The sequence below is a fragment of the Nelumbo lutea genome, chromosome 4, assembly GCF_056320005.1.
Source record: "Nelumbo lutea isolate HS-2025 chromosome 4, American lotus-T2T, whole genome shotgun sequence".
Taxonomy (NCBI): Eukaryota; Viridiplantae; Streptophyta; class Magnoliopsida; order Proteales; family Nelumbonaceae; genus Nelumbo; species Nelumbo lutea.
The window spans coordinates 30,316,938-30,371,924 of NC_142687.1; the positions used below are offsets into that span (position 1 = coordinate 30,316,938).

Genomic DNA, 54,987 nt, shown 5'->3' on the forward strand with positions numbered 1-54,987 from the left:
TTGCTTACCAGCACCTCATAACACACTTCATCACCTTCTGGTACTAAATTTAGCTTTGGATAACCTTGTCTCAGGAAACCACCTCGAGACCCCTGACCATCATTATGCTTACATGTCACCAATAGTCTCCGGCTCATCCAGTCATCTTTCAATGCACCTTTGTTGGCGAATTAAACGGCAACACAAGCAATTAATATTCTTTCTTTAGGTAGAAACAATTAATACGTATAAAAAGATGACATGGCCCTTGGCGAAAGAATGATGGCCGTGGTAAACGAGTTTTTTTTTTTTTTTGCCAGGAAAGCCACGGACAGGTCCAATTCAGATTTTTGAATTTCACTGAAGAGTTATAAATATTCAAAATATCAATAATCCACACTTTATCTATTAACGCCTGATACCTATTCCAACAGTATTTTAAACCTACAAATTCTGACCTTATACCGAACCGTCTTTCTCTCTTTTTTTTTTTTCTTTTTTTTTTTTAAACCCAAACTTCACTTCAGGTGGCAAAGGAATGTTTCTTCTTTGCCACATGTAAGTTGTTCGGCTCTCTTAAGAATCCCCTTGCACGAGCAGTGTAAGAAATCCCACCCTATCAATCAAATAGATGAGGCGTGAGATCATCTCTATCAAGAATAGGGAAAGAAACGCCAAATTTGAGCGCCCGGCCCGGACAAGCAATCGGCGCCTTGGAAGTTTGAACCGCAATTGCACCATACTTTACACAGGCGCCTATCGATAATACCCCTCCCAATAAACCGAAGCAAAATTCTGGGCATACGGATACGATTGGAAGTTGCAGCTTGTAGATTGTAAGTTGCAAGTACATCCCAAAATAGGAAGCTCCACTCACTTCTCCCCTAATTTCTCGCTCCTAAGCAAAAATGGTGCTGTGTGAGACTTGACTTTTCCTCACTACAAGTCAATAAATTCCAATAGAAGTTTATAAATTAAAGTGTCAAATTTCCAGTAAGTGAAGGGAAATAGTTTTCCAAATCTACCCTGCTTCTACAATTTGGATGGAAGAGGGTTTTGAGCCAAACATTATTTTCTCATTTTTTTGTTAAAATAAACATTCTTTTTAACCGTCCAGTTAAAAACAATAAAATCACATGCATGGCTACAGTCATCTGTATTCTGTAGAAATGTGGTCATGTCGCATTTGTCTCCAATCCTAGATTTTGCCATTTTAAACTAACAATACCGACCGACATGTTCATGTTCATGTCGATCACCCCATAAATTCCAATTCCTCCCATGTTTGGAGTATCAAAATCCAAGATTAGATGGATTCTAGTTAAAATCAACATTTTGTATTATTTATATCAAAATATATTTAAAATATAAAAATATCTTAAATTTTTATTATTTTAAATAAATATATTTTTAATAATAATTTTAATTTAAAAATTTTGGGGATTTCAATTCCCGACAAGAAATTGGAGACAGGGTTATTTTTATTTCCTGTGAAGATTAGAATTAGATACACAGATTTGTTTCAAAGTTGGGATATGATTGGGAACGGGAAATATAACCCCCATCTTGAACCTGTTACATCAATATTTTTTAACCGCTATTGATCTATATGGTTGGACTATTTGACCCAAAAACGGTCTATGTAATTGGTTCCATTTTACCCCAAATCTAGTTTCTAGTCAAAAAACATTGAATTAGTCGATGACCCACTGACCCTGATAATCAAACCTTCAACCCATGCAATAGTTTTAGCCATTTTTTATTTTAATTATTTTTTTAATCTTTTAACTTTTTGTTAGAACGGACTGTCCATTCAAACATGACGATTTAACTCTTAACCTGGAAGCGAATGGCCAAAATAATTCCAATTCCGTATCCAATTTTAAAACATTGCGTTACGTTGCTGTTATTCCTAATTATAACCCTCATACAATATTTTCTTAAAAAACTGCTGCTCTAAATTAAATGAGAGTAAAAATCGTGAGCTTGATCCATAGATGAAAGAGTGAAAATCAGGATAAAACATTGAAGAAAGAGAAAGGGGGGTTGAATGGAGGCAGACCCAGAGGCAGAGACAGAGGTGATCGAGGTGGATCCGTGGATGTGTGGAATCACTGGATCCCACTCATAGCTCTGAAGGAAACAGCCAATGAGTCTGGACAGAATTTAAAAGCCCGAGACGAGAGAGGACTGAAGACTCAGGAGTGAGGGGGGTCGTCCTAGATTCTCTCCCCCTTCTCAACCGCTGTATGTAACAACTAGCAATTGCCAGCTTTGCCAATGCAGCCCCATGTAAATCTAACATATTTATATTATATTAATAGCTTCCATCTTACTTTTATCTCTCTGTCACCACCTTTATTCCTCAACTTCCAACTGATTCATTCACGACAGCCAACCTTTGTCATTGCCTAAAGATAGCCTTAAAATTAAAAAAAAATATGCCCACTCGTGCTCCTCAACTGTTGTCAGCCTCTCTGTTTATAGGAAAAACCACAACACTTCATGATTCATTAAGCTTGCATCAGTTAGGGTTATCTCCATTGGTTGCATGCATGCAACCTTTGGATGCCCCACCCTACGGATAAGGTGGTACAAAGCAGGGATTGGCAACCAGCGGGTTCAGTGAGGATTTTGTAAAAATATTCATCGCTTTTAAGTATTTAGACTGTATTGGTCTTAAAACTTTAGCGGATTGGACTTTTGGAATTAAAATTCTTTTTATATAAAAATGTAAAATCTTCCCTGATTCTACCTTGTTTGCATTTAAGGGTAGAGTGGATTGGGTTTAAAATCAACATCTAATTTTTATTACTTCATATTATATATAGACAATTATTAAGTAAAATAACATGAATAAATGTCAAAATTTTCATTTATAATTATTTGATTAAGATATATAAAAAATACATAAATTATCAATTATATATCATTTACATAAAATTCAAAATATTATTAATTCACCAATTAATACATAAAGTTCATATGCTTTTCAACCATATATGAGTCCCAGAGGGTCATATTTAGTCTAACATCTGAATTGGAATTTGATCCTCACAAAACGCACCTCACAACCCTATCCCACCATGTATTAGAAATACCCCTTGATGAATAATAATACAAATTACGAAAGATGTTCTTAATGTGCGACTTAAATGCACTGTAAGATTGGTGTGAAGAGCACTTTATAAGAAACAAACCTGGACTCTTAATGTTATACTGGTCTTCGCCCAAAAATCATCCTTCAAACAAAAAAGAAAAAAAAAAAACCTGCCCCGTTAGCATATACCCATTTGGCATTGGGCAACATATCCAATGCAACATTTTAATGGCTCGTTCTAATTTTGTTTTGTTTCATGGGTCCCACCCATCATATCGGTAGAATTCCTCTACGCCAAAATATCTCTTATATTCTCTTCATGGATGCACAGATGCACGCGGAGCTGCAAAACAAAAGGCAATGATATTTAGATAGGAATTGGTGCATATTCTAGCACCTGAATATCCAAGTCTTGTCTTGAAAATTAAAGAAGATTCTTTAAGTAGTCAGATTAATTTCGTGGGACATGAAAATCTTTAGATGTAATCAATTCCCTTTATACAAATAATTAAAACTCTGGAGGCCTAGAGGAAAGGATGAGGACAATTGGACAAAGCAACCCTACCAAAATATCCTCTCCCAACTACATATATTTTTCTCAATCAATTTGCATGTACTGTGGCCTATACCTTAGTCCTTGGATAAAACAGAATATATTCCGCTATATTATTATTCTGTTTATGTGTAATCCAGAATTCTTTGAATTTTGATACACGTTTATTTTCAATATTTTAGTTTTTGTCTATATTTTTTTAATTATTAAAAGCTTAATGCATTTTCTACAGGGGTAAGTCCATGTGGTTTGATGCTATTTGTAATTTATGAGTTTCATCTAAACTTTTATTCCAGCTATATGGCGATGGGCTCCACCATACTTTCTGTTTAAAGCCATATACATTGTTGAATGAACACTTAAATTATTTCTTACTTCTTATTACTCCTGCTTGTTTGGTCCTTTTAACCCCTTTAACTTGTCATTGATAATTCTCTGACAAGTGCATTTCTATATGTATGATTGAATCATCTAAATCTACTTTTTCTAATTTTATCATTTGGAGTTATTCTATTCCTGGCTTCTTTGGCGTGACTTTATTTTCGACCCCAGCTATCATTTCGGTAAATACATAGTGAAATAATTAGGCTCTATTTGTTTGCAGTGAAACTTCATTTGTATTTGATTAAATGCATGATAATTGCAATTTCTGAATTGGGATCTGCTCTTAACAGAGCGCACCTCACATCAACCACACAATCACATCCGTCGTGTATTGAGAAATATATACAAATACGAGAGATTTTCTTAATATACGACCAGGACATGTTGTTAGGTCGGAGTGAGCTAGGCACTCTCTTTAAGAAGCAGATCCCGTCTCACAATTTCTTATTTACACGCACACATACATAAACAAACAAACAAAATTAAAAAAGAAAGAAAGAAAAGAATAAGGCAAAATCTGAAGTAAAAATGATGGAAAAAGAAAATCATTTGCACTTGCATACTTTTGAACTAGTGCAAATAAAATCACAATACAAACAAATCAGGCCTTAGGGTAAATATTTTTTTTAAAAGGCAGCCTTATTTATTTCTTTTCTGGCAGGCTTCTTATTTAGTTCCGGTTGCATATGTGGCCAATCTAAATAGTCCTTGATATACATTGTATTTACCATGTGGTACAAAGATTCACTTGCTCGAGTCTGTATCAGCTCTCTGCCCCACCGTTTGTATTTAGTTTTTTTTTTTTTGTCAATTAATAATTCTGGTGGTTGAAAGCTTGGCTAGCATGACAGTTTTGCTGCTGAAACGTCTCGTGACAGTCACGGTCACGTTATAAAAGACGTTGCTGGAAGCCTGAAAATTTGCCTCATAAAACCTAGCGTGGAGAAGGAAATCATGAAGCCCTTTTCGCGCTGCCATATGGCCCATATCACCTACGCTACCACCGGAAAGATTCCTTGGATCGTCCAGAACCCTTTGCTAGACGGGTCGTCTAGTAAACTTATCCGACTATCCTATATTATAATTTATAATTATACTAATAAACTGCAATTTGACTTGTTTTTACGTTTAGTGTTGCTTGTCAACTTCTTTCTTTTTCTTTATTTTTGAAATGGGTTGATTTTGACACATTCCATTTTTTATAAACCCATCACCATCCCTAGTGAAAAAAGGAGAAAGAAACAATTGTTTGTAGCGATGAAAGTCAAAATATTCGGGTGTTTTTGTCTTTTCAGGATGTTCCCTCTAACATAAATTGTGCCCAAATCAATCCATATTATTACACGAGTACAAGTACTTTTACTCATAAAGAATGAAGAACGAAGATTTATTTTAATGGCTATTATGCCCTCATTTGAGTTTCTAATGAGGGTATTAGCTTACTAGGAAAAGTGGGTAGAGGGACAGGAACGATTTCCGTCCTATGGGCCATGATATGTTCGGATATCTTGCCAGCAAATCAGTCTACAATCAGCTAGTCAGATATAAACTTTTGGCTAAAATCCACAAGGCCCATGCCATGGTGGGACCGTGGGAACCAACACTTTGTTGTTAGAATTAGTATCTGTACTTTTTGGGCCTAAATACCTATAAAATGGATATGGGCCATCAGTCATGCTAGCATCTAACTATTCTATGGGCCCAATAATAGGTTTTGTAAGCCGAAAGGCCAAACAATCGGATGATTTTCAACTATTTGACCTGTATAACGTTTCTTAAACAAGTCACTTAGTTCTACGTGGAGCCAAGTAAAGAAAACACATGTGCACACAGTTGGGCACTTGGAATCATATGTCCAAGCTTATTTGCAGGGTCCTATTTAATAACTGTATTTGGGCCCGTTTTTTATTAGCTTGTAGAGTTGTAGGCCCATCTGATGGTGGTTAACGAACCTCCAAGCATGAGAGGTCTGGTTGAGCTCTAAAAGGGTAAGGTGACTCATATATATATATATGAGAACACCTCTGAGGCTTGGCGACCAGCCTAAAGTCGTAGCTATCAAATTTCTTCTTGCAGTTTGGCAACCAACTTATGTTAGTTACCTAACTTTAACGTTGGCCCATAAGTCAGCCCCTTTACGGCTTTACCATCCAATGAGAAACCAGGAAGGTGGTTCAATTCAGTGGATGAGGACGAATCACTGATCTTTATGGTTTAGATCTCTGAGTTGGTTTGATTTATTACTTAGATGGGCGAAGAGTATTTGAAATCTTATCATTTTTATGTCTGGCATTAAGTGTCTGGTATAAGGAAGTCATTTTTTATGCTCTACATTTATCTTAATCATTTTGTACATCAATTTACATGGCTTAGACTTCTTAAAGTCCATTTGATTCACAGTGAGAATTGGAATTAGAATCAGAATCAAAATCGGAATGACCTATTCCCATATTTTGTTTGGTTTAGACAGGAATTGAAATCAAATGGAGGAATGCCATTGCACCAAGAATGAGAATGAGATTCTGATTCTGCCCAATTAAATAGTTAGAATCTATTTCCACGAACCAAATGGGACCTTACAAACTTTGGTGCATTGCTTAAATGGCTGAAGCTAATTGAAATCATTGCCTTTCATTTGAACTTATGATGCAAAAGTGTGAGAATGCAACTTGTAACGGTCTTTTCCATGGCAAATGGCAAAGGTCGTTACAAGTTGTGGGAGGTAATGGCTGAAGGTAACTGACAGTGTCTTTAAATTTCAGGACAGTAAGTAAAAGGCAGCTACTTGTCTTTCTCCTTTTGCTTTTCTTTTTTCCTTTTTGCCTTTAATCCATGTCATCTCAATCTACAGGGACTAGGTGGGTGGGGCTTTAGAAAATTTGGGCCCGCTATCTCGAGTCCAGTTTCTGGCCTGGGCCTTTAGCCAAGTTTACTTTTTAAGGGCATCTGATCGTGGGCCTAGCCAACATTCATGCAGTTCCCAGCCGCCCACTGGTTTTTTCACAACGCGGAGACTCCCACTTATCTCTTTTTTAGACGAGTCTTCTTGCAGGCCTTGTTCTATACATCCATTGAAATGATTGAAGATGGAGGAGAGATCTAAGCGCATGTTTGAGTGCTTAGTTTTGAAAAAGCTCTTAGGCCGAGATCACATCAATAAGCACTTATTTGTGTTTGATAATAAACCTGAATGTGTCTATTTGTAAAAATAAGCATTTATTCAAGAAACACAAAATTTGAACTTATTTTTAAGCGTTTATTTCCTTTCTCACTCGTCTTGGCCCCATTATGTCATTTTGAAAATACCTATATTACCCCTATTTAAAATAAGTGTTTTTTTTACTAAACACTCAAACATTTATTTATTATTTATAAAATGAAGTAGTCCCAAACAGGGGCTAACCGATACATCAATGATCAAACACAACTTCTCTGATTCTCTCATGCATTCATTGATTATGATAGAATCTTACCCAAGTAAAGGCCATGTCTTCTACCGCAATAAGTAAACAAAAGTAAAAGAAAAAGGTAAAGCCCAATAGCCCATGTCTAACCCCTTAAATTCTTAAACATTCCATGCCCAAAGCCTGCCCGGTATGACCGGATGCAAATATAAGAGGAATTGAAGGGATTCATTGGACTTCCCATATGGAAAGGCCACAAGAAGGTCATTTTGGAGTAGAAGCCACTCACACCCATTGATACTATGTCTAAGGCCCAAGCACAATTTTGTGAGATTGGAGGTTTCTCTACCAAAGTAGCAGGTGGAGGAATCCAATGTAGATCACGAGTAGTAACAGAAAATGAAAATGTAGATCACGAGAGGAAGCTGTTTGGGTGATTGCCGAGCTGGCCTAAGGGCATTGCGTGGCCGCTCTTTTCGGGTTGCATCAGCATCAACTGCATAATGGGAGAGCATGACTAGGAAGGAGTGTCCCATATGGACAAGGAAGCGGACTCTGTTGAGAAAGAAGAAACCCCCCGAAGACTTCAGCAGACAATCTCATACCAACAACCTTGGATGCCCGGTTTGATTAAAACATGGATGTTCAATTATAAATAGGTATGCCATACTCAAGGTAAAGGACTTTCGGACTCAGATCTCAATCAAGCACCCTTTTTTGCATTCACCTTGGTCTCGACCAACCCATATATCTTGGTTCGTCTTGATCGACCTCTTTGCCACTCACTAACTTAAGCGTTGGAGTGTCTATTCGGGGAATAACTCTCCGGGCCTCTGACTCCTCTTGTGATTGCAGATTTCAATGTGTGGCTTCGTCTTTCCACCTCAGCCTCATCTAGTTGGTAGGACTATCTTACTACAGCCTCGATTTAGAACATCTCGAATCGGATAGCATAAAAAACTGAATCCTATGCTTTTTTACCTGATGACTGGGTTATTAGTTGTTAATGTCGATGGAGGCTTCTCTATAGATTATTGTAGCTGATTGCAGCACTCTTCACAGTTGTATCACAGTACAGGCAATATTTTAAAATCCGACTCAGAATCAAAACCACTTTAACCACCAGTTTTTGTGTCAATAGTTCAATCATTATATTTAAATAGATCAATTCATAACAATTTAAAAATTAAAAATAAAAAATAAAAATTTAAAATGGGTCAAACGGATAAACAGTTCAACCACCTGCATCAACGACGATTAAAAAAAACATTCAATACGCCTCTCAAATGTGAAGCTTAGCTACTCATCATCTGACGGAATTTGGAGCAATTAAACAAAAGTGTTTTACTTGGTGTATAGTTCCTATGTTTATTCAACACATTATTGGTAAAGAGCCTTGAACTGGTTGTGTAGTTATTTGTGCCAATTTAATGGTATAACCTGCGTTTCATACTTCAAATCCTTTACATTTCTACTTCAAATATTGGTATTGGAATTAGAAAAAACTTTGGACTATGTGACTGTAAATCAATGATAACACTTTACACCAGTGGTAAAATACATAAGGCCCACAGCGAGGAGTTGAATTTTTATTTTATGACCGTTGTGGAATATTATTATTGGCTTCACAACCTTCTGAACAGCTATTAAGTTCAATTAATCATTTCTCTAAATATTGGACCAATCACGATACACCACATTAACACTGCATGTAAACTGGCATGGCTTAACGTCATTGGCTCAATATCCTTTGGTCCCAAAATTAGTGCTGCAAATGCTGTCCATTAAATCATGGAGATAGAATCCTAGAACTGCCACTCCCGGGCCAATCCAAACCCAACTCGAAAACATATTGGGCCAAAAGATTTGGTTTTGGGTTGAATGCTTTGGGCAAGGCAACCCAAATCCTACCCAATGTATCATATTATTTTATATGATAGAGGGGGAGGAAAAGCACAATGATGAATGGTTTTAACTTTTAATTTGACTAGTAAATATAGATGTCATGTGATCATTTTAGGTAAGGATAAATTAAGTATTCTCTACTTTGGGGGTAATACATAAGGGCCTGAACTTTTAAGTATGACAATCAAGTAACCTAAACCTTGGGATAAAAATAAACAAATTGCAGAGACCTTTCTCTAATTAAAGGGAAGGAATCCAAAACAAAGAACAGGTTATATGCTTTTGAGCATGAAATCGGCCCAAGCCCCAATGATTTCATGTAAATATGCCCACTCAAAGTAGAGATGGCAATTTTGACCCATCCCCGTGGGGCCCCACCCCGGCCCTGGCCCTGAACCCACCCCAATTATATTATGTAACATAATGTATATAACTATTAATATATGTTACATTATATTATACCATATTTTATTATATAATATAAAATAGTTCTAGATAGTCTTCAAAAAATTAAAAAATAAAGAATAAATTTGTAAATATACCAATAGGAACGAGTGGGTTGGGTAAGGCAAATCTGGGGATCCCCATTCCTTGTGGGGGTGGGGATGGGTTTACAAATTTTTGCTTCATCAGGGTTCAAGGTGGGATAAGGCAGGGAATTTGAGTTTGGGATGGAGGATAGGGAAGGCAAAACCCAGCCCTGCCCCACCCCGTTGCCATTTCTAACTCAAAAGGATTTCAAAATTCTAAAAGAAAACAAAAACGATCACATTAAGTACAACAATGCTAGTAAAAGAGCTGGTTCACGACAAATACACATGTTATCTTCCTCCCAACTTTTGAACTTAATACATTGAGAACCTTAGTATGTGTATCATGTGTCTCATTTACAAGGTCGTTGCAACCATATAAGTGAAGATGGAAGCCAAACTCTATAACCTATGCTCTGTACATGAGACTAGAAAGTATCAAATATATGGCAATAAAAGATTAAAGTATTTTAATATTTTTGCGAATTGTGTGTGAAAAGGCACCAAATCTCAATTAAGAGGCTCCTAGCCTCCTACTTATTTGGGCATTTCAGAATTAGAATAAATTAAAGATGGTTGGAGATGATTCTATTGCCGTCATTTCCGCTTTCTATGTAAGCTTCCTGTAGTTTCGTTTTCATAAAATCAACTTTGACTACTAAAAACTTTTTCGTAGGAGTTCACAACATGAGATCCCATGTCTTCTCAGGATTAAAACATTAAAATTTCTTGGTGTGACTTTGTTTTAGTCCAGAGTTTTAGCTTTTGATCTAGTAAGCATTTTGTTTGCGAACGCCGAGGATTTTGAATTTTGAAGAGAAGATGACGAGGTTTGAGAAGAGGAAATGAGGGAGGAATATGAGTGGTAGGCTCTTCAATGTACTAGTCTTCTTACCCACCTTCAAACCCAATGTTTTTAAGGTCAGCCAGTGGTGCCAAGAAGATTATTCCTAATGTGTTGGGCTTGTGGCTACAAGAGAAAGAAAGGAAGTTTGATGGGAGGTGGATGAGAAGGGTCTTTTTGAGATTTTAAAAATTTTGAAAGTACAATGACGTCGCCTACCCAAGATAGCTGACAGAATGCTAATGGTTGAACTTGATTGTATATTTCATAAAGTTCAGGGTATTCGGTGGTTGCTCATGAAAGCTCAGGCCTTAATTGTCATTACCCCCAAAGTATTCGGTACCTATTTGTAACTTTTTTTTAGATAATAATAATTGTAATAGGAATAGTAATATCAAAGATGTGTCTGCTTTGTTTTTTTTTTTTTTAAATCATTCTACAATCTTTTCCATTTGTATCTAATTTTAAAATTTTATTCTTTAATTATGACACTTAGTCTTTGTCTAATATTAGTGATATTTCCTAATTTTTCTATAAACTTTTTTTCTATAGTTTTTAGTATTTCTATCTATTTTTTTTATTTTTTGTTATTTAATTATAACATCACGTGTTAACCTAAACTATTGAATTCTTGAGCCATTCCCTGAATTGAAAGCACAAAACAGTTTCCTTTTTGACACAATTTAAAAATTTGTATTTCATTTCCACCATCAATAGAATTAATTCTTGATTATCACACTTACTTTCTTTACCATGATGGCTATATAATATTAGAGATGTGCCAAATTTTCTATTAAAGTTTTCTACTTTTTGTATTTTTTATTTTTATTATTCAATTATAACAAAATGGCTTGACTCATTTTGTTTTAAATTTTGTATTTCATTTCATAGTTAATAAAAATAATTCTTATTTATCACACTTATCTTTTTTTAATAATTCTTATTTAATTATCTCTCTCTCTCTCTCTCTCTCTCTCTCTCTCTCTCTCTCTCTCTCTCTCTCTCTTATATATATATATATATATATATATATATATATAATATTAGATATGTGTCTAAAATTTTCTATTTTATGTATTTTTATGTTTTTAATATTATTTAACTATGACACCATGGGTTGATCAAATTATAATAGTTGAACCATTTACCCATCAGTTAGGAAGGAAAATGGCTTCATTTATTGATCAGATTTAAATTTTGTATCCCATTTCCATCATTGATAAAAAATGCTTTTTTATTTATCATGATACCTATTTTTGTTTAATATGAAAAATACATAATATTAGAGCTATAACTAAAATTTTTTAATTTTTTTATTTATGTAATTTTATCTATTTTAATTTTTTTAGTATTTAATTATGGCATCAAGGATTCATTTATTTGACCCAAACAATAGAACTACTTATTTGTCATTTAGAAAAATCAATTTAGGTTTTAGTTGATTTTAAAAATATAGGTTTTATACTATTAATATCAGTGTTCATGATATTTCTTGTAATATTTTTCTTTTTTTTTTTGGTATCTTTGGATTTTGAAACTCCACAATTTATTTCATATTTTATAATACAAAATTAGGATTCAATGTATAGATTTATTAAAAATAAAGATATAATGACGCCATGAAAAAGTTTAAACCACACTCATGTGACCTTATTTGCATATATTATATTTTGATCAAATGAATATAATAAAGTAAGTCTAGCAAGGAAGCTTCAATTTTCAACTTTCAACCTAGACCCAATTAATTTCAGGATGGGGTGGAAAAATAATTAGGTTGCCTTACGTCAAAGTTGAGGTTTTAACCAATGTGGTTTGCTTAATTAAAATAAAGTAGATCTCAATCCAAGTCAATCCACATTATATTCTTGTATGCAGAGATCATAATAGTTGACATAATATGTAAACATAAGTCGAACACAACATGAAGTTAGTGGATTTAGATTTACTGTAACTGTGTTCATGTCAACATGTTTAGCATGACTAATAAATGTATCAATTTCAAATTAACATGCTTAACTCGAAAATGACCTATGTATAACCCAAAGTTTCAAGTAGTATATCATGTATGCATATTTGGATGAAATACTATTATGGTAGGTAAGAATGACATTGAATGGTTTTTATGAATTTATTTAGAGAAAATAGATCTAAATATATTTAAATCTATCTATTGTTTAATTTAGACAGGTTAATTGTGTTTGTTTTGTGTTAATTCGACTTATGTGTCATTTTGTACAGAATTAAATAGGTTATTAAATGTGTTAATTCAGATTATATAAGTTATGTCGTGTTACATGTGAAATAAATAAGTCATGTTCGTGTTTGAGAATTTGACAATTAATTAATCATGTTATGTTTATGCTGACCCATATATCTGAATGCCCCTACCTTAACATGACATGAATACAACATGAGAGCATGAATTTCCACTCCTACCTGCATGGAACAATTAAATAGATATGGCAATTTGACCTATATTGTTGTTGGGGCTTCGTTCCACCCTATCCCAATCAAGGTGGGTTTTTGGACCATTGATCCTAAAAGAAAAATAAATTTGCAAGTAAGAATGATTGAAATGAGGTGGGGCAAATTCAGGGATCCTCATTCCCTCTAGGAACATGAATGGGATTGGGATTTCTAACCCCATTGGGGTACCGGATAGGGTATTTGAGTTTAGGATCAAGGATGTGGCATGCAAAACCCTGTCACACCCCGCCCTATTGCCATTCCTACGATTAAGAGGAAATGGTCCTAGTCCATGGTATATAATACGATTACACTTCCTGTTTTTCAAAAAGACAAATGCTTGATAATTGATATGCAGTGATGTTGTCCAAACCGAGGTCTAATCAATGCACACATCCACCTAGGTTCGGACAGCATCATGCAGAAAATATTGTAGACTTTATGCTATGATAATGAACTATCACCACACAATCCCCCTTGGCATGCAAGCCACGTACGGTGAAAAGGGTCGGTCCCTTCTTTCGTTTGTTTTAAAGAAAGATCAGTTTCTCTTTGAAGGAGCAAAAGTAAACTCTCATCTTAATCAAAATAAGGATAAATTACTTAGGATCCGTTTGATTTATAATCGGAATTAGAATCGGAATTGGAATCAGAGTAGTCTATTCTCATAATTTGGTTGGTTCAGACATGAATTGAAATGAAAATTGGAATCAGTAGGAATAAATTTTCATTCCCAAGCGAAGGGCAAGAAATGACCATTCCCTCAAATGAAAGAATACCATTCCAGTAAGAATGAGAATTCTGGTTCTACCCAACCAAATAGTTGAAATCGGAATAGTCCATTTCAATTCCAATTCTAGACACAAACAACAGAGCCTGTATTTTCTAACAAATATATTCATAACCTGCCCTAAACTCTTCTATTTGACATTTCAGAAAAACTAAAACCCAAATGGGGCCAAATTCGCTATTTGGGCGTTTAAGAATTTAATGGAAATGATGATGTTTCCCGCATGTTGGTCGCACTATCCTCGTGAAGTAGACCACTCACCCACTCTGTTATATCAGCCCACTTTATGACTAACAGCCTACACATCTTTTTGTTGGTTTGTCACAAATTGAATGTAAATGGCCTGGGATTTTTTGTTGGGGCCGGGTGGATTAATGGAGTATGGATTGGAGTTTCAATTTGAATAATTGCGCATTAATAAGGTTGGGTGGAGATTTGAGTACGATCATTGTATTAAGGATAATTTTTTATTAGTACTTTGTACTTTGGGTTTAGTGTTATTTTGGTCTCCAAACTTTAAAATGTGATAATTCAGTATATGAACTTTCAAAATATGACAACCCAGTACCTGTTGTTAATAAAATTGGCATTTGAAAATAACATAAATACCTTTCGAATGCCATCTAACTTTCCTTATCAACCATCCAAACATTAATAAAAAATTAAGTCTCAAATCCTTACTTCTTCTATTCAATAAAGTTGGGGTCATTAGAATGCCCACTCAAATGTGACCCCAATTTTCTTGAATGGAAAAGACAAAAATTTAGGACTGTTAATTTTTTGTCAATGTTTAGATAGTTGATAAAGAAAATTAAATAACACTCAAAAGGTATTTGGGTTTTTATCAAATGCCATTTAATGACTTATTAACGGTAGATATTGAATTGTCATATTTTAAAAGTTTGAATACTAAATTGTCCCATTTTAAAGTTTGGAAACCAAAATGGCACTGGAGAAATTTCCTTGGATATTATTCATGCTAAATACCTTTGTGAATGGGACACTTTATGGATAGTGAATGGATCGGGCTTCTAGCGAGTGAGATCACCTTTTTTGCGACCACTGTCGTAAGGATAAATTTGAGACCCCTCGAATATGTCAATGTTTTAATCAAATGCCAACGTGTTCAATCAAGTCAAATATCAATATCTCTAGAATTAAAGAATTAAAGCTCACTAATTATTATAACCAGAAAGATGAGTAAGCGATAATTTACAGCCTAATTTGCATGGCGTTAGACATGCCGATATCTAATGTTAAGATCCATTTGCTCATTGAGACATTGACACTCGATGATGTTCACGAGACTCGTGGAGGAATTAGTCTCCTTCATAAGCAGTGATGACAAGCTTGAAATCACCGGAAGGCCACGAAATTAAGGGTAACATTATGAACTTGACATGTTGCCCCCAAGCTTCAGCCAATTTAATGGAAACAAATCCAACAAAGTAAGCTCTGACATCCAAGAGCCTCTCAACATGATTCTTAGCAATGTAAGCAACGGAGTAGAAACCGTTCTGCCCTCATAAAATATCAAAGTTAATCTTAATTCTCCTTATCAACATAAGAAAATATATCCATAATATGGGCTCTTTCAAGGACGGTTGGGAACGTCAAACAACTATTAAAAGTTTTTCCCCATTTCTATTTTTCCATAGGTGTCATAAAATAATCTCACAATTCAAATCAGACGTATTAGAAATACCTGGACCATCGGTAGCTGGAAACCTTTTCTGGGCAGATAGATGTTTTCTCTGACCCATGCATAGATTTCCAGGTTTTGGTAATCATACTGTCCAAAAAGGTTACTAAGCTTCCATTACTGTCGACTACAGTGCAGTTATATACAGTCTTACAGAATAGCTAGCCTTGTGTGGACATTAACTAAGAGCGGGCAGGGCAGTTCGCTTGTTCTTCACCTTACAAAGTACTATATATTATGTTTGGAGGGTTAAATGTTTGCCGCCTCATTTTAACATGTTTTAATGGCGCTGCATCATGGTGGTACCTTACCTGTCATGGCTTCTGTTTCTCTTCATTCTTTGGACCACGAGTTCTTTAAGGCCCAGTTCACTTTTCGATAAGTTATTTATCCAGATAAATACAGTTACTCACTTGCCTAGCTAAGTGTATTTATTCGTGTTCTTATATTTTTCAAGTAAAAAAAAAAGGAAATGGTTATTTTACCCATAAAAAATCATTATTAAAATGAGTATTTTTGCCCCATTTAAGTGTTGGAAACGTTCTCCTTAAGTAAAAAATTATTTACCCACCTAGAACTCTAGGAAAGTGATACCTAAGAAAATAAACTTTTCTAGATCCTCCCAACATTAATCTAAAATAGAACATGGGGTTCTTGGTCAATGGAAACAAAAATCCTATTGGCCTACTTCCCCCTTCTCAAAATCCAAAAAAAGAACGCCCCCTAAATATTATTCATTTGATTCAATGTAATTCTAGTTTCGCATTTTGTAATTTGACAATGGATATGATTTTAAATAAAATAGATCAATTGGCAAAAATGATTTATATAGCTAATGGATGATGGTGGTGATATGAATTTCAGCTTTCCATATCGATGGAAACCCAAATCGGAGTATCTTTGCAGATGGATGAAGGAATGGTGGAGGGTTGATCCTTCTCTACCTTAGTGGACAAAATGTGCAGTTGTCTTTATTGCATTCTTGGGAAGGGAGGTGTAATAACAAATTAGGGTAAAGAATTCAACCCCCTAGCTAGCTCGATCGACCTTCGCATCATCTCATGTATGCACCGTAAACTCCTGTCTCTATATGGATATTCCTCCAATGTATGTATCATTGCCCCCTACAGTCGGACATGTGGCCCATTTACATTCAAACACCTATCACTCCAAAGATTTAAGCCCACTAGACATGTGTCAAATTCTGATAAGTGGTAGTTCAAGAAAACACCCCATTGACATGCAAAGTAAAGCCCACCACCATGCAGAGTTGTGAGAAATGGGAAGCTCCCACTTTCAATCATTTCCTAAAAAAGAAAACTATGCTATTAACTATATTTTAAATACTAAACTAATTAATTAATTTCAGCTATTGATTACAAATAATAATTATTGTTAAATACTTCTCATTAATTAACTATAGCTATTAATTACTAATAATAATTATTGTCAATTACTAATTAACTATTGTTAGCTACTTTTAATTAATTAATTCCACCTATTAATTACTAATAATAATTACTCAATGATAATAATAAATTACTGACAATAATTTCTAATAATAATTACTGCTATTACTTAATTGTTGATAATAATTAATTAGTGCTAATAATTACTACTAACTTAATTAATGATAATTTATTATTGACAATATTGCTCATTATTAATTCAAAATGATAATTAATAAATATTTTCATAATGGTAATTAATAATTCGAAAATAAAAAATTTATATTTATATTAACTCACATTAATTATTTTGAAAATAAATATTTAATATTAATTATTTATATTATAATTATTATAAGAAATTATAATTCATACATTTATATGATATAATTAATTATGTTATTATAATTCATTAAAATTAATAATTTATATTAACTAATATAATTATATTATTATTATCAATAATTATAATTAATTATTACTAAAACGAATGACAAAAATTATAACTTTGGAATGTTAATTAATTAATGATAATTAATAAGCATTTTTATAATGTTAATTATTAATTAGAATATAATTATTTTATATTAATATTAGTTCATATTAAATATTTTCTAAATATATAATTCTTGTTACTTATTTACATTATTATTATTACAAGTAATTATAATTAATACTATTATTATTCTCCAATAAACACTTCATTTAGTGAAAGTTAAATTATAAAAATTTCAATTATTCAATAATGTTAAACTTCAAGAATTATAAAAGCAAATATTATTTTATGAATTAACTAAAATTTTAAATATAACAAACTAATTACTTAATAAAAAAAAAATAATAATAATAATAAGACATTAATATTACTGATTTCAAAACCAATACAAACATAATAAGAATATATTATTAGTTAATAATAATAACAATAATAGTGATAATAATAATAATATACTTATTATTATTACTGATTTCATAATTATTAATATATTATTAATCTATTAATAATACTGATTATTATTAAAAAATGTTAATATAACATTTAATTACTGAAATTTATTTTCTGAAATTACCCATTTTAATTCGGACAGATAATTAATTATTAATTTTAATTTCTTAAAATTATTATTTACTGAATTTTTTTAATTACTCTTTGATTTAACAACCTTATTTTTGAATAATTGGTTTTTTATGTTCAATAATTTTTTTTGCAAAAATCCAAAAAAAAATTTCATATGCAATGCCAACCATTTTATTTTTCTCTTATTTAGTTTTCCAAAAGATAAAAATAAATAAATTAATGATATTTATCTATTTTTATCAAATTATGTATTTGTCAAGTTGTCATTGATAATGATGATGATGAGTCAACTTTTAGAAAGAGAGGGGTACTAATAATAATTAATGACTTCTAATTAATTAATTTCGGCTATTAATTACTAATAATAATAACTCACTGATAATAATTAATTTTTGATAATATTTTCTTATAATAATTACTGCTAATACTTAATTACTGATAATTTTTCTCATTATTAATTTGGAATGATAATTAATAATGATTTTCATAATGGTAATTAATAATTCGAAAATAATCATTTTATATTTATATTAACTCATATTAATTATTTTGAAAATAAATATTTAATGTTAATAATGTATATTAGAATTATTATTAGAAATTATAACTCATACATTTATATGAAATAATTAAGTATATTATTATTGTCAATAATTATAATTAATACTTATGTTAATTAATATAATTATATTATTATTATCAATAGTTATAATTATTTATTACTAATAATAATGATTTTTGATAAAAAATAATTACTTATTATAATTACTTACTGATAATTAATTCCTTAATTATAACAATGATAATTATTACTTCAGAATGTTAATTAATTAATGATAATTAATAAGTATTTTAATAATGTTAATTATTAATTTGGATATAGTCATTTTATATTTATATTAATTCATATTAACTATTTTATAAATATATAATTAGTGTTACTGATTTACATTATTATTATTATTATTATAATTAATTAGGTTTGATACTATTATTATTCTCCAATAAATATTTCATTTAGTGAAAGTTAAATTATAAACTTTATAATTATTCATTATTATTAAACTAAAAGAATTATAAAAGCAATTACTATTTCAGGAATTAACTAAAATTTGTAATTATAACAAATTAATTACTTCATAATAAAAATAATAATAATAATTTAATATTACTTATTTCAAAATCAATACACACATAATAAGAATATAATATTAGTAAATAATAGTAATAATAATATACTTATTATTATTATTGATTTCATAATTATTAATATATTATTAATCTATATTACTCAATAAAGACATGGAATAAAAAAAAATTAAATTACCACTAAATGAATGAACTAAAAATCTATGAGTATTCTAATTGACTTTAATTTAACACACTAACACACTAACACACTAACACTGGAAAAGTGGTTGAGGCTTCGGGTGCTTTAGCTTAAAGCGATAGCTAGCTTTTTGTTTAGGAGAATGGTTTAAATCAATCTTTTAAAAACCAATCCAAAGGCTGAACCGTTTGTGCGCGCGCGCACGCGCGCGCGCGTGTGTGTGTGTGTGTGTGTGTATACACACTAGTAATTAAGCATATGCATTGTACATGAAATTTTTTTCTCTATATTTAATTATTTGAATTTTATATATATCATAGTTAAGATAGAAATTAAAAATTTACAAAAGTAACAATATGATTAAAAATAAACTTAATTAAATGTTTGTAGTAAAAGTGCACGTACATTAATTGTATGTGGAAATTTTAAATTATAGTAACAAATTATTATTATTATTATTATTATTATTATTATTATTATTATTATTATTATTATTATTATTATTAGAATTCAATTTTGTATTCCATTTCTGTCATAAATAAAATTAATTTTTATTTTAACAATTATTTTTATTTAATATGATGCATATATAACATTAGAAATGTTCCCAAATGTTTTTGACAAAATTCTGTATTTTTTCATTTTCTGTGTTTCATATTTTTCTAAATATTTTTTATTCAAGTATGACTTCATGAGTCTTTTGAAAAGTTGGATCATTGACCCACCATCTAGATAAGAAAATACCTTCACTTTTGAATTAATTTTAAATTATATATTTCATCTACATTATATAAATAATTTTTATTTGTCACACTTAATTTTTGTTTGACATAATTAATATATACTTTTTTATATATTCTTTTGATAATTTATACTTTTTATTGATTTAGGATTTAAACATCATATCATTGATTAATCCGTTTGACACAAACTACTAACCCATCACACAAAAAGGAAAATATTTTGATTTCTAGGTTGATATTAAATTTTGCATTACATTTCATCATTGATAAAATTATTTCTTATGTATAAAACTTACTTTTGTTCAATATAATGAATTTATAATATTAGAGATGTACCCAATATTTTATTTTTATAAAGACATAGCATTAGATATGTGTCCAAATAATTTTTTCTATTTTTTTTATTTTGTGATTATTTGTATTTTCTATTTTTAAAATTTTATTATTTTACTATGACATCATTTCATTTCTAGGTTGATTTTAAATTTGGCATTCCATTTTCATTGCTAATAAAAATACTTCTTGCACTACATACGTATCCCAATTCTTTTTTTGTATTATATATTTTATTTTATTTTATTTTTTATTATTTAATTATGGTATTATTTATTAACCCATTTGACCCCAAATGGTTGAATTGCTTACCCACCATTCGAAAGGAAGAAATTAGTTTTGTTTCTAAAGTACTTTTTAAAATATTTATTTTTATACTATTAAAATTAGTGTTATGGATTTAATTAATAGAATTTAATGATGAGAAAAATATATCTTAAATATAGGATTTAATGAAAGAATGCACCTTAGATATAAAATTTAATGAGAAAGAATAAGAAAATAGTTTTATTTCCAATTGGTTTTAATTTTATATTCAATTTTCATCATTAATAAAAACATTTCTTATTTATCATACTTATTATTGTTTAATATGTCAAACATACAATGTTAAAAATGTTCCAATTTTTTAATTTCTATATATTTTGCAATTTATCTATTTTAATTATGAATTTTATTATTTAAGGGGTAATAGCATATAAGGGCAACTTTTGGGGTTTAATATCAATAAAAGTAATGTTTTTTAAAAATTTCAAAATTAGGTTAACTTTTTAAAAATATATCAATAAAGGGCAAAAACACTGCTCATCATCTTCTTCTTGCCATTTGTTCACCAGGCGGCCACCCACCGCTGTCAGCTATCGTCTGCCACCACCTCTGCCCTCGACAACATCGCCATAGGTGGCCAGAGGCAAAGGTGGCAGTGGCAGCATTGGTGGTCATTCCTCACCCAGCACCGCTATTGCCACCTCTGTCTCCACCCACCTGCAGCAACGTTGCCAGAGGCAGAGGCGAAAGTGGGCAATGGTGGTGGCATTGGGCAGAGAAATGACCACCGGTGCCACTGCTGTCACCTCTGACAATGTTGCCGGAGGCGGAGGCAGTAGCGGATAGTGGTGGTGGGTGGTGCCAGGCGGCAGCGCTGGTGAACAAATGGCAAGAAAAAGATGATGAAAAGCATTTTTGCCCTTTATTGGTATTATTTTTAAAAAATTAACCTATTTTTGAATTTTTTTAAAAAATATTAATTTTATTGATGTTAAATCCTAAAAGTCCCCCTTATATGTTATTATCCCATTATTTAATTGTTGGCAACATGGATTGACCCATTTGGCCCAAAATGGTTTAATTTCTTACAATCACCTAGATGAAAATACTATTTTATCTAGGTAGATTTTGAAAGTATAAGTTTTATGTTAATGGAATTATTAATTTATTATGTATGGATTTAATTAATAGAATTTAATGATGAGAATAAACAAAAATGTTTTAAATATATGATTTAATGAAGGTGAATGCAAGTTAATACCTTAATTTTTGAATTTAATGAGAAGGAACCGAATGCATTTAATATCTTAAAATTAACTCTTTTTAACTCATTTAATATCAATAACCAATTATCCTATTTGCCCTTATTTTTTATCAATAAATTTAAATATAAAATGGTAAATTTTGTCCTCAAAATATTCCAAAAATGTTCTAGAGGCTATTTGTGCTTTCTAAAGTAGTATATATACTAGTAAAAGTGTAAGCGCATTGCACATGGCAATATCAAATGATGATGATGATATAGTCAGCAACTAAATGACCTTACTAGTTGAACCATTAACCTATTTAACCAAGAAAATAGACTATGATTAAGACATTAATTCATTTTTTTTCTTTGTATTTTAGACATTTCTAACTTTACTAACAATAACTCATATTTTTCAAACATGTTTTTATTTAATATGAAGAATATATAATATTAATGCATGCTAAATTTTTCTATAAAATTTATAAAAAATTCTATATTTTTATTTTTTATTATTTAATTTATGAGATAATAAAAATTACTTATTGTATGCCTGTATACAAAGCATATTGACAAGTCCACACACTAACCTCACAGGCATCTTCTGATTGTACATCATGAATATTTTTCATATTTATATTTATTATTTATGAAGAGATGTGATAAATATCGATATATCCAATACATCTATTGGGGTATATCGGATAATATCGGTTCCTTTTTATTATTTTTTTATTTTCAAAATTAATTTAGAGGAATCGATTTAAAATTCATCCACCCCTAAACTGATCAGAACCATGATACATCCTTTATAAAGACATATCAAGATACTCCCAATACAATATGTATTGATCGATACAGACCGATACGTATCGATACCTTAAACTTTAAACATTTGGTCAATGTGAAGAACGATCTTAAAGGCTAGGGAGCTGATCAATATTTTGATCGTAAGTCCATCTTGACGTGGTCTTTGAAGTGTCCAATGATTAAAAGCATGATGTCATCATTTTTGTTAGGTTTTGGTTTGTATAATTTCTTTGAAATTGAAGGGTTTTCATTAAAATTTGGGGAAATGTCAAAATAACAAAATTGAAGGGTTTTCATTAAATCGGAGATGAGGTGGGAATGTGTTCTGAATATGGAAATGCGGGATGAAAATCAAGGTCAAATCCACAGGATTGCAGAATGCAGAATCTCTGTGGAATGGTCAATGGACCTTCGTGTACTCTTCTTTGTTCCCACTCCTTGGTATCTGTCGTGTATAAGAAAAATGCCATTAAATAGCCACTACGTTTGGATTGGTTTGTCAATTTATTATTTATCCCATCAACCAACCCGCATGGGACATGGCTATTAGCTATCTTGGATATGCAATTATGCAATCTGGCAATGCCACTATGATGCAATTGACAAAGGTTGACCAATGACCGTCAAAACAATATCATCCATCTAACCGCTTACACACACATAATAAATAAATTCACAGAGAATGAAGATTCAGCCCAAGGTTAAAATTTATAGGTTTAAAGTACATTTGGGGAAGGTGTCAGCTTAGAATTGATTATATATATATATATAAATCCTTCATCTATTCTACACTTTTCAAAAAAATGAAAATATGGATAAGCTCAATGCAGGTTTCTGTTTTCCACTACAGAGTTATAAATATTCAAAATGTCAAAAAACCCCACTCTATACACCAATGCATTACGAGATCTGCCCCAATTGTGATATGCCCCTAGCCCCAGCGGAGACTTGGGATACGATCCTGCCTGCATTGTTGGGATGGGCTACTCATGTTGTGTTATTGTCTAGTCCAAGGAGAAAAAATAAATAGAGTTAAATACAAAAACCTTCCCTTCGACAATCATAAAAACCTCTTCTTTAGTTTCACTCTAACAAAAATTTCCCTTGGACTTTTAAAGAAATGGGCAAAAGCCTCCCTTCCATCATTGATTCAGACGAACAACAGACCCATGCATCAATATTTTTCAAATATCCATTTTACTCTTTTGTAAATTAATTTATATGTATTTTGTAAATTACTTTCTTTCTCTCTCTACAAACCCTCTACTAGAGTCAAGTGACGCTGCTTCTTCACACTTTGATATGTTCATTCCCTAGCTTCAAAAGCCATAGTTGTCCCCCACTTCTACCTCTCTCTCTGAGCTTTCAAATTCCCCATCTCCCTCGACATCATGGAATCTCCGATAAGCCTACGCACCGGCATTACCTATAAAAGAATATCAACGTCAACAACCGAACTGCATCAAACTAATGGACATATGAGATGGGTAATGTTCTCGAGAGGCCTTCTCATTCTCCTCATTTTTTTATTGGTGAAAAAGGGATTGATTTCATGAATTGGGCTAATTTGGCTAGCAAAGAAAGGAGGGATGCTCTCTTTGTTGTTTTATTCACAGAGGGAGATGGCATTCGTAGTTGTTGTTCGGGAAAAATGAGAGATTAGGAGATATGATGAAACGAGGAGAGAGGGAGAGATATATGTAACGGGGAAAAACTTTAGCTGTTGGGGGCCAATAGCCTATACTGTTGAGAGAATTTCTGGAAATGCCACGTTACCATAAGAATGGGTAAATTAGTAATTATATATTAATTTATTTTTACTAAAAATCAAAGCTGGGCATGAATAGGTGAATTGCCCAAAACATGCCCAGCTCAGAAACTGTCTCAACAGCCTATGTTGTTGGGCCCCAACAACCAAAGTTAACCCTATGTAATGGTGGGTAGTGGAAGCTTTTTGGCTTCTTTTTGGAGGAGAAATTGAAGTTTTGTTTTTTATGATTTTCATTCTTAATTTCAAGGAAGGAGAACGGGAGGATTCTCTATTCTGATTTTTGAAATCTCAATAAGAAAGTTATAATAAAGAGAGGGGAGGAGCATATGGGAATAGGGACACACTCATGAGTCATGAGGGGAAATTTCTATTTTGAAAAAGAGAAAAGATTGTTGGAGCCATTTTTAGGTGCTACTAGTTCAAGTATTTGAAAATCCTGACTTAAGACCATTAACTGTTCTTCTGTTTTCTGCTTCAATATTGCAATCATTTGGTTGTTTCAACAGCAACAATAGTAGAGGGTGAATGAAACCCTAAAATGATGGGAAACCATCTGTTGAAACCCTAATTTAAGTTTCCGCAAGTCATCAGTGGCGCTCCAATGGGTGTGAAACCTACTGTAACAAATAACATTTCTCTACTTTGGGCACTATCGAGCCATTTCTAGATACTGGATTAGTCGTAAGTAATGCCGATGCACAGGCTTACCGGAGATTTCATAATGTCAAGGGAGATGGGGCATTTGAAAGCTCAGAGTGAGAGTGAGTGAGTGAGAGAGAGAAGTGGGAGATGGGGGAGCATGGGTATTGAAGTTGGGGAGCAAATGAATCAAACGGTAAAGCATGGTTTACCCTAGAATCGTCATTTTGGCCCAAAACTGATTGATTTGGTTTTAAAAACCATGTAGTAAAGAAACAACGCTAGTTGACTCCTAGAGAGAGGGAGAGAGGTGGGGGATGGGGGTAGGGGTGATCATGGACCGGGCCCAGGCTGGGATTTGCACTTATGATGAGGGCTATAGCTTAAGCCTGGTTCCGGGCCTATAACATAAGTCCAAGCCCAAGTCTACACGAGCCTAGGCGGGGCCGGGCCTGATTCTTCACCAATGTCTTTCATATATAAAACATTATGTATAATATTTTATATTAAATGACATAACATGCATATAAACTTTTATTTTATATATTATATAATATAAAATATTACATATAATATAAATTATACATATCGTGTTATAATATTTATGTATAAAATATATAAAATAATGTAAAATAACATATGTATGTATATATTATACACAAAATATGTAAGTTTAAATGTATGTAGGCCGGGTTGGACTTAAAGTATTAAGCCCAAGCTTGGCCCTAAAATTTGTGGGCTTGATGTGGGCCCAAGCTCGGGTCGAGCTTGAACACAAAACCCAAGCCCAAGCCCAGAATTTCAGGGCCGGGCCAAATTGGGTTGAAATGATCACCCCTAGATGGGGGAGCGTGGCTTTTGAAGTTGGGGAGACAACGAGTCAAAGTGTAAAGAAACAGCTTGATTCCTAGAGAGAGAGGGAAAGTAGAGAGATAAATTTACAAAGGGTAAAATGGGTATTTAGAAAAGATTGATGCATTGGTCTAACAATTTTCGTTTGGGTTAGCGATGGAAGGGAGGTTTTTGTCAATTTTTTTAAAAGTTCAATTGAGGTTTTTATTAAAGTGAAACTAAAGGGAAAGTTTTTAATTATTTTCATAAAGTTTATGGAGGTTTTTGTATTTTGCCCAAATAAATAGATAAATTTCAAAGACCTAGTACTACAGGATTAATGACAAATACCGCCTCAACTTTCATTTTCCACAAAACCCCCTAAACTTTCAATTTGTGATAATACCTTTCACCCTTAGAGTCATGTCAATTTTCAAATGTATTTTTATTCAATTATTTAAAATTTTATAAATTTTCAAACTACATTTATTTATTTATTTGAACGATGTATTATTTGATTAGTTTTCAAAATACAATGTTCAAGTCCTCTTCATCGCTCCAATACATCCTTGCAGATTTGTGATTGGATTCAATATTAATGAAATAGTAAAAGTTTGCTTATGATAAATATAAATTTATGGATTCATTTTGGTTTTTCTTGATTTATTGGAAAAAGGAGTGGATAATTGAAGAGATATTCATGTCAAACGAAAACTTTTTTCTATGCTAATGAAATGATTTTCCATTAATAATGTCTAATCTCTACCCTATCGATTATACACAGTCAAAACTCGACAGCTTATGAAGGAAAGTACACCCGTAAGTTTCTTAAACCTTAATTGATAAAAAATACCTTCATTTTTTATAAATCCGAAACTTTTTTTTTTTATCTCCTTATGCACCAGTTTTAATCAAGCGGTTATCGATGTCAGCAGCCACAATCAACCACCCCGTAAAGATAGCCTGCTAAATGAAGGAGAGGACCACAGAGCCATCCTTGATATGAAAGTTAACGGTGATCCGAGACGCAAAACAAAGTCGCAGCGCCAATCATCGAATTCCAACATCCAACGTGGTAACTCCATCTGTTCAACCCGCCATTCCTCCAATCCAACCTCTCCTCCCTCTCGTTCCTTCAGTTCCACTTCGGCTCTGGTCACTGTCCTGTATAAATCTTGGGTCCGAGGCCGACAGTTAAAGTCTTGCAGTTTCCTGATCAGGAATTTTCAAGTAACCCACACAACAACTTGCTTGCTTTTCCTTCTGTCATTCATCTTATTTACTGTGTTTTTTTTTATTGTCTCATATCATCGATTTTACTACTTCCTAAGTCGCATTTGTCCTGGATAGGATTTGCATCTTGATTGGTTGGTGCTAAATTATTAGTTCGCTTTCCTCCATTATCTTTTGCTTCTGTTTTCTATTTCTGTAGAAAGGTATGTAGTGTTTGGCTTTCTTTTCTTTGGGAGGTTTATCTTTATTGCCTCTGACTTCTGAGAGTGCTAAAGGTCAGTAATTTTGTTCGTTTGTGCTCATGACGATGTCCTGGACTTGGAGGAACATAGTTTCTCTTTCTTTCTTTAAGAATCCCAGTGGCACCCGCCAGGTTGGTTGGATCCTTGCTCTTAACCAGTAGGTTTATAATATATGTATGGTTTGTGTGGTGATGTTGCTTGATATGGGAGGAATAAAATATTGTCTGTGTCTGCAACTCCACTTCTTTGTTGGAATTTATGGATTTGTCTTGTTTGGTGTACATGTACAGATGGCAAATGACAAGTTCTTGACCTATGAGAATCTGAGTGTCCGTCGATGTTGGGACGCTATGCCCCTTCCCTTCTCTTGACTTTGGACTTTGATATAGTTGGTCTTTCAGAATTACTTGAAAATTTTGTACAACATGAAGTTTGGCACTCACAGTCTTATTTGTTTTGCTTGTGCCTTCTGGATATTTAGCCATGCAGATTTAGGAAGTATTCGTGTCGTTTATAAGTGATTTTTATGAAATGAAAGGAGTTGAGAACGGTTAAGGATCCATAAAGAACCTGTTGAAATGTACAATCTTGGTCAAATACCCAAATTGTATTTGAAAATAGAAAAATCTAAAACAACGGTCTATCCTAACCCCTAGTAGTAGCGTTCTCTTTCAAATGGATGTCATATTTAGGAAAAAGCATTGTTAAACTTGGCTTCAAGGATTCTGTTAGGTCTTGATAAGAAAAGAAACTGATTTGTGGCTTGGAGCTTCCCTGTGAAAATTTTGGTATTCCATGTGTGGGGCTCACAAGTCTCCTATGTGCCCCACCATCCTAGACGGTCTTTAAAGGACACCTAAAATGTGGAAATAAGATGATTAGTGTAAAGTTATTGAACTACAATGTTTGGGGTTGTAGAGAGGTAATTTTGTAATTTTTTAATAATTTCTATATTTTAGAGATTTTTTAATTTTATTTGTGGTAGGTACTGTTCAGTTTGACTGGCTTTTAGAGTGTCTAGAAGTTGAAGGAAGTATCTAATGGCTGTCTGGTCACTTGTGCAGTCCACAAAGTTCTCTTGGATCTTAAATTGGAATTATTTCTTTAAGGTTGTTTTTCAGGAGTCAAAACTTTGTCTCTTTTCTTGGTTTCAGCGTCTTTTGAAAGGTTTTAAGTTACCTATCCAAGAGGCCAACAAGATCTTGGGAATCCAATGTGATTAAGAAAGTTATGACCATTTTATTAGCAGGTTATCAATGGGTATAGGGTTGAGTTTATAATTCCTATTTTCTTTGAGTGTTTTTTTGAAATGGGAAAAGGAGTTGGGCATCTGTCTTCCTAGAATTTATAAATATGCACTTTTTAAATTCTCTGGTAGAGAGCTTTGATTATGGGTTAAGAATTTGAATAAGTTATACTGACATGCACCCTATTTTCATTTTTCCATTTTCTTTTATATTTCAGATTTGAAACCCTTCTATTTCTCCTTTATTTCCCTTATATAATATCTGAGTTATTCTTTATCCATTGATCACCACATATATCCTAGCAGAACTTTTCTCCTTCTCATAGAGACCTGTTTGGCATGATACTGTGTTCTAACAGGAGAGAGTGAGGGAGATCCAGCTTGGTGCCCATACTGTACAATCCCATGGATACGAAGTTGCAAAGTTCCACAGGCATGACTGGATTATTTTGTTGCTTCTTGTAGTGATAGAGATCACTCTGTACGTCATTCATCCATTTTACCGCTTTGTGGGGAAGGATATGATGGATGATCTCAAATATCCACTGAAAGACAATACAGTTCCTGTTTGGGCTGTCCCTGTAAGTTTATCTGTATTCTTTAGTATAGTAAATATAGTATGAATTGATATACAGTTCCCTATATCCATTCTGACAATTTCCTATATCCATTCTTTCCTCGATGGCCAGATGTATGCAGTGTTGTTGCCCATTGCCATATTTACTACCTTCTATTTTCATAGGAGAGATGTTTATGATCTGCACAATAGCATATTAGGTACCATTTTTCTCATCTTTATTATTAATAATACCTTTCTTAGTGTAACCATTTATAATAGTCAATTTGGTGATGCAAACTCTGCAAGAGCAGGGCTATTATTCTCCGTGTTGATAACTGGGGTTATCACGGATGCAATAAAAAATGCAGTTGGTCGGCCTCGACCAGACTTCTTCTGGCGTTGTTTTCCTGATGGAAAGGATGTATGCTTCTCTAAACTACAAATTCTCTTATACTTGGCATTGTTAATCTTTTGTGTGTATGTGTTTTGGCAGTAGGTTTTATTTTAGCTCACACTTTGAGTACGTGATAAGAGCATTTCCTAATATTTAATTTTCTTAGGTCTACAATGAATTGGGAAATGTAATTTGTCATGGAAAAGCCAGTGTTATAAAGGAAGGGCATAAGAGCTTTCCTAGTGGTCATACTTCATGTAAGCATCAAACTTCATGGACCTGTACTGCTTTAGCCATGTGGCTTTCTAGTTTAAGTTGACATTGGAAAAAGATTACATATTTTCTGATAAATGGATACTTTTTAATTAGAATATACAGAGTATCTTTAACCCTTCAAACTGATGCTTTCTTTATTCAGATATACACATGATTTTATCAACAATTAATCTCTTATCATATACTGATCACAACTAATATAGGCTTCTAAATCAGAAAAAAATGCAAATATTAGTAGTTGTTGTTGTTTCTCATTTTCACATTATTTTTTAGTTATTGTCTCAAACAGCTCCTTATGCAGTATTCATCTATAGTCTCTCCACCTCCAATTTGTAAAGATACAAGTTTCAAAGATTTCAAATTCCCTTTCAGGGTCTTTTGCAGGTCTTGGTTTTTTGTCATTGTACTTATCAGGCAAGATAAAAGCATTTGACCGTAGGGGCCATGTGGCAAAACTATGCATTCTTTTTCTTCCTCTGCTTGTGGCTTCTCTTGTTGGCATTTCTCGAGTCGATGACTATTGGCACCATTGGCAGGATGTTTTTGCTGGAGGCATCCTAGGTTTGTACTTTGTAATAGTATGGTTTGTCATCAAAGTGTATCTAAAGCTGCTTGCTAATGTATTTTTGTGCTTACCTCATCACTTTTGTTTGCTAAATCTCTGTAGGCCTCTCAGTGGCAACGTTTTGCTATTTGCAGTTCTTCCCACCCCCATATCATACTGATGGTAACATTTTTGAACTTTTCTACATTAATCAACATAATCTTTCTGGATAACTACTTATTTATCTGTCTTCAGTCCATAGAGATACTTACTATCATGAATTCACTCATTTATGTTATGCAGATTTGATCATATTCCCATCTTCTCTAGAGCCAATATAAACAGCCAATATATATCTATACTATCTTCTCAAAAACCATAAATGTGCATTCAGGCCACCATATTAGTTTATGACCCAAAGATTTCTCATGTGTAACTTTTTGTGATAAATGCTGGTTATAATTCTTGGAAGGGTTAGAAATCAGATTTGACATGGCCAAACTAGGTTGAATTTTCAAAAATTTTCTAACCCAACCCCGGAACTGGTTTCCCGGTGATTTTGAAATCTGAAATTTCGGAATCGATCTTGCATTGAACTGGACCAGATTTGAAGCCAAAATTAAAACTGATCACACCTGATACGGAGACCACAAAAACGCAACTCCTAGAGTGGTAGTTCAAACCCAATATCAGTCCCAAAATCGGCCTCAAACTAAAGATGGCATAGTGTGTATGCAAAGTTGATTCAGTAACACTGTTTCAGCAAAAATTGTTCTCCAACTTGCTTGGATCGAATTGGCTTTGTGAACCTGATATGCCCTGATGTTTTTCTTGCAAAAACACAATCAATGGCTGATAGAAATCAGTCCCTAACAGTGCTGGATCGAATTAGGGTTTCTGGGAAGCAAGGGAGAAGATGAGAGAACAAGAGAGTGGAGAGAATTAGCTGAATTGGACTCTCCCCTATTTCTCCTTTATATAGAACACTCTCTTAATCTAATTAGGAGTTTATCCAAATCAAATTTGGATCAAGACTCTATCTTTAATTGATAAGAGTTATTCTCTTAAGAGGATAATGTTCCATATCCAAATCCATGCCCATTTTCAACCCAAGTCACACGGCAACTTATTAATAATGGGCCTTATGCCCATTTTCTCTAATGGTTCACATCCTAAGGTGTTGCATGACCACTTTGGGCCTAAATATTGTATGGTGTGGGACCCATAAAAGTCTCTCACAAGTCCATATAGGTTCAGCCCTACTTCTGGAAGATGTTAGGCCAAATTCACTGATTGAGATAGTGAACCCATGACTCAATCAACTTGGGCTTAGTTTGAGCCCAACATTTACACCTAAATGATCATTGAATTCAGCCACTCTATGGAGACCCAAGGATAATAGACTTATGTATGGTAAAGCCCATCAGGTAATTAGCCCTGTAATGGTCTCTTACACCTAACCTCTCAACCCATAATCATCAGGACACTACCCATAAGGAAGGACATTTTCCCTGACTGCAAAACATAGTGTGATACTCTCTGCTCAGATGGATCCCGGGATTAAAACCTTTCGCAAACCTTTTTGATAAAATAGTAATATAACATATAGATACATTTTGCAAATCAGATTTCAAACATAGTTGAAATCCACTACCGGCAATTTAGTTTTCCATCAGAAAGTGTAAAGCTTGATATTCACTTTGTCTGACAATGGGGTGATCAAATCACTATGATCACCCACTCAAGTAATTTCCCAAACTGTTCCAGCATGCCCAGGTGTTTGACCCTTGACAGATCTCACTGGTTGGCACATCAAAGGCAGCTCAATCCAATACCTAGTGCAGTATCATAATCAAGTACGGGGTTAAGTGCAACTTTTCAATTTTTCCCATCTATCTCCAAGGTCTAGGGCATAACTGGAAATTGGTTTGGGTTCAATGTTTCTTTTAAACACCCACTAGATGTGCTTGGGGTCTAACCCTAGCAGTTGAGACAAACTGCTCCACTAGTTCGGCAGCACACCATTGTCAACCTTGTTAGGATAAACTCCCCAAGTCTATCTAGTGGTTGAGAACATTCTAAACTAATGCGAGTCTCATAAGTGTCCAACTTAAGGAGTATTTCACATAAAACATACCGATTAGAACATGAAACATTTATGTACTTTATTCATTCACTAATAATGTTTTATGTACATCAATCTAATTGGAGCTAAGGGCATACACTAACAATAATTGCAAGTTATGTGGTATGAGTTCATAGTAATAAAGAACTACAATCACCATTAAAGAGGAATTACCACATATGTGGGTCCTACACATTATTCCACATGAACGACGATGAAAGTGTTCATACCATGAATTCAAATGGCTAGAGGTGTTCCTTACTGTAGAAGAATGTTAATTAGAAGTTATGTGAACTCAAAGTATAGGAACTTTTAAGGAATTTCCAATAGCTAACTTTCTTAATTTAGGAAAATGAAACTAATGGGTTTTGATATATAATATCTGCACCATACGTTGATACTCATGTGAATGCTCTCTAACATTTTAGGTTCCATTTGTTTTTGGTGCAATTTCATTTGCACTAGTACAAATGCATGGGAGTATAAACAACAAGACTGTAAATTCTGGTTTACTTTCGCTTCAGATTTTACTTTATTTTCTCTACATTGAAAAAAAATGAAACAAGTAGGACCTAAATGAAAGTAAACCAGAATTTTCACTCAACTCATTTGCATTCCCATACTGTTGCACCAGTGCATTAGAAATGAAGTTTCACTACAAGTAAACAAGGCCTTACTGTTTGTCTAGATGTGAAGTATTAGTTGAATTTTCAAAGAAAAGTCAGTCAAGTGTAAAATGGGTCATTGTTCAGCATTGGATGCTTTTTTGAGTGTGTTTGTCAATAAAAGAGGCACCTGTTTTGTGCTTGGGAAGAAACAAAATCTACTTTTATTACCAAATTTTCGTTATTCCTCATTTTTCTAAAATAATGATATGTTTTAAAATAGGAAAGTTAAGCAAAATACATGATATTAAATGAAATTAACAGCAAGGATATTACTATGTTTATCCTTTGGCATTTTTATTGTATTGTGTCTTTCTAATATTCATACTCATTTGGATCCACATATTTGACCATGACTTGTTCCTTTCAATTTACACAGATCTCTATCTGCATAGATGTTACAAATTAGATATTCTTGGTCTTTCCATTATGTATTATTACTATTATCTGCATATATTTGATCATAAATTGTTCTACTTAGATGAGTCTTGTTAGTTTTGTTGTTTCAAAAGTTTCATTTTTAGGCCATCTAAACATGAGACAAACTTATAGTGTATGCACTTAAGAATGCCCAAGCAGTTCCAGTCTTCCAGATTTTTATTTCCAGCATTTAGTTTTCCATGATAGTATGTCCTCACTAGTTCCTGTGTTATTTGATCATTTTAAGTTGTCTTTTCCTAAGATTGTTTGTATGCATAAGTTGATTTTCTAATTACATGTATGACTTTCTTCAATTAACAGTTGCCTAGGGATGGCAATTTCACCCGTCCCTATCAGGTACCCAGATTCCTCAACCCTCCCCCCCCCCCTTGCCTTGGTGGGGATGGGGATTGATAGTGATACCTGATCTGGGACAGGGACCGGGATGGGAAGTGAATTCCCTGCCCAACCCCAACCCAACTTATATATATTAAACATATATGTATATATTAAATATATACATATATAATATTATTTATATTATATTTTAAAAAAACTCTCTTATATTAAGTAAATCTATTTTTTAAAAGTAATTTTAATTTAAAAACTTTGGGGATTCAAGTCCCCAATGGGAACCCATCTCCATCAGGGATCATGGATGGAGATTTGTTTCAAAGTCGGAGTTAGGGCTAGAGAATAGGGTTCCCACCCCATTGCCATTCTTATAGTTGTCATCCCACTTCACCATTTTTTCTAATCCTAACAAAGTGAGTCAACTAAATATATCAATGTTCTTGATCTGAAAACTTTCGCTCTGTTTGGCAACGTTCTGCGAGAACGTTTTGCACGTTCCTAGTGTTCTCACAGAGCAAAAACGTGTTTGGTACAAGAAAAACAAAAAAAAAAGGTGTTCCCATGTGAGAACAACACCCAAAGAACGCATTCTTTGGGAGTGAAAAAATCGACGCTCCCAAAGAACACGTTCCCAAGGAACGTGCGGTTCCCACAACGTTAACCCCTACTAACGAACACGTGTTAACGACTCCCACATGAGAGAAGGGGTATTTTGGGTATTTCACACTAAATGATAGAAATAAGCCCTACCAAACATTTCCGTTCGATAGTGAACTCCAACTTGCCGCTGCAAATCTTAGTGGAGTTTAAACAATCTCTAATTGTTTTTACTGCCATCTGAGATACCACTTGTCCGATTTTCGAAGATAAAGACGTCCAAGGGTGCGAGAGAGGAGTTTAACTACAGGCATTCAAGCTTGTGTAACTGTATAGAGTGGTGTTTTGGTGTGCTGAAAGCAAGATTTCTAATCTTAAAACTCATGCCATCATTTTCTTTGAGAACACAGTGCAAGATAGTGGTAGCTGCATCATGCATGTGTGATTCACAATTTTGTTTGAGATGAAATTAAGAGAGATAAGATTGATGATGATCTTTCTAATGAATATGGGAACGATAATCTTGAGGTGGAAGATCCAGATGATGGACATCAGCGGTCAATAATGAAGTGAATGCAGATAATGTGCCAGAAATGGTAGAACTTCAATGAGAAATTGCAAATCAAATAGCTGATTCAATAGGATGGCCTAGGATATAGTTTGATTTCCGTTTATTTTGCATGGTTTGGTAAATGGGTAGTGTAACAATGACTAGTAGAATGGCACTTTGGTTATGAATGTTGGTGGATTTGCAAAACCGATGTTAAAAAATAGTTTCATTATCCAAAAACTATTTCTATTCCTGTAGAACAAAAATTCATTCTTGAAGAACAATTTTCCAAATGTATTTGTTACTCCTGAAGAGCAAGAAATAAAATTCTTGTTCTGGAACAGGAATTTCTAAAAGAACAGGAACAGGTGGGAACATTGCCAAACTGGGCCTTTATTTCTCTTGTGTGGAGATTCTGTCCTTCACCTGCATTTCTATATCTCAGCCCCCCTCCACCCACTAAAGCAAAATAAGTATGCTACCTAGAGGAGGAAAATGATGTCATTGATTTTCTTGTGAGTTCTGATAAGGAGTGTAGTTTTCTCACTTTCTTTTGAAAGAGCTCAAACTTGAATCTGCAGTTATAATTGAGTATTTGCCCGATCTTATGATGAGCATTGATCTTTTCCGCTGTCATCTTAGCTACTTGGCATGGGTTGCAGCCATGTATTCATGTTCCCACATATATCAGGCATGTAAATCTCTAGAAATTACAGCATATGGACATGGTCATAAAATAAATATTAAGGGGCATAAATAATTCAAAAATGTATTTAATAAAATAACTATTTTCAAGTTCTGCATCTAATTGGATATTTATTTTCTTATGGTGCCTTTCTAACATTGCCAAGTGCTAACAACTGTTGTTGAATTTGGCTTGGATCATCAACATGTTTAAAGAGGTATACAATGACTAGACCCATTAGTTTTGAGGTGGTTTTGTTGGTGTGTCAACTGGTCATCAGGTAAGGTCCATATTGCTTGCATCATTAAACAGTCAGTCGTTGTCTAGGATTCAATCACATAGGACCACTAAGCAACAACTGGTTGAGTACCAATTTGTTTTCTAATTTTTTTTACTTGTATGTGTTTATATATAATTATTTGAAAACGCCATTTTCTGTCAAGTATTTGTGATGGCAATCGATTAGATGAGAGAATGTAAATAGAAATGAGGCAAAATAAAAGGGAAGAATGGAAGAGCTTTTGTAGGTTTTCTGATTTGCTTTGTATGAAAATTTTACATAAATAAAGAGGCCACATCAAACAGGCAAGTATATTTTCCCTCTGAACAATAAATAGCCTTCTTTTTTGTGTTTGCAAAACTGGTATGTTTATTAAATGCTGTGCAAATGTAGCTAACCAGTCTGAAGAATTGCCACTTCATCAGGCCTAGGCATCGGGCTGGGCCCCTTTCAGAATTTAACAAATCCTCAACCCATGATTTACAATCTTTATTAGCATATATTTGAGATTGAATTATTATATTTCATTTATTACATATAGTCAACTAGTCAAATCCTTCGCAGCAAATACAGTTAGTTTTTGGTCAGCCATTCTATCACCCCATTGACAGCACTGCTTTTATGTTTGCTGATAAAACTGCTTATTTTGTCCAATTAGAGAACAACTCAATATGCAACTAATTCATGGTCACAGAAATTGATCTTTTCTATTAGGGAATGTCCATAACCCTTTGGCACTCAATACATTTATTTATTAAGGAATTGGTATAAAGATAGTTGAAGCCAAGATGATGAGTAATGAGTACTCAGATACTGGATTAATTTGTCTATTATTTTTATCTGTTTACTGACGTTCTAAGATAATCCAAGATTTGGTTCAGTTAGTTAGCCTCTTAACCTTTTCTCCTGCAGGTTGTAGGCCTTATGCATACTTAAGGACATTGGAAGAATTAAATGGCTGTGAACAACCAATCAATGCAGTGAACACATTAAATGTGCATGCTGTGAGGGTAGAGACTGTGAACCAACAAGTTGAACAGAACAATACTGAGTTTATGGGATTATCTAGGCCAAATGATTCTAGCATGACATTAGATGAACTGGAATCTGGGAGGAGGTAATTTGTACATCTTGTAATTTGTTTATCTGCACCTCCTTCTTGATGTGCTGTAACTATACTAGTCTCATGTAAATGTATTGACACAAATTCCCTTTTTAGTTGCTCCTCTCTTCAGAGAAAAAGGCATGCTTAATAATTAGTTCTAGATGTATTTAGCATGCATCACCAAATCAGATAAAAACTTATTCGTGTGAACCAGGATATAACTTGTAATGCCATTCAAATCAGCAAAAACTTCTGCATAAAATCAGAGGTACCAATATGGGAGACTGGCAATTTTCTCTCTGAGTTTTTAGAAGTAAATGTTGGTTTCGCAAAACATGTTTCTGTTTTCCCTTGGAAATAAAAACAAACTTTTTTCAGTTCTGGTGCCTGGTTTGGTTTCAAGTGGTCATGCTCCAGTTTCAATTATCATTTACCTTCATTGTCAATGTTAATATGTTGGTTAATGTATTATTAAGCTCTAAGAAACACAGAGGTTGGGAAGAGATGATGCTGCCACTCCTGAATGTCTAAAGATGATGATTGTGGCTGTATGAAGAAGCATACTGAAGTGTTGCATGGATATGGGCACAAGAATCAGAATTCACTGCATATTGATTGATATGGATGGCCAGCTGAGAAAATGTGGATCTAGGTACTTGTGCAAAGAAAATGTGTTGCTAAAAAGTGGAATCTTGTGTTTTGCCATTCATATGCCATGTTAAATGGTAAATAAATGTAGACTACCATCTTTTGTCATCTGGAGGTTTTTATACAGGGAAAGGTGAATTAGCAGTGCATGACATATACTAGTTTATCTCAAACAAGGGTAAGAAAAGAATAGATAGGTTTGAACATTAAGAACTCATCATCAAAGATGTCTCTGAGACAAGATAATCCCATTGGGGGGAGTCCATGCAATGCTTGCAGTATGGGTAGGCTGATAGTTTGGAAAATGTCATTGTTATTCAGATCTGATGTGAATACCTTTTTTATAATCCATTAACCAAACAAAAGAAATAGCTATTCTAGAGAATAATAGGCATTTCAAATTTGCAAGTTGGCTCAGTTTGGAAAGAGTACAAATGCAAATATGTACAAAATAATATAAAACACAAGGTTTTGCAGTCTACATATTTGCATTTGTACTCCTTCCAAACTGAGCCTTAATGTGTGCCATCATTGTACCTCTTTCTTTGTGGTAATCAGGATAAAGAGAATAAATGAAAGAAATTAGGAATTGACTTGACACAAACAAAAATAGAATGGAAGCACAGAATTTTGGGCAAATTGTTGAATAGTATTATTGGAATGTCAGTATCACTATCAGGAACATTGTCTATTCATGTGTTAATGTTGTTCACTGACATTAAACACGGCTCAGTTTCTTTTGGATTTGTTTGGTTCGTTAGAGAAGGGACCCGTGAAAAAAGGAGAATTCTCCTTTTCATTTATGGCATTGGAATGGTTAGAAAATATCGACTCAGAAAAGCAAAATTTCTAAGACATTAGATGGTTATCTTACTAGTTACTTGTCTGAACACTTGAAATTTATTTGGGAAATTGCATTGTTTAACTGAAACTTGATCTCTTTTCCCATTACTTGATACCTGCAGTAGATGATTTATCTTTTGTTTTTATAAACTGACATTTTCTTACCAACTATACAAAGCCATGATTCCTGTCAAATTGAGAAGGAGGGTTCAAGGAAAGTTTTCTTTTGTAATCTTTTTTGGTAATTTGAAATGCCATAATAAACCACAACAACCAGAGCACAACGAAACCATGTCATAGACTCACATAGAAAACAGTACCAGGGTTTAGGGTATGATGTTGCATCCTTCTTATTCTTAAAGAAGCTGAAGCTGAAAGAAGCTTAAACCAGCTGGAAGAGATTGCCTATTAGAGGAGTAGCATGCTTAGGACATGTATAACCAACCAAATAGCAAAGGCAACTTGCGAGTTAGACAGCCCTTCCCACGAAGATCCGTGGTAGGAAATTAAAGCAACTACCAAATACTTCTTAGGGTCTGTTTGGTTCACAGCCAGAATTGGAATCGGAATCAGAATCAAAATCCTTTGAAATCGGAATTGGAATGGTCTATTTCCATAGTCTATTTGATTTAGACAGGAAGGAGAATGAGAATTGGAATAGAGGAATGGGAGTGGATTTCAATTCCGCTCAACCAAACAGTTGGAATCGGAATCGCCCATTCCGATTCCAGACCCCTATTCCCGCAAATCAAACAGGCCTTAAATCTGTACTTGGAAGTCACTTCTTTGCAACTTGAAGTGATGAACATGCTACAAGAAAGCAACTGAGGAAGACATAGGGGACAAACCTGCAATTCGGATTGTGATCAGCCAGTCAACCTGAACCAGACCTCCAACTCCAAGTTGGGCTGGCATATTGGACTAAAAGGTTGGAGTTAGACAAGAATCACAGCCTTGTTAGTTGTTAGTTGTGAGGATGTATTTAGAGTCGCATTTGACCTTGTATATGAAAACTCTAAAGGGCTAACATCAGTGGTAAAAACTGAAAGAGTAAAACGCCCGTAAAAAGTGGGGCATATGACATTGATTAATTGTAACATTAGACATGTGCCCAATCCAGTGGGTCATATCAGATGGAGGTCTGGATTGGTCACAGGATCTCATGTGAACAACTGGACATTTACCATAACATTGTTTAATGTATTCTTTGCCACCTAATCTTGCCAAATTGTTCTTCAAAATTCAAATAAATAACATGGAGAAGAACTAGAAGAAAAAGAGAATTATAAAAAGAAAAGAAAACCCTAACCTTACCGTATCCAAGTTAGTTACGACCTGGGTTGAGTTGGTGGATAATTATTCTTGTGTTAGGGAATAAAATTTGGGTATGCACTATGTAGTATTCTTTGCTCAGGTTGCTTTCGTACTTGCTTATCCATGAAAGAAGGTTTTCAATTATCACTGAATTACTTAAATACTCCCTGTTAAATTACTTAAATATACCCTACACCCTAAAGGGTTAAAGGTTCTATATCCTGTATCACAGCACCTTCTGTGAACACTTCAGCCCAAGAGTTCAATTTGAAAGCTATTCTCAACAATTAAAAATATTTGTGCCATAACATGTGCCGCTTCATTATAGTGAGGTGGGGCTAAGTTGACGAATTGATGCAGTAATTATCTGGTTCATGGTCCAGGGTCAGAAGGTGCCGATTGGGTCAGTTGGTATTGGTAAGCCCCTTAGAAATTCGGACTTGGACCGGAACAGATAGTCCGTTTGCGCGTTACCAACAACCAAAACGGTTTTTCTTTTGTTTTCCTTTTATATATATATATATATATATATATATATATATAGAATATAAACAACCAAAACGGTGTTTGGATGGTCTTATTCTTGGGAAATATTAACCTGGTTGAACTTACCCCTCATGCACGCATTAACAGGTGTTAAACACGTATTATATTTATTATTCTAAATTTATTTTGATAGATAGAATAGCCTTTTATAGGTAACATAAATTATTTATTATTTTTAAATTTTACTTTTCACTTTTTTATTTAAACGGATTGAATGATTGAATTGGACGACTCGACCATCATCACCATCCAAGCATTATCCCAACTATATAGTTGATTATACAAATCCTATTTTACGAGTTTAATGCTATACCCATCGTTAGAAGTATGAGTGATTAAAACATTTTTCACTATTGGACCCATATCCTTTTTTAGTAGCATGCTTGAGCGCGTCACTTGTCCCTTTCACGTGATCAAATCATTTTTAGTCTATTTTCTCTTATTTTATCATCCATTAGTGTTATTCCTCGATTCATTCAAAAAAAATTTAGGTTTTTTACTTTCTACTTATTCATCTTAGTATATATGTTCTTTTGTCACATTCATCTTTTAGACATGTTATTCTTTTCTCCATTCAGTTGTCTATTTTAAAATAGAAAATTTTCTTTCTAATCTAACTAAGTGTCATACAACTCTGAATACATCCTTCCATTTTGTCCTGAACAACCTGACCTACAAGTTAAAATGATTTTACGCCCCAAACTGAGAGTTGATTTAAAATAGGAACAAGCCATAGACAGCTTTATCATAATGAAAACAGGGCAGTGAAAAAGAACAAAAAAGATATTCCCCAAATAACAAGGAAAGCATAAGAGACGGGAAAGGAAGCATCTTAGAAAACTCTAATATTAATGAATAAAGAAAGCTACCATTTTTTACCTTTTTTTTTTTTTTTGGAAAAATAAAAGTTACCAAATGCACACCCATTTTTCACATGGGTTTTGCCCCTACTAACCAAAAAACTGAACCTGCCCAAACCCAAAATCCCAAATCACCTCCCATTTAAAAATTGTAGTGTGCTCATAGAAAACTAACTTGACCAAACCCAACATCTCAAATTAGTCGCTTCTTTTGCTTCTAGGCGTTACTTGGGCTCGGTCTGTAAGACTAATTTGTTTCCTTATGTACCAATCAGACCTAGACCACCTGTCCAGAAAAACCTTCCTTTTGCTTGCAAATGAATGCATTAATATATACTTCTAAGCAAGGCCCAGTTTTTAAAATTCAAAGTAACAATACATTATTAGCTTAAAAAACCTAATAATTTTGCTGCAATAATACATTATTTTATTCATTATCTTGAGTGATTTTGAGTTTTGACACCCAAACACAAACGGACACATTATTTTATTCGGGCCCTAAAGATCTTGACCCATTTGGCCACTTTGACATCGAAGAGGCACTCTGGTTTTGGGCTCTTTTTCAAAACAAGACATCTGAATTCGTCTTATTCGTTTCGAGCCAAATGGGTCCAACTCACTACTCCCACTAATCGAACAATTTCTTTTTCACAGTGTCACCTGCTCCAATGGCCCATACAGAAACTAATTTCCACTTCATTCATGACCCATGGCCCACTTCCCAGTTCTGGAACTAAATTATTTGGACTCATTAACATCAATTAAAAACAAGGCCCATCAATTGATAACTACTTTCCTCCCCCCTCCTTTTTCACTGACAAGCCTCTTCCTCCACCATCCTTTGACCACTCTCCGACTCGCTGTTAGATATGTACTGACGTGATCTCGGATCCGGTATTCCGGTGGAAATTCCTTGTTTTTCGGCCACGCTGTAGAAATTCAAATTTTCAAATGAACAGAAAAAGGTTACTTCCCTTCCCCCCTAGTTTTATCTGCTATGCTGTGGTTCTAGAACAATTTTCAGTTCTGAAGGTTTTTCCAGGTCAGTTTGTTGACTTGGAACGTTCGACTTTTCATCTTTATTTTGCCCAAAATCCATTAATAGTTTCAGGCTATGGTTAGTGGTTTCGTTTTGAAAGTCTACAAGTCTGTTCCTCATTCATTTATCAATTTCATGAATTTCTGCGCTGGTGGTTGTTGAGGAAAAGTATTATTATATAATTTAGAAATGCTTCTCTCAGTATGCTTAAACCCTATGCGTTGTATCGTAATTTTGTTTCTTTAGTTTTATACAAGATTCTTGAGTCTGATTTAAGAAAGGCGGTAGGTAATGTAAAGATAGCTCGTTGTTTGATCATTCTTGTAAGTTAACGAGTAGATGTAGCTATTTTAAGTAGTCTTTTTTTTGGTATTGTGTTGAACGATCTGATTAATCATTAACATCGGAATTGGTTTACCGAACGGAGGACTAGTTCTTCTATGGGAAGTCAGGTATGCTGAACCCTGCAAATTCTTGTCTGCTATAAGTATTGTAGGGAGAACTTCTTATTGATTTCCTTTTAAGTCCTTAAAATTCTGAACTATTCATTATTAAGTTCATTTTAAGTATTTGGACGGACCCTTGTGACTGTTACATATTTGTTTTTGGACTTGATGATTTAATCTAAGGTAAATTATGTGCTTGATATGTCTACCTCCTGGGGTTCCTCTTACTGGCTTAAGATGCGACCTTATAGTTGAAGTAATCAGTATGTTCTTGGGGTTGGGGTGTAGGGGAGCATGGATTAAAGTGTTCCTTTTTAAAGAAACAGGTGATTGTCTTGTAAACTTTTACAGTCAATTGAGAATTTTAGGTTCTCTATGCTAGATATTGTTTGGGGATGACATAGGCTGTAGAACTCTTAGTTGCTACATGGTCTTTGGTGATTCCTTATCAAAGTGGTTTTAGTTAAATCTAGATTTAAGATGCTCATATTGTTGACCATTTACAGTGATTGCCACCTGACCAGATGAAACTGATCTTAATTTCTACCTCAGTTACTGCCGTCCTGTTCTCGTTCTTATATGATCAATAGCATGATCTTACATAGTAATCCTCTATTTGTTAGTAACTTGAGTAATTTGTCTGGGTATATATGATCTTACATAGTAATCTTCTGTTCGTTAGTAACTTGTCTGGGTATATATGATCTTACATAGTAATCTTCTGTTCGTTAGTAACTTGTCTGGGTATATATGATCTTACATAGTAATCTTCTGTTCGTTAGTAACTTGTCTGGGTATATATGATCTTACATAGTAATCTTCTGTTCGTTAGTAACTTGTCTGGGTATATATGATCTTACATAGTAATCTTCTGTTCGTTAGTAACTTGTCTGGGTATATATGAGCTTATATGCTAATAGTTTGTTTATTAGTAATTTGTCTGGGTATATGAACTTCGTACTTCTCATTACTTGCCACTATTTTGATGTTCATTCTCCCTGAATCAAAGGCCTCTTTCTCCTCAGCCATTATGATATAGTTTAATCTCATTAAGCTTGTAAAACTATTTGCCAGATAAGTTCTAACTTCTCACTGATTTGGAGATAAAGTTTCTCTTTTCAGTCTCCTTTTTCCCATTAATGTGAATTTTCTTCTATGAGGAGTCATACATAAATGTCAGACATTATTTTCAATCATAAGGAATAATCTTACCCTTATGCTTGCTTTTACAGATGGTTACTTTGATTCTAATATAGGATATGCCCTTCATACTACCATGGCCTATGGAATGACTGGTTGAGTTTGTAATGCATTTTTTGTAGCATATATGCAGTTGTATGCACAAGAGTCTGAAATATGTTTTTGGTGTTTGTTCCTGGCAAGTTAGCTTTCTCAGTTCAGCTTGTCAATTATTGAGTTCAAGGTGATCAGTGAATTTCCCTGCTCATTGTTCTTTTGAAACAGTTTCTGCAAAATGTAGAAGTCATTCTTCTTAAACAATTACTGCAAGAATATGAAGTTCTTTTAATGGGATGTGTGCATAATTTTTCTCTTCTTGGGAACTGGATGGAATATCATGTTTCATGTTATCCATCCAGTTTCAATTTTCTCTTATGTTTCTTTCCTTTTCTTTTGTCTTCAAGTTATGAAGGTTCATTTTCACTTAACTGACTGTTCCATTTGTCTTATAGTCGGTAACAATGCCAGATATTCAGTTGGGAGCTCACACCATAAGATCTCATGGAGTTAAAGTGGCCAGAGTGCATAGGCATGACTGGGTTATACTTCTACTTCTTGTGGTGATAGAAATAGTATTGAATGTTATAGAGCCATTTCACCGCTTCGTTGGAGCAGAGATGATGGCTGATCTGAAGTACCCATTGAAAAGCAATACTGTTCCCTTTTGGGCTGTTCCAGTATGTTTGCAAGTCTTAAAATATTGCCTCAATTACCATATACTAAAGACTGTTTCCTCTAGAAATTGAGTTTGTTTAATGTATGCAAGAAAATTAACTTTTCTACTTTTTCTTGTAAAAGGTTATTGCAATATTATTGCCTTTTGCAATTTTTCTTGTGTACTACTTTTACAGAAGGGATGTATACGATCTGCACCACGCCATATTGGGTAACTCTTCTATCTTTTTAAGCTTTCTGTAATAGGTTCCTGTTGTTTACATGTTAAAGCTGCTTGCATAGTACTAAGTTGTTTACATACGCAACCCAGGCCTTCTATTTTCTGTATTGATAACTGGAGTTATTACGGATGCAATCAAAGATGCTGTCGGTCGTCCTCGACCAGACTTCTTTTGGCGTTGTTTTCCTGATGGGAAGGGGGTGAGTCCTGATTTTCATAGTATATACACACATATGTCTGTATGTGTGTGCATTGTAACAGCACTTGTACTTAAGATCTCATAATATTCACAAGCTGCATGTTCACTGTTCAGGTGTATGATAATGTGACGTCAAATGTTATTTGCCATGGGGATAAAAGTGTCATCAAGGAAGGGCATAAAAGTTTTCCAAGTGGTCATACTTCTTGTAAGTAGCACAATCAGATGATAACACAAGGAAATGTATATGCTTTAACATATTTATCATGTTTTTCTTGGTTTTCTCCCTACATACTTTTTATGACATTATGGGGACTACCATTTCCTCATTCTTATGGCTTCACTATAATTGGGTTTTATCTATCCATATGCAGGGTGTTTTGCAGGCCTTTGTTTTCTTTCATGGTATATTTCAGGAAAGATTAGAGCATTTGACCGCAGGGGTCACGTTGCAAAGCTCTGCATAGTCTTTCTTCCATTGCTTGTTGCAGCTCTTGTGGGTGTTTCCCGAGTTGATGACTATTGGCATCACTGGCAAGATGTATTTGCTGGAGGTCTTTTAGGTACAAACTCTATTATTTATTATAACTAACAGAAAGTTTTCAAACTTTAAGTTTCTTGTTTGCATTTCTACACTAATTTGTTCTGTCACAACTCGTCAACTAATGAACTTGTTTCCTCCCCCCCCCCTCCCCCCCCCCCCCCCATGCAGGCACAACTGTAGCTTCATTTTGTTATTTGCAGTTCTTTCCACCTCCATATGACATAGATGGTATGTTCCTTTTATTTTTTAGTTCATATTTCTGCTTTCTTACCAGTTACCACTTGGAATGAGAATTTTATCTCAACTGAAGCGTTGGTGTTGCACTATAATAGTATAACAATGAAAATACATGTGGTGGTAAAACCAACCTATATGTTAAATTAATTGAACCTATCTGGAAAACTCCATGCAACAAAGCTTTAAGAAGTATAAAAATTAACAAAAAATCAGCCAACTATTCAAGTTGGTAAGAAAAAAGAAGTCCATGAAAATCAGTCTTGTTCTTGTATGTGATGCAGCATAAGTTTCCTGGTTTTAGGGGTGAGCATTATTTGGTTAAAACCAAAATACCAAACCGAAAATTTTGGTTTCGGTTTTTGGGTAATTTGGTTTGGTTAGTTCGGTTTTTAGGAATTTCGGTTTTCAGAGTTAGAAATTCGGTTAATCAAAAAAACCAAATTAACCGAAATTCATTATATTATATGTAATATATAGTATACAATTTATAACATATAATATATAATATGCTATGTAGTTATATATTAATATATTATACATAATGTATTATAATGAAATTCAATTTCATAATATGGGTTATAATATAATATTATATATATATTAATTATTTAAATTCGGTTTTTAACCAAAATAACCGAAAACCAAACCAAAAATTTTGGTTTCGGTCTGGTTTTCATCTTTTTATTTTAGTTTTTAAAATTTTGGTTTATTTGGTTTGGTTTTTAACTGAATGCTCACCCCTACCTGGTTTATCAACTATGATCCTTTTTGGAAGCTTCAAAAGTAAAACCTCGATGAGGTGAAACAAAAAAAAAAAAAGGAAGTCAAAGGATTTGAATCATTTGCCAGAGGAAGATTTATAGAAGGGAATAGGAGAATTGGCAACATCCTGGATCAATGTCATTTTGGTAGTTTTGGTTATTATGTGTTGAACCAATTTGATGTCTGTTTCATTATTGCCATGAATTTGGTTTAATTAGTTTAAAAGGTCATAATTAGTTTGAAGAGTTAGTTCTCAGAGAACTTGGGGGTTGTAATCACATCAAGTTTTCTGGTCTATTGCTGGGTCTAAAACCTGTATGTTTGACTGATAGTTCAAAGTATTGATACACCCAAATGCCCAATACACCCGAACACGTATCAAGCATTTCGGGTGGACGAGACCTTTTTTTAGTTTTCTAGTTCTATATTTTTACAGGGAGTTTATAATACTTATATTTAACAGTTAAAACATCAAAATTTCCAAAAGCCTAAAAATAGGTGTTTTGGTGACCCTCCAGAATGGTACGTGTATCATATCGATACTTTGAACCATGGTTTAATTTGTTTTGGGGTGTCATTAGATACGTTTTCAATTACCAGAACAAGAATAAACTCCTATAAATCTGGTATGGATTAGGAGTTAGGACTGTTTTACTAATTGGGTATCAGTTGCTGACAATATTCAAGCCTTTATCATTTGTAATCTACTTTTGAGTTGTTTCTTGTTTATATTTTAAATGATTTATAAATTATAGTTGATTCATGAACAAAAGTTGGTGATCAAGTTGTATGTTCCCCATCCCCTGTCCCTTTGCTAATTCTTTATCTGTTTTCCTATTATTCCTCTATTACCTTACTCTTTTGTATCAAGCATTCTTCATGCTTATCTTAAGTTTTCTTTTTTATTTCTAACTGTTGAAACCTTAGTTTGGCGCTACTATCATACAGTCTCACCAGCTATATACTTCTCTTCCTTTCTACCTGAAATCTCCATCACAAAATTATTTCTACTGAGTCTAAATCTTTATATTCCACTGTTCTGTAACTGAACTTTATTGATAAAAGAATGAATCACAATATACACAAGCTGTATCAAGTATCCCACTTTGGTAGAGCTATCTACCCCCGATAACATCTTTTATATTTCAAATTTCAATCACTCTCTTAGAAGGAGACGAAGACCTCCAATATTTCCCCACTTTTTACTATTTTCTTTTAGGGTTCAACCAACATGTATGCTGCCTTGAAACCTCAAAGAATTCAAAACCTGTCTCATAAGAAAATTTTGTCCAATCAACAAATATTGGAAAAAAATAGGGGTAAAAGTAGGATCTCAGACCCTATATTTTCTGGAATTTCTTTTCCTTCTTCCATATTTTTCATGAATATGTTGAATTCCTGTGTTTTAAGTAACTTTATGCATCTTTTTTTACCAGGATTATAGACAATTACTAGTGAAAGATAGTTGTTGCTTGTTATTGCAACCTAGGGAATTACCCTAGAATTCATGGCTTTTATTTAAAAAAAAAAAATCCATTGCCTAGCCTCACCTTGGCCCTTTGAAAACTATGCGATGTGATGATTTTTCTAAATGTGGGCAATGTGGTAAAATATGATTAGACAATAATGTAGGGGCTGGGAAGGCAAGGTTGATGGGTAGGCTTACTTCAAAATCCTGCAAAGCACTTAGGTTGTTAAGGGTCAAGATACTGTTACAAGAAAATATAATGTTGGAACTCAAAATATGTATGAATTTCTAACAACTTGGAGAGGAAGGTTTTTCATATTGCCTAGGGAAGAGCTACTAATCATTGGGAACTTTTGTTCCAGGTGCTCAAGCTATGTGCAGAGCTATAGATTCATGATTGGCTTTTATGGATTGCTATAAGCCTCCTATGGTTGGGGTGGGGGTGGGGGGTGTTCCATTTTGAGTTGGCACAGCTTAAATCATTATAGAATGTACCGATGTCTTTAGATGCAACTATCATATTTAATTGATTTCGTGTTCGTTCCCATTTCTAGAAATTTATTTTTCTTTGCACCATTGGTTCAATTCATTCTTTGTGATTTTCTGATTTTTTTTTTTTAATTCATTATGGTAAAACATGCAGGATGGGGACCTCATGCATATTTTCAGATGTTAGCTGAGATAGGAAATGGTCAACAGTCCTCCAACACCACTACCAATCATCTAAGCATCCGGTCATCAGAGATTGAGAATGCTTACACCCAACCTGTACATGATAGGGAGATGGGTGTAATGGGCATACAGGGTACAAGTCCAATTCTGAATGCAATGGAATCTGGTAGGAGGCTGTAATATTTGGATGGAATGCAATAGTCTATACTCGGTGCATTTGTAAAATTTCCTCCATGTCAAACTTGTTTATAAAACCCAAATGTCCCTGTTTTTTGCCATTGGTCATATATCAGGATATCAGGTTGTACATGTTCTTACATCATCCATTGTGCAGTTTGTTAACTATTGTGATTTACTTGATGGTATCCTGTTGAGAAGTTCGAGAGCCAAGGTATTATAATATCTCAAAGATACAGTCCAAAAAAAGAAGTCTTTAGAGATGGAGTGCAAAAGACTTAGTGAGTTTACTCAAGTTTGAAAGTTCTTTAGGCTACAAGGATTTGGTGTATCCATCTGGTGCATAAGATGAAGCTTGTGATCTCGTTTGTGAGGATGCCTTATTTGAATGCTAAGTATAATTCCAATTTTTATTGTAAGGGAATCTCAATTTTGCAGCCTTTGTACCATCGACTCACAAATGGTGATTGCTAAAGTTTTTTCAAGTAGTGGTTCTATTTTTCTTTTTTTTCTTTTCCCTCTTTTTTGCTTAAACGTGTATCGCATAATTCTCTTTTTCAAAAATGTATTAAACAGGCAATGAGATTCTTTACAAGCAAAAACTCTATACACACTCTACGAGAATGGGAATCCAGCCGTATATTGAGCATAATCTCTTCATGAATTTAACATACATGTATATGAGATATTTCCAATGTGGATGTTACATGCACAGAGTTTTTTTCGTAAGAGATCCGGCTCCATTAGAGGGTTCCATCCAGTATTTTAAAATTTTGAAAGAACTTTTGTATCAATGTATTTTTACCTATACCATAAGCATCGATATTTTAATCCCGTTGCTTTGATCCCACTTTAAGACATGAATCAAGGTTCAATTTGGAAAGATTACAAATAGTACAAATGCATATAAAATACAATGTTTTGCATTCTACTTCAAAACTGAGCCCAATGAAACCAACAACATAACCAATTGTGTTTTGTGTCCAGTGATGAAGCCTTTCACCAATGTGTTGAAAAGAAAGGTAGCAGTACCATTTTCTTTTGTCAATGGATCAAGTTGTAAAGTGGGACATGTCGGGCATGGCTCGAGCATTATAACAATTAAGTTGTGTCATGGCCGATCCATACCAACGAGACATAACGAGCTTAGGTTTCGAGGCTCGCAACCCGACCCAACACAGCTTTAACACAGCATGGCATGCCATGAAGTCAGTCCATTACAGGCCGCACTGGCCCACCAACAATATAGCCATTGGGTGGGTTTCCGATAGCTATTTTTTGTTTTTTTAGGGGTTTACATAAATACCCCCAATGGCTATAAATAACTAGTTTGAAGGGGGTATTTGTGTATTTTGGCTTTAGGGGGGAGGAAAAACAATAATAATGCCCCACCAACAACTATATAACAACTAGTTTGGTGGGCATTTTGGTGAAATGATAATAAACTTTCTAAAAGGCCAAAATACCTCTCCCAACAACTATTAAATGACTAGTTTAAGGGCATTTTGGCCAATTGAATTAATTTCAATTCCTATAAATACTCTTACCCTCCCTCATTCTCATCACACCAATTTTTATATTTTTATATACTCAATTACTTTCATATATTCATATACTCTCATACTCTCTTAATCTCTTACTCTCTAGTCCTTAATTCACAATTTTATTTAATTTTCAATAAGAAGACTTGCTCAAGTATCTTAAGTTAGTAACTTGGGAAGCTTAAAAGTTTTATCAATTGAAATCAAGTTGGGATTTTGGACTGATTGATTGAGTAAAATGCAATTATTTTCATTTTTAGGGTTTTACTACAATTTTTTTAAAACGGTCGGTTCCTATAAATCCCTTTGCCTTTACCAATATGTTTAGATTTGACGATATATGGTCATAGTATGACAACACCAAGATGGGTGCTAGTGCTTCTATGCTTGGCATTGTTATCGAAGCCACCCTCACTACTGCTATTATGGAAAGAAAAAACCCAACCTAGTCTAGGAAAAATTTATTATAGAAACCCCTGAGGGAAAGGGAAAAAGAGTTATTTGCATGAGATGTAAAAACTATAATTAACATCTAAAACAAAATCCGATCCAATTGGGTTAGTTAGGATATTAAAGATTGGGTTTGTCCAATGACATTCAATCTAAGTGTTATCTTACGCATTATATTGTTATTGAAGTTCTTAGAAAATAGACTAATTGCCTAATGGATACAATAAATATCTAGGAGTGTAACTTGGGCAGGTTGGGTCAGGATGAATGTCAACCCAAGTCCAACCCTAATGGTGTAAACCTTAGGTTTAGGCCTGGCCCAACTCCAGGTTAAACCCAAATTTATCAATCCAAGCCAACTTGAGCTTAATACAACACAATTGAAGTTGGGCTATGGGTTAGGACAGGTCGGGTTAGTCAAGCTTGGACAAGTTGTTTGGGTTTGAAAAAACATATATATACATACTAGTAAAAGTGTACATGCGTTGCACGTGGCAATATCAAATGATGATAATAGTCAGTAACCAAATGACCTTACTAGTTGAACCATTAACCTATTTAATCATGAAAATGGACTATAATTAAGACATTAATTCATTTTTCCTTGTATTTTAGCCATTTTTATCTTTACAAATAATAATTCTTATTTTTCAAACATATTTTTGTTTAATATGAAGAATATATAATATTAATGCATGTTTAAAAATTTCTATAAACTTTATAAAAATCTATATTTTTATTTTTTATTATTTAATTAATGAGATAATAAAAATTACTTATTTACCAAGAGGAAATGCAATTCCAATATATTGCTTGAATATTGGTTTTTAATATTGTGGTCAAATCAAATATATATATATATATATATATAATATGTTTTTATTATTTATTTATATTGCATTTTTGTATAAACTTCTTATATGATGAAAACAATTGAAAAATACTTATATTTTTGTATTTCTTTATTTCAACTATTATATTTTCTTTTTCTTTTAATAATTTATTATTATTTTTAAATTAAACCAGATTGTATTAAATTCAAATATCTAACATCTTGATCAAATTCCGATTCAAATCAATATTTATGAGATCTGATTAGATCTTTGGATCAAATCGAATTTGAATATACATTGATTTGAATTTGATCTAATCTGTTTGCATCCCTAACAAACCACTTGCCTACAATGACCTAGCTAATTAAATTATTGAACCATTTGACATGGTTAGTGGGGTCATGTGTTAGACATTAATACTCTTTATTTTTTATCTTAATTTTTATCCAATTTCTATCATTAATGAAAATAATTATCATTAATCACATTTTTTTATATGATGAATATATAATATTATAGAATGTACCCAAAATTATCTACAAATTTCTATATTTCCTAGAATTTTATGTATTTTATTATATAACAATAACATCATGTTTTGATCTATTTGACATGGATAGTTGAACCATTTACCCACTACTTGGATGAAAAAACCATTTTTTTTCTTTTTTGGTTGATTTTACATATTACATTTTCATCATCAATAAAAGTAATTCTTATTTCACGTTTATTTTTACACGTGGTAATATCAAATGATAATGATGATGATAATAATCAGCAACCAAAGGACCTTATTGGTTGAACCGTTAACTTATTTAACCAGGAAAATAGACTATGATCAAGACATTAATTCATTTTTTCTTTATATTTTAGCCATTTCTATCTTTACTAACAATAATTCTTATTTTTTTCAAACATATTTTTGTTTAATATGAAGAATATATAATATTAATATATGTTTAATTTTTTAATAAAAATTATAAGAATTTTATATTTTTATTTTATTATTTAATTTATGAGAATAAAAACTACATATTTACCAAGAGGAAATGCAATTCCAATATATTGTTTGAACATTAGTTTTTAATATTGTGGTCAAATCAATTATTTATATATAGTATTTTTATATATTATAATTTTCTTTTTCATTTAATAATTTATTACTTTTTTAAAGATTAAATCGGATCATATCAAATTCGAATATCCGACATCTTGGTTTGATTTAGATTCAAATTAATATTTATGAGATTCGGTCGAATCTTTTGAATAGATCAAATTTGATTATACCCTAGTTCAAATCTAATCTGATCTGTTTTCATCCCTATCAAACCACTTGCCTACGATGACCTAGCTAATTAAATTATTGAACCATTTGACATGGTTAGTCGGACCATGTGTTAGACATTAATTCTCTTTATTTTTTATCCCATTTCTATCATTAATGAAAATAATTCTCATTAATCACACTTTTTATGATGAATATATAATATTATAGAATGTACTCAAAATTATCGATAAATTTCTACATTTTATAGAATTTTATGTATTTTATTATTTAATAATAACATCCATTTGACATTGATAGTTTAACCACTAATCCGCCACTTGAATGGAAAAACCATTTTGTGTTGATTTTAAATCATGTATTCCATTTTCACCATCGATAAAAGTAATTGTTATTTTCACATTTATTTTTGTTTAATATGATGAATATATAACAATAGAATTGTATCAAAATGTTTTTTATAAAACTTATATTTTTCTTTATGTTTGTATGTATGTATTTAATATTCGTTACTTAGTTATGACATCATAGATTGAACCATTTGACCCGAAGCATTAGATCATTGACCTACCTACCATCTAGATATGGAATGATATCATTTTTAAACTGGTTTTAAATTTTGCATTTCATTTATACCATCGATAAAATAATTATTATTTGTCATACTTATTTTGGTTTATATTATTAGTATATAATATTATAGATGTGCCCAAAATTGTTTCAGATTTTTTTGTACTATTTTATTTAAAAAAATATTTTTAATTATACATTATGGATTAACCTATTTGACCTGAAAGGTTGTACCACTAACCCACCCCCTAGATAGGAAGATTGATTAATTTCCCATTGGTTTTAAGTTGTATATTTAATGTCCATAATTAATAAAATTATGTCTATTTTATCATAGTTTTTTTAATATAACAAATGTATAATAATAGAAACGTGTTCAATTTTTTTTCAAAATTTCATTTTTTTATATTTTTTGTATTTTTATATTTCTAAATTTGTATTATTTATTTATGACATTATAAAATTATCCATTGACCCAAACAGTTGAAGTGCTTACCCATGACCTAGATGGAAAGTATGATTTTATTTCTAGGTTTATTTTAAAAATATAAAATTTCATTATATTAATAATTATTGTGTAAGGATTTATTAATGGAATTTAATGATGATAAATACAAGTATTTTTATATTTTTAAATTTCTATTATTTATTTATGACGTCATGAAATTATTTAGTTGACCCAAATGGTTGAACTAATTACCCACAACCAAGATGAAAAATATAATTTCATTTCTATGTTTATTTTAAAATGTATAAAATTTCATTCTATTAATAATTATTGAGTATGGATTTATTAGTGGAATTTAATGATGATAAGCAAAAGTATAAATGTTGGATTCAATGAAAGAGAATGTGATTTATTTAATAACTTAAATGTGATACTTAATAAGAGGTAATTGAATGTACTTAATGGTACTCTTTTAATTACATTTTTTGCCCTTTCAATGGAGATGAAATAAATTCAAGATGAGGGACATTTTAGTAAAGAAAA

The 54,987-nt window shown here is 33.0% G+C and overlaps 2 protein-coding genes across 11 annotated transcripts; both read left to right on the forward strand.

The window, feature by feature from the left end:
• The first annotated feature begins 27,028 nt into the window (after positions 1 to 27,028).
• Positions 27,029 to 38,225, forward strand: LOC148854930 (lipid phosphate phosphatase 2-like). 7 transcript variants are annotated; one of them, XM_088981866.1, is made up of 11 exons: positions 27,194 to 27,383; positions 27,504 to 27,589; positions 27,662 to 27,759; positions 29,234 to 29,455; positions 29,564 to 29,651; positions 29,745 to 29,854; positions 29,994 to 30,084; positions 30,476 to 30,664; positions 30,771 to 30,830; positions 37,236 to 37,440; positions 37,905 to 38,225. In XM_088981866.1, exons 3-11 carry the CDS (start codon positions 27,688 to 27,690, stop codon positions 37,957 to 37,959), a joined length of 1,092 nt encoding a protein of 363 aa, XP_088837992.1. In that variant the 5' UTR covers positions 27,194 to 27,383; positions 27,504 to 27,589; positions 27,662 to 27,687; the 3' UTR covers positions 37,960 to 38,225. The 7 variants fall into 7 exon arrangements, with proteins under 7 accessions (XP_088837990.1, XP_088837992.1, XP_088837994.1 ...); XM_088981868.1 differs by lacking the exon at positions 37,905 to 38,225 and having other exon boundaries at positions 37,236 to 37,565; XM_088981867.1 differs by lacking the exon at positions 27,194 to 27,383 and having other exon boundaries at positions 27,497 to 27,589.
• Positions 38,226 to 42,408: 4,183 nt separating this feature from the next.
• On the forward strand, positions 42,409 to 49,802 carry LOC148854931 (lipid phosphate phosphatase 2-like). Of its 4 annotated transcripts, none has more exons than XM_088984794.1 (8): positions 42,409 to 42,604; positions 44,816 to 45,040; positions 45,162 to 45,249; positions 45,349 to 45,458; positions 45,572 to 45,665; positions 45,832 to 46,020; positions 46,170 to 46,229; positions 49,112 to 49,802. In XM_088984794.1, the coding sequence occupies exons 2-8, from the start codon at positions 44,825 to 44,827 to the stop codon at positions 49,318 to 49,320; spliced, it is 966 nt and encodes a 321-aa protein (XP_088840920.1). In that variant the 5' UTR covers positions 42,409 to 42,604; positions 44,816 to 44,824; the 3' UTR covers positions 49,321 to 49,802. The 4 variants fall into 4 exon arrangements, with proteins under 4 accessions (XP_088840920.1, XP_088840921.1, XP_088840919.1 ...); XM_088984795.1 differs by having other exon boundaries at positions 42,430 to 42,681; XM_088984793.1 differs by lacking the exon at positions 42,409 to 42,604 and adding an exon at positions 42,769 to 43,130.
• Positions 49,803 to 54,987: the final 5,185 nt, after the last annotated feature.

Coding starts and splice junctions, on each gene's coding strand:
- LOC148854930 (XM_088981864.1), top strand. CDS start 27,156: ATGAAAGTTAACGGTGATCCGAGACGCAAAACAAAGTCGCAGCGCCAA. Junction 27,384..29,233: donor TCCTGATCAGGAATTTTCAA/GTAACCCACACA, acceptor GTGTTCTAACAG/GAGAGAGTGAGGGAGATCCA. Junction 29,652..29,744: donor TCTGCACAATAGCATATTAG/GTACCATTTTTC, acceptor CTGCAAGAGCAG/GGCTATTATTCTCCGTGTTG.
- LOC148854931 (XM_088984793.1), top strand. Junction 45,041..45,161: donor TTCCCTTTTGGGCTGTTCCA/GTATGTTTGCAA, acceptor TTCTTGTAAAAG/GTTATTGCAATATTATTGCC. Junction 45,459..45,571: donor GTTTTCCTGATGGGAAGGGG/GTGAGTCCTGAT, acceptor TTCACTGTTCAG/GTGTATGATAATGTGACGTC.